Genomic DNA, 72,089 nt, shown 5'->3' on the forward strand with positions numbered 1-72,089 from the left:
TCTGCTAAGGGGACAGGACAACTTCACTGCATCAAAGGGACGATGGACGGGGCCATGTACCGTCAAATCTTGGGTGAGAACCTCCTTCCCTCAGCCAGGCATTGAAAATGGGTTGTGGATGGGTATTCCAGCATGACAATGACCCAAAACACACGGCCAAGGCAACAAAGGAGTGGCTCAAGAAGAAGCACATTAAGGTCCTGGAGTGGCCTAGCCAGTCTCCAGACCTTAATCCCATAGAAAATCTGTGGAGGGAGCTGAAGGTTTGAGTTGCCAAACGTCAGCCTCGAAACCTTAATGACTTGGAGAAGATCTGCAAAGAGGAGTGGGACAAAATCCCTCCTGAGATGTGTGCAAACCTGGTGGCCAACTACAATAAACGTTTGACCTCTGTGATTGCCAACAAGGGTTTTGCCACCAAGTACTAAGTCATGTTTTGCAGAGGGGTCAAATACTTATTTCCCTCATTAAAATGCAAATCAATTTATAACATTTTTGACATGCGTTTTTCTGGATTTTTGTTTTGTTATTCTGTCTCTCACTGTTCAAATAAACCTACCATTACAATTATAGACTGATCATGTCTTTGTCAGTGGGCAAACGTACAAAATCAGCAGGGGATCAAATACTTTTTTCCCTCACTGTATGAACAATTACAAGTTTTTCCCTCAGAGGTGACCCAGCTAGGAAGGGGTGGATGTCGGAATAAATTGGACAGAGACATGGAGAAATGGGCACGGATATAGGAGAGGGTAATAGTCTACATACAGTATGAAGCACCCCTTGTTGTAGCTTGGATATCAAATATGATGACATTCTGTGTGCTTATCACACATGGCCAAAGAGCTCTATTTTCATGTTATCCAACAAATGTAAATTCCTGGAGTTTGCTAAACATCATTGGCACTTGATTGGAACCGGTGCTTTGATCAGTTGACATTAAAATAGAGCTCTTTGCCAGTGGTGGGTTTGGCATTGAAATGAGCATGCATCAACAGAAAAGAACCCCGTACCTACGTAGAATATGGTGGTGGATCTTTGATATTATGGGGCTATTTTGCTTCCACTAGTCCTGGGGCCCTTGTTAACCCTTGGCCTACAATTTCCGCACCCCCGCAGAAATCAATTAACATAATAAAACAATCCCCATCAAAATCAGTTTGTTTAAACTAGAGATATCTGGGGTTTTTGCATGGGCTCAATCCCCCACAACCGCCGATATCACCCTTTCGCATCTACAGTGAAAAGTGGCAGAGCTAGAGTGGTGTTTGTCAGACCATGAGACATCCCGAAAATCGGTCTTCTCACAAAAACGTCTGTAGCATCCGAACACTAATACAGTGCATTCGGAAGATGTTCAGACCCTTTGACTTTTTCCACATTTTGTTACGTTACAGCCTTATTCTAAAATTGATTCAATCGTTTTTATCCTTCATCAATCTACACACCAATACCCCATAATGACAAAGCAAAAACAGGTTTTTAGAAATATCACATTTACATAAGTATTCAGACCCTTTACTCAGTACTTTGTTGAAGCAATTTTGGCAGCGATTACAGCCTCAAGTCTTCTTGGGTATGACGATACAAGCTTGGCACACCTGTATTTGGGGAGTTTCCCCCATTCTTCTCTGCAGATCCTCTCAAGCTCTGTCAGGTTGGATGGGGAGGGTCGCCCCACAGCTATTTTCAGGTCTCTCCAGAGATGTTCGAGCGGGTTCAAGTCCGGGCTCTGGCTGGACCACTCAAGGACATTCAGAGACTTGACCCGAAGCCACTCCTGCGTTGTCTTGGCTGTGTGCTTAGGGTCGTTGTCCTGTTGGAAGTAGAACCTTCAACCTAGTCTGAGGTCCTGAGCGCTCTGGAGCAGGTTTTCATCAAGATTCTCTCTGTACTTTGCTCCGTTCATCTTTCCCTCGATCCTGACTAGTCTCCCAGTCCCTGCCGCTGAAAAACATCCCCACAGCATGATACTGCCACCACCATGCTTCACCGTATGGATGGGGCCAGGTTTCCTCCATACGTGACGCTTTGCATTCAGTTCAAAGAGTTCAATCTTGGTTTCATCAGACCAGACAATCTCGTTTCTCATGGTCTGAGTCCTTTAGGTGCCTTTTTGCAAACTCCAAGCGGGCTGTCATGGCCTTTTACTAAGGAGTGGCTTCCGTCTGGCCACTCTACCATAAAGGCCTGATTGGTGGAGTGCTGCAGAGATGGTGGTCCTTCTGGAAGGTTCTCCCATCTCCACAGACGAACTCTGGAGCTCTGTCAGAGTGACCATCGGGTCCTTCTCCCCCGATTGCTCAGTTTGGCCGGGCAGACAGCTCTAGGAAGAGTCTTGGTGGTTCCAAACTTCTTCCATTTAAGAATGATGGAGGCCACTGTGTTCTTGGGGACCTTCAGTGCTGCAGAAATTTTTTGGTACCTCCAAACATAGATCTGTGCCTCGACACAATCCTGTCTCGGAGCTCTACGGACAATTCCTTCGACCTCATGGCTTGGTTTTTGCTCTGACAGGTGTGTGTGTGCCTTTCCAAATAATGTCCAATCAATTGAATTTACCATAGGTGGACTCTAATCAAGTTGTAGAAACATCTAATGGATGATCAATGGAAACAGGATGCACCTGAGCTCAATTTCGAGTCTCATAGCAAAGGGTCTGAATCCTTATGTAAATAGGGTATTTCAGTTTTTTTTTTTTTTCATACATTTGCAAAAATTTCTAAAAAACTGTTTTCGCTTTGTCATTATGGGGTATTGTGTGTAGATTGATGAGGATTTGTATTTATTCAATCCATTTTAGAATAAGGCTGTACGTAACAAAATGTCGAAAAAGTCAAGGGGTCTGAATACTTTCCGAATGCACTGTATGGAGATAGTTTATTGCCTAAAATAAGGGGATAAATACATGTCACAAACAATAAAAAATAGTTTCCTGAACTTTCTTATATCTCTCAGATATAAGACAGACAATTCAGAACAAACTTCCTTTTGATTGGTTTTTGGACCATCTGTTGTTCCATATAGTGAATCTGTTATTCAATGCATTTCTATTGGCTAATAGCAGTAATGCCAAATTGTCAATGATGCTGTAGGTGGGTGTAGTGGTGGAATCAAGCGCAGGACACCGAAGTACAGTCCAAAAGACTTTAGTGACAATCCACAAGGGAAAATGAACAAACTTGCCCGAAGGCGAAACTCCGCACGTAGGCGACAAAACAAAACGGGCGCACTACACAGGTGCGTCAAACGCTCCAACACAGTGGAGAATAGCTCAACCGAGCGAAATAGTATACACGTCCAGCAACGCACGACAGAAATAAAGCAATCACACACAACACTAGACAAACACAACGAGAACTTATAGGACACTAATTACACTAAACGATAACAGGTGTCACAACAAACAGACAAAAGCAAACGAACATAGAAACATGCAACGGTGGCAGCTAGTATTCCGGAGACGACGAACGCCGAAGCCTGCCCGAGCAAGGAAGAGAGGCAGCCTCGGCCGAAACCGTGACACAAATTCAATGTTTCATACAATAATTCGTTTATATATGTTTTTGATATATTAAGGGGTCTTAAAATTCAAAATCTAATTGCTAAATAATCCTTGGTATTTATATTCCATATGTTAGAACCCCCACAGTCATTTTTGCTCATCTTAATAAAAGATGGCAATAATTTCAGACCACATTGTATAGGTATTTATCATGGGAGGAGACATGAGGTCAATAGACACTTTCGTCCGTTCACAGGTTAATTGAAGGGAAATAGGATGGAACAGAGTTTGACCAGAGAGTTTTATGTTGGGAAAAATGAGATAGAGAAAATGTAACATATTTCTATCAAAGATTACCATAGAAAAGCAACACACCACCTACAAAACCTAATGTAACCAGCAGAGGAATCCACCATCTTCAGACAAGAACAGCCCTTATATACCACTTCCTGTAATACCTGTCTGCGTCCCAAATGGCACTCTATTCCCTTTATAATGCACTACTTTTGACCAGAGGCAGTTGGTCAAAAGTGGTGCACTATAAAGGGCATAGGGTGCCATTTGGGATGGAACCCTCTGTCTGTGTCTTTTACCAGACGTCTCTCCTCTTAACTCTGTGTTCAATCATGCCTCCTCGCTTCCCAGTCATAGCTTGTCCTGCCGGTGCAGCCATGCAACAGTGACATATAGCTACGATTAACCAGGATACAGTTCAATTATGATAAACCCCCCTCACACCTCTTAGGCCCTGATTAAAGGCGTAGTCCACGGGTTGATAAAGAGATCCCATCTGCCTCCCATCACCTAACAGCCATTGCTGTTTGATTATAAACCACTCTGCCATAGAGTTCTGCCTCATGCTTTTCACATCACCACCACACACGTGGACACACACACGCATGCACACATGCACACATATTGGAGCAGAGGAGCGTGTGGTGTAGCTTACAGCTGATCCAGATGGATTTGGTTGGGAGTCTTTATCATTCACACATGAGTAGCGAGTCATTCCACCTACCCATCTTCAACCCATCTTGAACCTGTTTTTATTCATATATATTTTGTATTAATATCATGTCTGTGTTTATCCTCTACACACACATGCGTGCACACGCATGCCCCCACGCACGCACGCACACACACACCACACACACCTTCTAGATCTCAGAAGCAAAGTCACTCTCATAGTAGCAGGTTTGATAAATGGATGAGCGGTGATGAAAAGAAGATATCAAAAGGGCATGAAAGGAGAGAGAGGAATGGAGACCATTAATCCAACATGAGCCTAGCGCTCCACTGAATACAGGGGGATGGAGAGAGCGAAGAGAGGAGAGAGAGAGAGAGAGAGAGAGAGAGAGAGAGAGAGAGAGAGAGAGAGAGAGAGAGAGAGAGAGAGAGAGAGAGAGAGCGAAGAGAGAGAGAGCGAAGAGAGAGAGAGAGAGAGCGAAGAGAGAGAGAGAGAGAGAGAGAGAGAGAGAGAGAGAGAGAGAGAGAGAGAGAGAGAGAGAGAAAACAAGAAAGATCGCTTCTCGACTGTGTTCCGTCAAGGGAGAAATTACACATTTACGGAGGTTTTTTCAAGCGGCGAAGGGTTCCATAGATCAAAACCAGTGGATTTACGAGCCAATTTTCAACATGAAATATAGACACCAGGAATCCATTTACCCATGTTTACACGCCTCTCACCTCCCACGCTCAGGGATGAAGTTTCCCCTAGGTACAGATCAAGGATCAGCCCCCCCCCCCCCATCCTAACCTTAACCATTAGTGGAGAAGATGAACAACTGACCTCAGATCAGCATCTAGGCGCAATGTACACCTCCGTCCACTGAAAACAGCTTGTGAGTCCCTCAGATATGCTCCCTACTATCCAACTCTAGCAGGTTCCTCCAAATGAAAAGCATATGGCATGATTACAAACACACATCCATATGATTACAAACACACACACGCACGCACACTTAGAAATCAACCATTCAGGTGGTATTTACAGTGCCTTCAGAAAGTATTCATAAGCCCTTGACTTATTCCACATTTTGTTGTGTTACAGCCTGAATTCAAAATCATGCCATAGATTTTCAAGCAGATTTAAGTCACAACTGTAACAAGGCCATTCAGGAACATTTAATGTCGTCTTGGTAAGCAACTCCTTGTGTTTTAGGTTATTGTCCTGCTGAAAGGTGAATTTGTCTCCCAGTGTCTGTTGGAAAGCACACTGAACCAGGTTTTCCTCTAGGACTTTGCCTGTGCTTAGCTCTATTCTGTTTATTTTTATCCTAAAAAGACTCCCTAGTCCTTGCAGATGACAAGAATACCCATAACATGATGCAGCCACCACCATGCTTGTAAATATGAAGAGTGGTACTCAGTGATGTGTTGTGTTGGATTTGCCCCAAACATAACGCTTTGTATTCAGGACATAAAGTTCCTTTCTTTGCCACATTTTTTGCAGTTTAACTTTGTATTTGTATTTATCAAGGATCCCCATTAGTTCCTGCCAAAGCAGCAACTACTCTTCATTGGGTCCAAACAAACTATGGCAAAAATTTTATAAAACAGTACATATAACATTATTACACCACTACATATCTAAAATACAACATGTATAATACCACCATACTGTCACACCCTGGCTCTGGGACTCTATATGTTGAGCCAGGGTGTGTTCATTCATTGTGTTCTGTTTCTTTGTTTGGGTGTTCTAGGTTGTCTGTTTCTATGTTTGCCTGTGTGACTCCCAATCAGAGGCAACGAGTGTCAGCTGTCGGCTGGTTGTCTCTGATTGGGAGCCATATTTTACTGTCTGTGTTTCACTTTGTGTTTGTGGGTTTTTGTTCCGTGTCGGTATTTGTTTACCGTGGACTTCACGAGTCGTGTTTTGGTATACTTTAACTAATTAAAGTCATGTTTGTTTCACACGCTGCGCCTTGGTCTACTCACTCCTACGACGATCGTGACAGAAAAACCCACCATACCAGGACCAAGCAGCGTGTCCAGGAACACACGCAGGAGGTGACTCTTGTGGATGTCCTCCTCGGTTGGGGGCAGATTACTGAGGAGGAGGCCGTCCGGTACCGGAAGGCGATAAAGGGGGAGACCCAGGCAGGAGAGGAGCAGCGGCGCCAAACGGGTCAACGTCGGACAGGCGAGAGGCAACCCCAAGACATTTTTAGGGGGGGGCACACGGCATGGGCGACTGGGCAGCAGGAGGCTGCCACAGGGCGTAATGGGAGACGAGGAGAGAAGGCCACCGGGTTACGGGAGCCATTGGCGAGAGGAGGGAAGGAAGTTGTAGAGGCACGGCGAGAGGTACTGAGGTGTATTGCCAGTCCGGTCCGGCCCGTTCCTGATCCTCGTTTAAGGCCAGTGGTGTGTGTTCCCAGTACGGTCCGGCCTGTTCCTGCTCCACGCACCAAGCCTACGGTGTGCGTTGCCAGCCCTGTCCGGCCTGTCCCTGCTCCACGCACCAAGCCTACGGTGTGCGTCGACAGCCCAGCCCGGCCTGTCCCTGCTCCACGCACCAAGCCTACGGTGTGCGTCGCCAGCCCAGCCCGGCCTGTCCCTGCTCCACGCACCAAGCCTACGGTGTGCGTCGTCAGCCTGGTCCAGCCCGTTCCTGCCACTCGCACCAAGCCAGGGGTGCGAGTCGTCAGCCTGGTTCAGCCCGTTCCTGCTACTCGCACCAAGCCCGGGGTACGAGTCGTCAGCCTGGTAAGGCCCGTCGCTGCTCCACGCACCAAGCCTAGGGTGCGAGTCGTCAGTCCGGCACAACCCGTGCCTGGGTCATCGGTGCCAATTCAGGTACCTCTCAACTGCTCCACTAAGGAGCTGAAGCCTACCGCCCCTGCTACGTCCAGTCCAGCTCCAGCCAGCGGGGCCAGACCGGACCAGGGGCGCTATGGGGGGTTTGTTGGAGTGTGGTGGGCAAGGCCGGAGCCAGAACCGCCGCCGAGGAGGTATGCCCACCCAGCCCTTCCCTGTTTAGCTCTTATTGGGGGGGTACTGTCACACCCTGGTTCTGGGACTCTATTTGTTGAGCCAGGGTGTGTTTATTCTATGTGTTATATTTCTATGTTGGGGGTTCTAGTTTGTCATTTTCTATGTTGGCCTGAGTGACTCCCAATCAGAGGCAACGAGTGTCAGCTGTTTGCTGGTTGTCTCTGATTGGGAGCCATATTTAAACTGTCGGTTTTCCTTTGTGTTTTGTGGGTTCTTGTTTCGAGTTGGTTGTGTTTTACCGTGTACTGTCACGTTTACGTCTTTTGTTGTTTTTGATCACGTTTCGCTTTATAAATGAGTATGTTTGCCTGCAACGCTGCGCCTTGGTCTACTCCTTACCCTGACGGTCGTGACACATACATACGTGTTTGTAGAGTGCATGCTCTGGCTTGTGTGTGCCAGTGTGTGTGTCTCCTCCATAAGGTGTCGTTTTTTAAATCTGATTTTACTGCTTGCATGAGTTACTTGATGTGGAATAGAGTTATCTGTAGTCATGGCCCTGTGTAGTACTGTGCATTTCCCAGTTTGTTCTGGACTTGGGGACTGTGAAGAGACCCCTAGTGGCATGTCTTGTGGGGTACGCATGGGTGTCTGAATTGTGTGCTAGTCGTTTGAACAGACAGCTCGGTGTGTTCAACATGTCAATACCTCTCACAAAGATAAGTAGTGATGCAGTCAATCTCTCCACCACTTTGAGCCAGGATACATTAACATGCATCTTGTTGTTCTCTCCGTGTACATTTAAGCCCAGCCGTGCTGCTCTATTCTGGGCAACTGTAATTTGCCTATGTCCCTCTTTGTGGCACTTGATCATATAACTGGGCAGTAGTCCAGGTGTGACAAAACTAGGGCCTGTAGGACTTGTTTTGTTGATGTCAATGTCAAGAAAGTAGATCAGCGCTTTATTATAGACAGAACTCTCCCCATTTTAGCTACCGTTGCATCAATGTTTTCACTTGCTGTGGAGGCCTGACGTGTATAGTGTTGAGTCATCAGCATACATAGACACACAGGCTTTATTCAGTGCCAGTCGCAGGTCATTAGTAAAGATTGAAAAAAGTAAGAGGCTGCCCTGGGAAATGCCTGACTCTACCTGGATTATGTTGGAGAGGCTTCCATTAAAAAACACCCTCTGTGTTCTGTTAGATAACTCTCGATCCACGCTATAGCAGGGGATGTAAAGCCATAAAATATACGTTTTTCCAGCAGCAGATTATGATCGATAATGTCAAAAGCTGCACTGAAGTCTAACAAAACAGCTCCAACTATCTTCTTATCAATTTCTTTCAGCCAATCATCAGTTATTTGTGTAAGTGCCCTACATGTTGAGTGCCCTTCTCTATAAGCGTGCTGAAAATTGATACTTTGTTTACTGTGAAATAGCATTGTATCTGGTCAAACACCATTTCTTCCAAAGATTTACTAAGGGTTGGTAGCAGGCTGATTGGTCGGCTGTTTGAATCAGTAAAGGGTGCTTTGCTATTCTTGGGTAGCGCAATTACTTTAGCTTCCCTCCAGGCCTGAGAGCACACACTTTCCTGTATGCTTAGATTGAAGAGATGGCAAATAGGAGTGACAATATAGTCCGCTATCATCCTCAGTAATTTTCCATCCAAGTTGTCAGACTCAGGTGGCTTGTCATTGTTGATAGACAACAACAACAAAATCACCTATTTTATACTAACTTTACGGCATTCAAAATTACAATGCTTGTCATTCAGAATATGTTGTTTGCATGTCATGCCTACATTTGCTAATCTTGCTAATGAAAAACTCATTAAAGTAGTTGGCAATATCAGTGGGTTTTGTTATGAATGAACCATGTAATTAAATGAATGATGGAGCACAGTTCACCTTTTTGCCCAAAATCTCATTTAAGGTGCTCCAAAGCTTTTTTACTATCATTCTTTATGTAATTTATCTTTGTTTCATAGTACAGTTTCTTCTGTTTTTTGTTTAGTTTAGTCACATGATTTCTCAATTTACAGTACATTTGCCGATCAGCTGTGCAGCTAGACTTATTTGTCATTCATTTTGCCTCGTCCCTCTCAACCGTACAATTTTTCAATTCCTCATCAATCCATGGGGATTTAACCGTTTTTAAAGAAATGTTCTTAATGGGTGCATGCTTATTAGTAACTGGAATAAGCAATTTTATAAATGCGGAGTGGAAGGCTTTAGTTCCTTATTGCAAACAGGATGCATGTTTTGGAACATTGTTATTCTGTACAGGCTTCCTTCTTTTCACTTTGTCATTTAGGTTAGTATTGTGTTGTTGATCCATCCTCAGTTTTCTCCTATCGCAGCCGTTAAACTCTGTAACTGTTTTAAAGTCACCATTGGCCTCATGGTGAAATCCTTGAGTGGTTTCCTCTCCGGCAACTGAGTTAGGAAGGACGCCTGTATATTTGTATTGACTGCATATATTGATACACCATTCAAAGTGTAATTAATAGGTTCACCATGCTCAAAGGGGTATTCAATGTGCGCTTTTTTAAATTATTTTTTTACCCATCTACCAATAGGTGCCCTTCTTTGTAAGGCATTGGAAAACCTCCCTGGTCTTTGTGGTTGAATCTGTGTTTGAAATTCACTGCTCAACTAAGGGTCCATACAGATAATTGCATGTGTGGGGTACTGAGATGAGGTAGTAATTCAAAAATCATGTTAAACACTATTATTGCACTCAGTCCATGCAACTTATTATGTGACTTGTTATGCACATTTTTCCTCCTTAACTTATTTAGGCTTGCCATTACAAAGGGGTTGAATACTTATTGACTCGAGACATTTCAGCTTTTCATTTTTAATTCATTTGTAAAAACAAAATTCCACTTTGACATTATGGGGTATTGTTTGTAGGCCAGTGACAAAACAAATCTCAATTGAATCAATTTTAAATTCAGGTTGTAACACAACAAAATGTGGAAAAAGTCAAGGGGTGTGAATAGTTTCTGAAGACACTGTAAAAACCATCTGAATAAACCGAAACCCCTGATGTGTGCATTTGAATATGTGTTTGCATATGAATATGAGTGAATATCATCAGCTAAGCTCCCTCCTCTTTCAGACTGAGGGGGCTACTGAGGAAGCGTTTGGGCGAGCTGAGGTCTCCAAATCACCAGTTGTCGTCGTTCTGGAGCCAGATTCCCTCCATCAGCACATTGCTGTGCTCTCCAGAGAATTGCCAGTTGGCTTTGTAGCGCTGGTCCCCTGTGCCCTCCCCGAGGTCCCAAAGCTCTATAGACAGTCTCTCCTCGGGCATATCCAAGAAGTCCATTAGGTCAGAGGTCATGCCCATTATCTGGAGGTCAAAGGTCCTCGGTGTGACAGTGGAGGCTAAGTACTGGGCCAGGCAGGGGCTGAGACGGTTGGCTCGTGAAGTCAGCTGAGGCTGGCCTTGCCCAGTGCTGCCCCACAGGCCTGTCAGGTTCTTCATAACCTCCAGACGACAAGGTTCTTCAGCTCTATAGAATACAAACACAGCCTGACATAACACCTTGTTCCTGGCCTGGTTCCATACTGTACTGGTATGTACTATAGCCAACTCGTCTATCATTGTACAGTATGGGACCTACCTTTGTTTCTAGTCTTCAAGGGAAATCAGAACTATTGAATTCTATTGGGTCATTAAATTAACAAATCATACAAATCCCATAATACAGTATTAGCTGTAATGATATTTACCTAGTGTTGTTCCAGGTGTCTCCTGTGGACTGACCAGGCTTGAGCTGGGCCAGATCTCCAGAGATGTCCTTCTTGGCTGCTCTCATGCACCCCCTGCTGCCAGACACCTTATCCAACTCATCGGCTGGCCTTTTCCTCTGTCGCTGCTGCTTCTGTCGTAGTGGGCTGGGGTCCTTGGAGGCCCTGATCCTGGGAACCAGTTCAGGCCTCTTGGGCTGGCTCACCTTCTTCTGTTCCGCAATAAAACTATCCTTCAGCCTCTTCCAAGAAAGGTACGAGGATACCTGACTGGCTTTGGCACCGGCCTCCACATGCTGCACAGCACTCTGGGACAGCTGGGTCAACTTGGGGCATGACAGTTTAGGCCTCTTGAGCTGGCTCACTTCCTGATTGACAGGAGGACTATCCTTCAACCAAGGAATGTAAAGATTCCTTGCCTTCAACTGCTCCACTGTCAGGGGGCAGGAAAGGTCATGACTGGCATTGGCCTCCACATGCTGTACAGCACTCTGGGACAGCTCAATCAGCACGGGACTACACAAAGCCTTCTGAGATGAGCCTGGAAAATCAACCCTTCTCAGGATCATCCTGATTGCTGAGGGATTTGTGGGGTGGACACACAGGATGGACTCCCATACCTGAAAAGTGTGTTTTGAGTTAACAAGTCTAATTTACACTGTTTCTAAATACATGGACATCATGATTTGAAAGGCTCTGGAAATCTTTTCTACACTAGTAAGGATGGCTTTCGTAGGCCTACAGGACAAACCTGTCGAATTGTTGACAAAAAAATAATTATTAGAGTTACCTCATAACAGAAAACCTGTCAACAACTGAAAAAAGAACAAGTACATTTGCCTACTCACCTTGCCCATTTTTGAATTCCTTTGTTGAGATGTTTGGATAAATCTTAGTTTGCTCTGATTGGAAGTCCGCGATGAAAGATCCTGTTTGAAGTTTTATCCAAGTGATAGCCTATCGAATTTGTTATTTGTTGGAGCTTATCTACCTACAGATTCTGGAACGAAACGTCATAATAAATGAGCGCATGTAATATTGTTGTTGCCACGTGCACCTCATAAACATTATTGGTCTCAACCTTCGCGAGAGTTTTCTAATATTTCTACCTTTGCAGTTATCCCAATGTGATATCATTAAAATCTTCCCTAAGTAAATCATATCAAAGAACACCATTTTTTTTTGGCACGATGTGCGTTACTCTCGTCTTCACAGATGCAATATTCATTAGTCAATTGTTTGGTAATGGGGTTGTGGTTTATGTATCCATATATTAAGCTATCGATAATTCCCATTCAAAAGAAACACGCACACACTGTACCAGCCAACCCCTTTTAGATGACATTTGCATACAAATTAATGTCTAAATGAGCTCAATAGCATAATTGACATGCAATTAGCAATATTATGAGAAATCTAATGCTGTTCCAGTGGCCAGCGCAAACTAAAAATTAACATGGCCTAATTAACATATTAATGAACTAATTATTTGTAATTTAACTGGAATGGCAGGCAAAGCCAACATGTCATGATCTTACAGCATTACATCACATTTCTATTCAACATGAATTGTTTCGGATGTAAATCTTACATCACTGCTGCAGAACACGATTTAAATGTAGACTGATTAGTACTGTCGAATGCTCCATGGTAAAGCGACGGGTCTATGAGCACAACACGTTGAAAATATGTATTTTTTTGGTTGTTGCTGTAAAGATATTGAAAAGCAGCTTTTAAACTCCTTTCCATCACACTCCGTTCTGCGCTGTCTTCTCAACCTCGTTCCACCCCATGCCGGATCTTACAATTTAGTCATTTAGCAGACGCTCTTATCCAGAGCGACTTACATGAGCAATTAGGGTTAAGTGCCTTGCTTAAGGGCACATCGACAGATTTTTCACCTAGTCGGCTCGGGGATTAGAACCAACGACTTTTCGGTTACTGGCACAACGCTCTTACCCACTAAGCTACCTGCCGCCCTCATCTTCTGGTGTTTACTTCAGGCTCATGCCTCCAGATGTTTTGTGGGCTGATTATACACCGATTATATTACACCGATTCTAGCATGACTTTAATACAGGAGCTATGCTAGAAATGAAATATTAGAACACACAAGACCATTTGGAAAAAAAATAGTTTATTGAATTGGTCAATCTTTTAGGTTGCCTTCCTCTCTTTTCGGATTCAGTGAGGACAGCAGTCCATCTTATCTTGATCAAACTCTCCCACAAGCCAAGATAAGGAGGAAAAATCTTTTGACTTATCTGAAATGGCACTTTCCATGCAATGACAGGGGGTGCCTCCACTAAGAGGGAACACAAAATGACATCACCCAGGTAACAAAACAGCATGATGAAACAACTGTGGTCAGAGATTCCCCCTTATTGATGGGCCTGGGCCCGGTTTCCTAAAAGCATATTAAGGCTAAATTCATTGTTAGAACTTAGCCTTACGATGCTTTTGGGTAACCAGGAAACCATCTCAAATAGACAGTATGCTCATCTTCTCTCCACCATGGCTCTATTAGCTCGGTCTGGCTATTTACAGTTTATCTGGCCTCATCTCAGCCTGCACAAAGGAGGGAGAGGAGGAGTAATGAAAAGGAATGTCAGTCGTTGTATTTGTCATGATATTGCTGTAAAGGGGAGAGTGGATGTTGGGCCTGGGACGGGGGTGGTGGTGGTGTGGGGGGTTATTGTACAGGAGCATCAGTCACATTTAGGGGGGGGAGGCAGGGGGCTTGGTTATTTGTTATTTGTCAGAGGGGGTGATGTGATGGATGACTAACCCCCCCCCCATTCCCCAGCCCTCAGCTCTACAGGCCACTCCACCGAGGCCAGGGTGGGATGTGACCTCATCCTCTCTCCTTTCCTCCTCAGTCACATAAAACCCCAGGGCTCGATGTCCACGTCAAAGCTTCTTCACCTTCTTGATGGACGAGGAACTGGAAGCAGACTCTCTGCGTTTACGCTGTAATGACAAAGAATGCATCAAACGCTGTCAGCCATTGGTCCAGAACATATCTGCATCATTTCACATGCAACTATGAGAGAATACTAAGGACAGTCAGTGCTCATTGGAACACTGCCTAAATGTATTCTCTTTGACAATTTTATATTCAGCTAACTCCTGTTAGACAGCCAGGCTGTATTCATTAGGGTACACTATATCAAAACGTGTAGCAACGGACAATGAAAACAGGCATTTCTCATCGGACAAGCTCCGGTAGTCCCTCCTTGTTTATATCAGTTTTATTCCGTATGGTGGGGTAGGGAAAGATGGAGTTAGAAACTCACAGGAAGTATCCCTCATAGCACTTTGAGGCCCTGATGAAGGTTGTGTGAAACCGCAATGCATTGGCAGTAACCAAATTGTTTGCCTTGTTTTACTATTCCTACATGGATATGCAAACTCAAAGGCTTTGTAACTCCACTACCTGGTAGGAGTGCCTTGGTATTTTTGGGATGGTCTATATCTTACAAGTTTAGCCAATTTTTTCATCAATACTTTCTGAGGTCTGTTTGCTCTATTGAGATTGGCATGGTAGATGTTATTACTATAGCTTGTGTGTGAAAGGGCCTTGGTTTGCTTTCCGTAACATTTAGTCCTAGGATATGGTGGTGGTAGGTGGTATGACTAACTGTGCACTCACCCACTTCCCGCTCCGTCAGAATCTGCTCAACAGCCTTGATCTTCTGGCCTACCGAGCTCGGCAGCTTCATCTGTAACACACACACACACAATAATAAGTCAGGGGTGTCAGGAATATGGGGATAAACGTCCTCACCTCTGGCGGTTTAGTCGTATGAAATGCACTTCAGCGGGGCCGATCAAAATGTATTTATCCGCCCGAGTCTATCTGACAGATTATCTGAGGAGAACTCCACTCCTTTAGCCCTAATGCATTTTGCATAGAGAGTAACGGCTCCCCATCAGTCTTTTAGATGAATAAGCTCTGCTGCTACGTCTTACAGATATTAGGGCGCCACTAATGGCATAAATCATGGTTTTTGCTAATGAGAGCTAGGAATGTGTCCCACCTCCCAAATTGCACCCTATTCCCTATGAAGTTCACTACTTTTGTCCAGAACCCTATGGGCCCTGGTCAAAAGTAGTGCACTACATAGGAAATAGGGTATTATTTGGGACTTAGAGCCAGGTCTAACATGCTCCAGCCACTCTCAGCATACATCACAAGCTATGAGACTTAAAGTAAAGTAAATGGATCTTTTGGACCCTTATAAAATGGAACGCTGGTGGAGAGTTTTCCAAAACCATCTCAAATTGATTTGAGAGGAGTGCTTTATATGTGCCTTTTGTGAAGTTGAGGTCCTAGGATGATATTTTGGGGGGGAACAATCTAAGCAAAATCCATATACAAATCATATGTGACTGATAGTGTTAGTGAACGGCCATGCTTACCCTCTGGCTGCGCAGTGTGACTCCAGCTGATTTGAAGTCGGGGAATTTGATGCCTGCCATCTCAGGAACAGCCTGTTGTGGACAGGCGAAGACAGTAGAGAGGTGAGCACAGAGACAAGACAGACTTAACACAACCTTTTATATGGAAAACTCACTTGAAATCACAAGCACACACACACAGTCTCTCGTTTCAGTGGGAGCTTCTTCTTGGTGGCCTTGCACTCTACGCGTGTCATCTCTGTGTTGGTGTCGGTGGCTGTGATGAGCTACTGCAGGTCCTGGACCTTCTTCTCACGCTCCTTCTTCCTGCTCTCAATCTTCCGCAGCTCCTGCATCAGATACTCCTCTTCTTCCACCTGCAGGGCAAAACGGGGAAGTGCAACGTGAGTGCTGGGTCATGTTCATCAGGACAAAAATTAACAATGAACTGAAACTATCTGAACTTGTCCACTAAGAAAGACAATTTTGGTTTTCCGTTGCAAAAAGTTTTGCCCTAATGAATACGACCATGGACTATAACAAAGCATTAAAATGTTGGATCCAAACTGGGGAATCGAGACAAGAAGCTCAAAAAGGCATATCATAAGAACAAGGGGTGAAAGAAGCTGCACCTTCAAAACACTAACAGTGGAATTGTCTTAATAACAATAGATTTATTTTGAATAGTGGTTTTTAGTGCCTTTTTTTAAATTTTATTATCAGGCAGATTCATGGGATATGGTCTTCCACAGCTGGATGATGATGCAGTTCATTAAAGGAGTAGTTTAAGTGGAGGTGGTGTCGATGGTCCAGCCAGGGAGGGAGAAACATCAGCCAGACAGGCAGGCCCGGAGCATTTCATCAGGCACCTCTGTCTCTGAAGTTCACAGCTACTCCTCTGTAGGCATGCTTAGGGGCGGTGCTGCTAACCTGATCAGGCGTGCGGTTGAATGGTCTCTCCAACTGCTCTTTTCTGCGCCTCTCGTGACCCGCATCAAATATGTAGATCTTGGGCTCTGTCCATGTTGCAGCCCGGACCTTGGTCTGCATGCGCAAATGTTGTTGTAACGTTCCTTCAAGTCCTCCGTTGAACGTTTCTGAAAGCACAAATACCAGAATGTTTAGGGGACATATATTATAATAGGAAGACATTGTATTTCATGAAGTATCACATTCCAAAATGTGCTTTTAAAAATGCCACTATTCAAATCGAAATGTTTTGAAATGTTTTAATCCTTCATGACTGGAATGTGATTTGTGGATTCAAATGAAGTATTTAAAATGTGTGTGTGTGTAATGTCAGTCATAGATAGCTTCCTCACTCTGTGTTGCTGACGGTTGTAGCGGTTGTGTATCTCCAGCCGTCGTCATGGAGATACATTTGGTATTGCTGCTCCGAGTACACTGGCACCTGCACCACCTAGAGAGGGGGAGAGAGCAAGAGGGAAAGAGGGCGAGAAAGAGATGGGGGGGGGGGGGGGGGGGGGAAGAGAGATGGAGTGTGTGAGACCAACAGTAATGGAGAGAACAATATAAAAATAAAGACAGCCAGACAGAGACAAAGAGTGAGAATGACGGCGGAGAGAGAAAAAACAACTATATTTACCTTGTTGAAGCAGGCGAAGGGGTAGTCCTTGCCCTCCTCTGCCATGCATCTCCAGTGGTAGAAGATGGCTCCGTCTCAGCGGGCAGTGTTGGCGGAGGGCATCCATTTCCAGGGTCGTACCCACTTACAGCCCAGCTTGACCTTCACTGTCCGGTAGCCCTGAGTGGTGTCGCTGGGCAGCAGGGGCGGAGCATCTCTGCTGAGAGACAGGTGGTGGTCAGTATACTTTAATTAAATGACAAGCCGAATTAATGCAGTGATAAATGAATAAAACATTTAAAACACAAGTAAATCAAATTTTATGACCAATCAGCGTTCAAGTACTAAGCTAGGTTAATGTTCAAACCAAGAGGCAGGCCAGCTGGAAACAGGGGAAGTTTAAACAACTAAAAACAGATATAAAGTATGGAGAAAAGATAATGGGTTTTTTTTAAAGATGTTTTTAAATAAGATCATCTTTGAGAACTAACAATCATCAAAATATAAACTGGTCAGTGAGAATCTAAAATTCAAAAAATGATGCATTTAGGAGTATTTTTGTCATGAAATGGGCCCCCCATTGATTTTGTTATGTTTGAGTCACTCAGATAGCATAAGCCATGGCAAAATGTGTAGAATCTAGGATTATGGTGGCCATTTTACGGGCTACTGACCAATTGTGCCATTTTGTGTATTTTTTTTGCACTGATCTTAACTTTTTTGGTACATAATGTTTCCGCCATCGTTTCCTGTGACTGAAGAGAGCTTTTGGACATCAGAACAGCTATCACTATCCTCCATTTGGACGAGGACTACTTCAATGAGTCGGAGGCGAAATACATATTTATTATCGCGGATCAGGCCCAAATCCCTGACACTCGTAGAAGGAGACGCTGCTAGAGGCTGGCGTGCGGGATACATAACAAGACTATGTCGTAGAGTGGATAAATCGCCTCTACCCTCCGTTCGATTGGCGATTGTGCAATCACTGGAGAATAAATTGGATGAGCTCCGTTCGAGACTATCCTATCAACGTGATCTGAAGGACTGTAATACAATATGTTTCTCCAAGGAGTGGCTGAACAAGGACATGGTAAATATAAATCTAGCTGTTTTTTCTATAAAATCGGCAGGACAGAACGGATGCATCGGGGAAGCTCAGAGGGGGGTCTCTTTGTTAACAACAACTGGTGCGCATTCTCTAATATTAAGGAAATCTCGAGGTTCTGCTCGCCTGAGTTAGATCTCAGCAAAATCTTTGAAATTGTTGCATGTTGCGTTTATATTTTTGTTCAGTATATCTTTTTCGTAGCTGTCTGGCACTAAGCCCGCACTCAATGAGCTGTATAGGGCCATAAGCAAACAAGACAATGCTCACCCTGAGGTGACTTTAATGCAGGAAAACAAATCCGTTTTACCTCATTTCTACCAGCATGTTTCAACACCAGTGTGCCCTCCAAGCTCATCACTAAGCTAAGGACCCTGGGCCTAAACACCTCCCTCTGCAACTAGATCCTGGATTTCCTGACAGGACCCGCTGCCACGCCCACCACCTAAGCCCCATTTTGGTCCAGAAAAAAACCCTCCAAATAGACACATTCATTTATTCCACATAAGCCACCATTGACAGGCAGGTCCTTAGTAAGTTTTGATATCAGGGCATCGTACCTTATCGGAGTTGATGAAATCCTTCTTACTGATCAGCCCATCATTGTCCCCTCCGGCCAACTCCAGAATATCTCTCACATCATGGCACCAGTTGCCATGATGATGTGTACTGTAAAGAAGAGTTCCTTAGTTTAAAAGTGTACGTTATCACCTCACCTGATTGCTCGCATAACTTGCAAGCTACTTGCTTGGCTAGACATGACAAGCAGAGGTTGAGAGAATGCCAAGAGTGTGCAAAGCTGTCATCAAGGCAAAGGGTGGCTACTTTGAAGAATCTCAAATATATATTTTTGCTTACATGATTCCATATGTGTTATTTCATAGTTTTGATGTCTTCACTATTATTCTACAATGTAGAAAATAGTACAAATAAAGAAAAACCCTTGAATGAGTAGGTGTCCAAACTTTTGACTGGTAGTGTATATATGACAAAATATCTTTAAAAATCCACACTCACACACCCCTAGAGTACATGCAGTATGCGCAAGTCCAATACAAGTCAATGGAGACTGGAGAGTGAGTCATTTTACAGCATTTTCCCTCTTTCTCAGATCTTAAACATGTTCAGATGTTAAAGGGATACTTTTGACAATGAGGCCCTCTATCTACTACCCCAGAGTCAGATGAACTCGTGGATACCTCGTTGCCAAAATCCCGAAGTAACCCTTTAATAATTTTTGGTATACATAGATAGACACATATAAATATAAAAACAATATAAACTCAGCAAAAAAAAAGAAACGTCCTCTCACTGTCAACTGTGTTTATTTTCAGCAAACTTAACATGTGTTAAGTTCCAAAAGGCTTCTTAACAGCTTCTACCCCCAAGCCATAAAACTCCTGAACAGCAAATCATGCCTACCCTGACTATTTGCATTACCCCCCACCCCATCCCCCTATTTTACGCTGCTGCTACTCTGTTTATTATTTATGCATAGTCACTTTAACTCTACCTACATGTACATATTACCTTAATTACCTCGACTAACCGGTGCCCCCGCACATTGACTCTGTACCGGTACCCCCTGTATATAGCCTCCCTACTGTCATCTTATTTTACTGCTGCTCTTTAATTATTAGCAATTTTGTATTTTTTACTCATCTATTTTTTACTTAACACTTTTTTCTTAAAAACGGCATTGTTGGTTAAGGGCTTGTAAGTCAGCATTTCACTGTAATGTCTACACCTGTTGTATTCGGCGCATGTGGCAAATAACATCCGATTTGATTTATTTGTATGAACATTAGATTTAACAACAGACATAAACTGAACAAGTTCCACAGACATGTGACTAACAGAAATGGAATAATGTGTCCCTGAACAAAGGGGGGGGGGTTCAAAATCAAAAGTAACAGTCAGTATCTGGTGTGGCCACCAGCTGCATTAAGTACTGCAGTGCATCTCCTCCTCATGGACTTCACCAGATTTGCCAGTTCTTGCTGTGAGATGTTACCCCACTCTTCCACCAAGGCACCTGCAAGTTCCCTGACATTTCTGGGGGGAATGGACCTAGCCCTCATCCACCGATCCAACAGGTCCCAGACATGCTCAATGGGATTGACATCCGGGCTCTTCGCTGGCCATGGCAGAACACTGACATTCCTGTCTTGCAGGAAGTCACGCACAGAACGAGCAGTATGGCTGGTGGCATTGTCATGCTAGAGGGTCATGTCAGGATAAGCCTGCAGGAAGGGTACCACATGAGGAGGATGTCTTCCCTGTAACGCACAGCGTTGAGATTGCCTGCAATGACAACAAGCTCAGTCCGATGATGCTGTGACACACCGCCCCAGACCATGACGGACCCTCCACCTCCAAATCGATCCCATTCCAGAGTACAGGCCTCGGTGTAACGCTCATTCCTTCGACGATAAACACGAATCCGACCATCACCCTTTGTGAGACAAAACCACGACTCGTCAGTGAAGAGCACTTTTTGCCAGTCCTGTCTGGTCCAGCGACGGTGGGTTTGTGCCCATAGGCGACGTTGTTGCCGGTGATGTCTGGTGAGGACCTGCCTTACAAGAGGCCTACAAGCCCTCAGTCCAGCCTCTCTCAGCCTATTGCGGACAGTCTGAGCAATGATGGAAGGATTGTGCATTCCTGGTGTAACTCAGGGAGTTGTTGTTGCCATCCTGTACCTGTCCCGCAGGTGTGATGTTCGGATGTACCGATCCTGTGCAGGTGTTGTTACACGTGGTCTGCCACTGCGAGGATGATCAGCTGTCCGTCCGTCTCCCTGTAGCGCTGTCTTAGGCGTCTCACAGTACGGACATTGCAATTTAGTGCCCTGGCCACATCTGCAGTCCTCATGCCTCCTTGCAGCATGCCTAAGGCACATTCACGCAGATGAGCAGGGACCCTGGGCATCTTTCTTTTGGTGTTTTTCAGAGTCAGTAGAAGGCCCTTTTAGTGTCTTAAGTTTTCATAACTGTGACCTTAATTGCCTACCTGTCTGTAAGCTGTTAGTGTCTTAACGACCGTTCCACAGGTGCATGTTCATTAATTGTTTATGGTTAATCGAATAAGCATGGGAAACAGTGTTTAAACCCTTTACAATGAAGATCTGTGAAGTTATATGGATTTTTACTAAATATCTTTGAAAGACAGGGTCCTGAAAAAGGGACGTTTCTTTTTTTGCTGAGTTTATAAATAAATCCACACTCACACACACACCCCTAGAGTATATGCAGTATAAGCAAATTCAACGGAGTCATTTTATCATATTTTCTCTTTCTCAGATCTTAAACATGTTCAAATCTTAATAATTGTCTGTACCAATATGAATATAAATGTATATACCAAACATTAATATCTGAAAAATTTTAACATCTGAGAAAGAGAGAACTTTAAAATGTTTCTCTCTCCATTCTCCATTGACTTGCATTGGATGTACAAATACTGCATGTACTAGGGGTGTGTGTGTGTGAGAGAGTTTGGAATGTATTTCTATATACCAACAATTATTAATATCTTATCATTTTAACATGTATTCACGACTTGTTTCGTGAAATGTGTAAAAAAATAAAATAAAAAATACACTAAATACAGTACGATACAGAATTGGCTGTAGTAGTTCACAAACGACAATGAGTTGAATCATATAAACGACTTAGAACAGGTCAAATAACAATACTATATGCTTTTAAACAATGTAATTATTTAATGACTTTCAAATTCTCAAAAGCCCAACTTTTATTGACACTGGAAGTATGATAGGCACTAATAACAAACAATCTTAATTTCAATGTGACCCGTGTAGACACGTTATGATGACTCCATATTTCATGCATTTACACCAAACATAATTTGTTCAGTGGTGTATTTTGATATTGTACTATATATAGTACAATGACTTGAATTAGTTAATTTATGTATTCAAATTGTGATTTAAAATTGAGTGTTTGGTGTATTTTAGCTATCTACACAAATCAAACGTTAGCTAGCCTTGTATCGATAGCTAGCTAGCTCTTCAGAAGCTAACGTTAGTTAGCCGGCATTAGCTAACGCGTTACCACGTTAGAGACAGCTAGTAACATAGGTAGCTAGCTATGGAATACATAGCTATTTTTCATCATATCGTTTTTACGTTTACCTGTCGGTGAATCCACGCATCTGTTTTTGTCGTTTTGTCGAAGTAAATATTCTGCGGGAGTAATTATGAACTGGCTAACTATCTAGCTGCCCGGCTAACAACAAGCCAGAGAGGAATAGGAGACGCGAGATGGTCCATGTGGGAATACAGCGATAAGCAGACCGATGATAAACAGACCGCCTGCCTTACCTTCTTTGGGATGACACGACTCCCATTGCTAGGGCGGAAGCTTCTGCTGTTCTTCTTCTGTGGATTTTTAAATGGCGGTTGGCAACCAACTTTAAAGTGCAATACCGCCACCAACTGGACTGGATTGTGGACCAGAGACAGTGACGTTCTAAATCCTACCCAATAATCCCGTCTCCCTAAGGAAACAAAATATAAACTCAGCAAAAAAAGAAACGTCCCTTTTTCAGGACCCTGTCTTTCAAAGATAATTTGTAGAAATCCAAATAACTTCACAGATCTTAATTGTAAAGGGTTTAAACACTGTTTCCCATGCTTGTTCAATTAACCATAAACAAATAATGAACATGCACTTGTCGAATGGTCGTTAAGACGCTAACAGCTTACAGATGGTAGGCAATTAAGGTCACAGTTATGAAAACGTAGGACACTAAAGAGGCCTTTCTACTGACTCTGAAAAACACCAAAAGAAAGATGCCCAGGGTCCCTGCTCATCTGCGTGAACATGCCTTAGGCATGCTGCAAGGAGGCATGAGGACTGAAGATGTGGCTAGGGCAATAAATTGCAATGTCCGTACTGTGAGATGCCTAAGACAGCGCTACAGGGAGACAGGACGGACAGCTGATCGTCCTCGCAGTGGCAGACCACGTGTAACAACACCCACACAGGATCAGTACATTCGAACATCACACCTGCGTGACAGGTACAGGATGGCAACAACAACTGCCTGAGTTACACCAGAAACCCACAATCCCTCCATCAGTGCTCAGACTGTCCACAATAGGCTGAGAGAGGCTGGACTGAGGGCTTGTAGGCCTATTGTAAGGCAGGTCCTCACCAGACATCACCGGCAACAACGTCGCCTATGGGCACAAACCCACCGTCGCTGGACCAGACAGGACTGGCAAAAAGTGCTCTTCACTGACGAGTCGCGGTTTTGTCTCACCAGGGGTGATGGTCGGATTCGCGTTTATCGTCGAAGGAATGAGCGTTACACCGAGGCCTGTACTCTGGAATGGGATTGATTTGGATGTGGAGGGTCCGTCATGGTCTGGGGCGGTGTGTCACAGCATCATCGGACTGAGCTTGTTGTCATTGCAGACAATCTCAACGCTGTGCGTTACAGGGAAGACATCCTTCTTCCTCATGTGGTACCCTTCCTGCAGGCTTGACCTTGACATGACCCTCCAGCATGACAATGCCACCAGCCATACTGTTCGTTCTGTGCGTGATTTCCTGCAAGACAGGAATGTCAGTGTTCTGCCATGGCCAGCGAAGTGCCACGTCTGGGACCTGTTGGATCGGAGGGTGAGGGCTAGGTCCATTCCCCCCAGAAATGTCAGGGAACTTGCAGGTGCCTTGGTGGAAGAGTGGGGTAACATCTCACAGCAAGAACTGGCAAATCTGGTGAAGTCCATGAGGAGGAGATGCACTGCAGTACTTAATGCAGCTGGTGGCCACACCAGATACTGACTGTTACTTTTGATTTTGACCCCCCTTTGTTCACGGACACATTATTCCATTTCTGTTAGTCACATGTCTGTGGAACTTGTTCAGTTTATGTTTGTTGTTGAATCTTGTTATGTTCATACAAATATTTACACATGTTAAGTCTGCTGAAAATAAACGCAGTTGACAGTGAGAGGACGTTTATTTTTTTGCTGAGTTTGTAATTAAATACTACATCCCCTGAAGATTTCCCCAGCAGTTCACTGAATCCTGGCTCTTCAACCCCATTACTCCTCAAATCTAATAACAATCGCTCCCTTTCTGGCACTGAAATAGAAAATGTTCCACGGTCTCCATCTTCTCCTGACAATGATCACACCTCCCAGTCAGATGTTTCCCCACCAATTTCAATGTACTATTTAGCCTTGTGTGTCCCAGTCTCAGCCTTGTGACTACACTTTCCTCCCTTCTCCCTCGGCCTGAGGACCTCCCTGCCCCCACCTTTTCCTGGATCTTATATAGGGGTCTTCCCTTACTCTCCCTGTTCCACAACTCTTGCCACTTATTTTTAACCACTGTTCTTATTAATCACTTGGCTTCTGCTTTACTGATTGACAATTATATCTCAACATTAGGATGTTTAAGAGCCTGCTTGGCAATAATATCCACTTCCTCATTCCCCTCGACTCCCACATGAGCTGGTACCCAGCGGAACATAACAAATATCCCCATCTGTTTCATCCTATACAAGCACTGCAAAACCTCATACAATACATCCTGTCTGCTCTGAGACACATGAATTTAAGCTCATCAGTGCTGCACAAGAGTCAGAGCAGATGACTACCCTGTCTGGCCTCACCTCCTCCACCAACTCTGCAACCAATAGTATGGCCAACAACTCCATTGTGTAAACAGATAAATGATCCGTTGCTTTTTCATCACTGCCACCTTAAATTCAGGAACAATAAATGCTGCTCCTGTCCTCCCTGTTTTAGGGTCCTTAGAGCCATCTGTGAATATATTCAAGAAAGCATAGTATTGTGTTCTTAAATGTTCACTTACAACTAAATCTACTCCTTCCTCAACATCTCTTACCCTCTCAAGCAACCCTAGATCTATCACCGGTTGAGGTAGAAACCAAGGAGGGATAGCAGGAAGAACCACAGAGGGGCTAAACTCCCTTACAAACAACCCCATCTCTCTCGCCATGCAATTGCCTATCCACCCAAAGCTTGTATTCAGATTTTGTTCATGTTCCCAGCACTCTAGGAGCACCTTTTTTTGTAGATTTACCCAATATGTCATGGCTAGCTGTTGTCTTCTTAGCTTTAACGGCATCTCTCCCAACTCTCCCTGCATCGCTGCCACCGGGGAGGTCCTGAGTGCTCCACAACATATTCTTAGGGCTTGGGCCAGGATAACATCTAGCTTTTTAAAAAAGATGTCTGAGCTGCTGATCCATATGATATACTTCCATAATCCATTGATGACCTAAACAGCTCTATATTTATATCATTTTCAACGCCATTCTATCTGCCCCCCCCCCCCCCCACCTCCATTCCTGACAAGCAACGCATCACATTCAATATTTTCTTTCCTTTGACAACTACTCTGTTAATATGCCCCGCCCATGTCATTCGAGTGTCAAACCAGACCCCCAGGAACCTAAACCCTCCCACCCTCTCCAGATTCCTTCCATATAACTTCAAGTATATTTCCTCCTCAACCTTCCTTCTAGAAAAAAACACAGTCTGTGTTTTCACAACTGAAAACTTGAAGCCCCACCTGAGGGACCACTGCTCTACTTCACTAATCGTTTCTTGAACTCTTCTGGCTGTATGGGTAATATTTCTCCCTCTCTTCCACAGCGCTCCATCATCCGCAAACAATGACCTCCCGATATCAGGTCTCACCTGAGAGAATACATCGTCAATCATAATGGAGAACAACATAGGACTAATGATACTTCCCTGGGGGGTACCATTTTCCACCTCATAGCTTTCTGACATAGAGCTCCCCACCCTCACTTGTATTGATCGCCCAAAAAGAAAATCCTTTATCCAGTTAAAAACCTTCCTCCAACCCCCATGTTATCCAGCTTGATAAGTAGGCCTTCCTTCCACATCATATCATAAGCCTTCTCTACATCAAAGAAAACGGCTACCACCACCTCCTTATTTACCTGTGCCTTCCGTATGACTGACTCAAGGCACAGTACAGGATCCATCGTTCCCCTGCCTTTCCTGAACCCACTTTGATCTGGTGACATTAGTCCTCTACTCTCCAGAAGGTATGTCAGTCTTTGCGTTATCATCCTTTCCATAAGTTTACATACGTGAGATGTCAACGCTATCGGCCTATAGCTTAAAGGACTAGTAGGGTCTTTCCCAGGTTTCCGTATTGGCACCACTACCACCTGCTTCCAACATCCAGGCAATTTCCCATCCTGCCACACCTTATTGTAAAGGCCCAATACTTTCCCCATTGCAGTGTCACTGAGATGAGTCATCATGATGTAACATACACTACCGTTTAAAAGTTTGGGGTCACTTAGAAATGTCCTTGTTTTCAGCCATATCTCAGACTGGCCAATACAAATAAAAGATGGGCAAAAGAACACAGACACTGGACTTTTTCTTTGCAACTCTGCCTAGGTCAGCATCCTGGAGTCGCCTCTTCACTGTTGACGTTGAGACTGGTGTTTTGCGGGTACTATTTAATGAAGCTGCCAGTTGAGGACCTGTGAGGAGTCTTTTTCAAATTAGACACTAATGTATTTGTCCTCTTGCTCAGTTGTGCACCGGGGCCTCCCACTCCTCTTTCTATTCTGGTTAGAGCCAGTTTGCGCTGTTCTGTGAAGGGAGTAGTATACAGCGTTGTACGAGATCTTCAGTTTCTTGGCAATTTCTTGCATGGAATAGCCTTCATTTCAGAACAAGAATAGACTGACGAGTTTCAGAAGAAAGTTATTTATTTCTGGCCATTTTGAGCCTGTAATCGAACCCACAATTGCTGATGCTCCAGATACTCAACCAGTCTCAAGAAGGCCAGTTGTATTGCTTCTTTAATCAGCACAACAGTTTTCAGCTGTGCTAACATAATTGCAAAATGGTTTTCTAATGATCAGTTAGCCTTTTAAAATGATAAACTTGGATTAGCAAACACAACGTGCCATTGGAACACAGGACTGATGGTTGCTGATAATGGGCCTCTGTACACCTATGTAGATATTCCATTAAAAATCAGCCGTTTCCAGCTACAATAGCCATTTACAACATTAACAATGTCTACACTCAATTTGATGTCGTTTTAATGGACAAAAAATTTGCTTTTCTTTCGAAAACAAGGACATTTGTAAGTGACCCCAAACTTTTGAACGGTTGTGTATCTCATCGCTTCCCAGGAGATGTTACTCCAGCTTTAGCTAATGCTCTCTTCATCTCAGCCAATGTAAAAGGGCCATTCAACGTATCCCACACCATCTCTCTCTGATACAGGACCCCCGGATGTTCTCCTCTGACCCTCTTCTGTCAGATTATTTGAGCTGTGCACCTTCACAAATGCCTGGGCTAACATCTCTGCATTCTCCATATCTCTCACTGCAACAATCTCCCCACTTTTCTGCACAGGGAGATCCCAATCTCTTCTGACCCCACTCATCCTCTTAATCATCCCCCATACCTCTCCCACAGGAGTGGTCCTGCCTATGTTTCCAAAGAACCGGCGCCAATACTCCCTCTTAGCTGTCCTAGTGATCCTCCTTATTACTGCTTGTTTATACTGAATCAGGTGCTGGTAATTATAGGACCTTTTCAACATTCTGAAAGCCCTGTTCCTACACTTCACTGCTTCTCTACACTCTTCAGACCACCAGGGGACTGCGCTCCTGTTTCTCCCCCCTGTACCCATAGGAATCACCTGCCTTGTGGCCCCTACTATTGCTTCTCTTATTCCATCATTGACTGTTTCTATATCTGAATTAAGATCTACTCCTGTTCACTCAACTCCTGAAACTGACCCCACTCTGCTTTCCCATATATCCATCTCCTCAATCCATTTCCTACTGATTCTTCCTCCCTCAATTCTACAGTACACATGATATGATAGTGATCAGTACCCAGTGTAGATTCCTTCAAAACCTCCCAACTACATCTGCCTGCCATTGAACTTGAGATCAAAGTAAGATCCAGAGCAGATTCTTTTCCAGTTACTGTATCAATCCTGGTTCCCCGGCCGTCATTAAGACTCACAAGCCCTTTCTCATCCAGTAGTTCCTCCAACACTTGTCTGTTTACATCAGTCCGTAACCCTCACCAGAGCATACATTTACATTTACATTTTAGTCATTTAGCAGACACTCTTATCCAGAGTGACTTACAGTTAGTGAGTGCATACATTTCCATCTAAAACATTGATTATGTGGCCTTTAACATTGTGTGGAAGTTATAAATAATATAAATAATATTATATAGTCTGAATGCATTGTTCATTTATACAGAATATATTTGTAATGCAGTTGGATTTGAAAAGTTTAGCATTTTATTACAATAATGGGTTAAAACAATTTAAACTGTAGTTGCATCATCACCTAATAAAGGAAATTGTGTAGTTTTTTAAATTACCAAATGACTTCACCTGAAAATTGCTGCACCTCCATGATAGGATTTATGGTGTTGTGATATGCAACTAGTGGGATACAAATGTGTCATTGCAACTTAATACATTTTTGAGTACACCATCGCCATAAGAAATCCATCATTTGATACACCAAAACAAACACTACACGGCATCTACCCAATACTGCCATCTAGTGGTGTATTATAGAAAGTGGTTATTCATCATCTCCTCAGCTCTCTTCATCAAAGATGTCAGCCTGTCGCTTTTGGAAATTGCTTCTGATGTCCTCATCAAAGTGTTCAAGGTCATCTTCCCGGAATATGCCCTTAGGTAGATAGCCCAGCAGTTTTGTGGCATGGAGTTTGAGAAGTATTCGCCTTTCCTCCTCAATGATCTGTCGACGCAATGCCTCCCTCTCCTGTTCGATTGCTCTTTCTTCAGCCTCACGTTCCTTGTCAGCCAGGTACTGCTGTCTCCTGTCCTCCAGCAGTTTCTCCACAGCCCTCTTGTGCTCAAGCTGCTTCATGCGGCGTTTCTGGGCATTCATCTGCTCTATGCGGTCGTCCTCAGCAAACTTGGCCATCATCATCTGCCTGAAGGCCTCCTCCTCCTCCTTCTCAGCCTGCCTCCGCATTTCCTTGAAGGTTATTTGCTCTTGGCAGGTCTGCTGCAACTCCAGCCTCTGTCTGATTCTCTTCTCCATCTCCTCGATTTGTTTCTGCCTTGCAGCCTCGGCTTGCTCCTCCAGACAAAGCTCTTCACGAACACGCTCCATCTCGTCACGCTGCTGCCTCTCCATTTCAATCTTCTCAGTGAGCATCTGGTGAAGATGTTCTTTTGCCTGCTCTCGTTCTCTGACTTTCTCCATTCTGTTCTTCTCCTTACGCTGCTGGTAACTTGCAAATTCCAGGATGCGTCTGTTCTCAGCCTCCATCTTCTCCCGCTCCACTCAGTCTGCTGGCTCTTGAACTCCTCTATGTACCTTTGAGTGGCTGTTATCTTCTCCAGTCTTAACTGCCTCTCCATTTGATCCTCCTCATAGATCTTCCTGACGATTTTGTCGACCATGAGTTTCTCCTTGAGGAACTCCTCATAAGCCTCCTGTCTCTTGTGCTCTTTATCCTCCAGCTGCTGCTCCAGCTCCTGCTGGTACTGCACCACCTCCTCGTAGCGCTTATGGTCTTGCTTCTCCTGCTCCACAGAGGCCTGCTCATTCTCGCTCTTCATCTTACGAGCAATATCAGCCTCCTGCCGCACTGTCTCATATCTCATAGACTCCTTTTCAGCAATCTGTGCAGCCCTCTCCCGGTTTAGGTATGCAGACTTGAGCTTCCCCTCTAACTCACGGAGTTAAACACTGTTCTCTTTTATATATTGCCTCATTTTTTCATCTCTAAGCTTTTCATAGCTGATGCGGGCCAGTTCTTGTGCCATTCTCTCCTCTTGTTCTAGTTGCTTTTCCTTGTATATTCTCTCCTCCTCTGCCTTGATGAGAGCATCCTCAATTTGGCTTTCGTGCAGCTCGTCTTGCACCTTGCGTAGGTATCGCTTCTTTTCAAGTCTCTCCTCACTCATTAGATTGGCTTGCATCTGTCTGTCCTTAGTGATGCGTTTTGTCTGGTCTTCTCGTTGCTCCTCCTGCTGTCGTAATTCTGAGGTCACCCTCTGCTGCTGACTGTGCGTCATGTTGCGCCGCTGGCTCATTGAAGCCATCATTGCGTGGAGCTGTTGCAAGCCTCTCGTTGATTTGTATGTTTCACCAGGAAGAAATTTAAAGAAAGCTTCTTCTTCATCTGCCACTTTGATCCATTTGTTTTGTTTCCAGACGTCTTGGTAACGTCGCACCTTTTGTGCATACTATGAGCATTAAAATCCTCACACCACATTACGCCTCCTATCTTGACCTTCTACATTCCCAAGGCAGGCAACTCCAGTCTCTTACATGGGTTGTAAAAGTTCACTATTATCATATTCCCCCCTCCCAACCACTACATACTCCTGTTCCACTCCCTCTCCCACACACCTATATGGGATCCCCCGCTTTATAAAGATAGCACACCCTCCTCCTCCCCCTGCCACCCTAACTCTACGGACTGCAACATAACCTTGTAATACAACATCTAGAGTAGGTTTTAGTTATGTCTCCTGGAGACATATCACATCAGGTTTGGCTGGTAACTCCTCAAGAAACTGTTTGAACTCTTGCCCATTAGCCATCAAACTTCTGGCATTCCATTGAAGGATTAACACCATAATGCAAATTAACCAACACAATCTTATTGAGGTCATCCTGTACATTTTCCCACGTCAGTCCTGTGATCCCAAGATACCTCACTGCCTGCTCCACTATGACCTTTATCTTCTTAGTCCTCCATTGTACTTTTTCTGTGCAATTGATTGCTGCTGTCACAAATGTAACAACCTTCCTCATGTCTCCTACCAGTCTTGTGTTCTCCCCCATTCTGCTCCCTACATCACGCCCAACCTGCATCTCAATCTGCCCTGGAATACCTGCTCTTCTAGGTCCCCCGATTGTTTTCTGCATGAACTACCTTCACTGCTTCTGCATACGAGATGTTACGCTCACTCCTGACCTGCTGCACTTCCACCTGTCTTTTCATCACGGAACAACCCCCATACACTACACTATAGGGGCCCCCACAGTTACATCACTCTAACTGGACCCCATCTCCACATTCCCCATATGCATGTTCTCCCCCACATATCCTTTTGCCTTTACACACCACTGCCACATGCCCAAACATTTGACAGTTAGAGCAACACAATGGTTTCGGAACATATGCCCACACATAGCAACTAACTCATATACCCAATCCTAACTTTTCCTGGCAATACCAGATCCTCAAGGTTTAGTAGCACTGACAAGCTATCCACCTTCTTCCCATCTCGTGTCATCTGGAGGCACTTTGCCTCAATAAGAGAGCCTCCCTTTAAGTGGTCCTTTATTTCTTGCATGTTAACAATTTCTGGAACTCCTGTAATAACTCCCTCCACCCACTTCCGTCCAGCTTGATCAGGCATGCTACTATAAACCACATGTTTACATACCTGCTTGAGTTTGAGCGCCTTCTCATACTCTTTAGCGTTGAAACACACCACTACCAAACTTCCATCACGAAGAACTTTAGCAGACACAACCTCTCCTACTTTACTCTCCAAATCCCTAGTCAACGTGATCGGACTCACCGCCGTGACTCCACCTTGAACCTTAAATTTCACCAACACCTTGAACTCAACTTCTCTCTTTACAACACTGCGACCCGAACCTCCCTCATCACTACTCTCCTCTGACAAGACCTGCAAAGGCTCCTCAGGCTTCCTCTTCTGCTTAACCTTTACTATACCACCACCTTTTTCCACTCCACCACTACACTCCATCCCGTCCTCCTCAACTCCTAACCACCCTACCTTTCCATCCATCTCTGCTCCAGTCACAGCCCAGTGTTGCTCAACCACCTCCACCGGATTTCCTCTCCGTTTCGTTTATCTTTGTTCAAATCTATTAATTTAGCTATATTGAATAATCGTCGTTAATCTATCTTAATTCACCAAACGCGGACAGCTTCTCAGCTGTCGTTTTCTCCAGCCCGATCCGCTCTCGGCGGAGGGTTCTTCTTCTTCTTCAATGAGGTTTAACGGTGGTTGGCATCCAATTTGTTGCATTACCGCCACCTACTAGACAGGAGTTCAACTCCCTTATCTTTCCTTGAAAAATAAAATAAACCAAAGCAAATAAATACCCTACCATCTAACACTACACTCACACCTTCAACACTACAACTAATAATTAACCCCACCCTTCTCCACTGTTTAAATACACTCACTCCTACCTCATGCCCTCAACCTGAATTGATGGGACATCACCACTTAACACTCCCTGTAACTCTTCTGCTGTCAAGTCTCGCACACCCAAATATCTCTCTGTAGCTGCCACCACCACCTCAATTTTCTTCGATTTGCGTTCCATCCCTGCAGTACAATTAATAACCATTGCTATAAACGCTAAAAATCCAATCTTGCTGAACCATATATCACTTTTTGGTTTATCCCTCTGTACTGGTACATCTCTACTACTCACACCATTTCTCTCAGGATCCCTCCCCCTTGACCCATCTTCCTCTACTTTCTTCACTGCCTCCGCAAATGACAACTTCTTCCCTACTCTTACCCTGGATACCTCAACCTGCTTCTCTCGCACTGGACATGTCTGATCCCCAGCCCCATGGCCACCCCTACAATTAGCACACACCACCACTTTCCCCACTGCTTCACACTCCTTTGTCTCATGCCCTTCTGCACACTTCTCACACCTTGGAATCTCCCTCCTACACACTGCTGCCACATGTCCATAAATTTGACACCTGTAACATCTTAAGGTATTCGGCACATATGCTCGCACTGGATAACTTATATATCCTAACCTCACTTTCTCAGGCAAAGACTCAACTTCAAAACTCAAAAGAACAGACAATGACTCTTCTGTTTCCCCAATTTCGCCACCCTGTTTACGTCTCACCAAACGACGAGCATCACACACACCGGGAATCATCTCCTTCAGTTGGTCAACTTTTACATTCACTGCTACTCCAGTAATCACTCCTCTCAATGGCACCCTTTTCTTAAGAGCGAAACAATTCACAATTCTTGCCCCCATTTGTTTAACTCTGAGCACCTTCTCCCTCTGCCCAACAGAAACACAAACAATTATCACTAGACCACTTCTGGTTACCCTCACCGATTCCACTTTACCCAAAGCTCTTTTCACCCATCTTGAAACCACAATTGGATCAGCCAAAAGGCAAGGATCCATTTTTTCCACAAAATCCTACTGTCACAGACTCATCTTTATGCTGACCCGCTGTGCAATCCTCGGGCTCCGAGTACTTCACCACACCTTCCACCTCCGATACATCACCCTCATTCACTTCCATTTCTACTCCTGTCTTCAGCTCACTTTGCTTACATTTCCTACCACTCTTCTTTAACAAACCTTCTCGCTTTTTCCAGCCATTTTTAACTGACTCAAACTCACAATCTTCCTCCATCTCTCTCTTAGACCTCCTCTGCCTCTCTTTTTCCCTCCATTCCTCCTCATTCATCCAAGTATATGTCTCCTTATGATAATACTGCATTTCTCCAAACCTGTATCTGTTTCTTTCCTTCTCTAAGGACTCCATTTTCCCCCTCCTTTCCCTTCCGGCGTCTATTCTATTCTATCCTCGGCCTTGACCTCTTCATTGCTCTCCTCTTCTGATCCGCTGTCCTCCTCTCCTGAATCACCATCGTCTTCCGATCCCTCATCCGAGCTGTTATCCTCACTATCATCGGGACTTACTCCCTTTCCAACTGCTCGTCTTTTCGCTGAAGACACCATGCTCCCAGTTCCTGCGTCTGTCAGAAAAACCCCTGTCGTAAAACAAACGTACTCAGGTACGTTTTTATTGGCGTACTACTTCCAAAAATATGTATTGTTGCCACCTACTGGGTGGGGTGAAAACTGAAAAATGTTAACGCAGAAAAAAAGAGAATAGGGGAAGCGTGAAAAACATACTCATAGTATTCTCAAAAACAAAACAAAAGTCAATGTACTCTTTCACTTAGTCAAATGTACTCAGATCCCTACACAGGCTCTGGGGCCTGAGAAGGTGGAGCATCTTCAGACTGTATTCCCTGCAATGTTTCGGACGATCCAATAAACTTTTAGCCGCTTTTACAATATTTCCAGTTTCTTTGATTGTACAATTAATCACCTGCGTAATAAATGCAACAAAATCAACCTTCTTCATGATTAGTGTTACAGGATCTCTCAACTGAATGACATCCACAGGCTCCTGGGCATCCACTCCCATAGTTTCATCATCTCTACTCGCTCCTTCAACAATTTTCACTGCCTCTACATAGGAGTTCTTCTTGACAGCCCTGATCCTCAACCTGGTCTCAGAGCATCTTGTAATATTCTGTATGTAAATCCGAGACACTCCAATTAGTATGATATGTTACATTTCATATGGTATGTATTAATTTGTGAATGTCCATCACCCATTTCGTATGATATGTTAGGATTTACAATTCGTATTATATGTTACGAATTTGCAAAATGTACAAAATGTTACGAATTTGCAAAAAGTACAATAATGTTAAGAAATTTGCAAAACGTATGCTATGTTATGAATTCTAGCTAGGTGGCTAATGTTAGCTAGCTCACTAACGTTAGCTAGGCTAGGGGTTAGGGTTAAGGTTAGAGTTAAGTTTAGGAGTTAGGTTAAATGATTAGGGGAAGGGTTAGCTAATATGCTAAGTAGTTGGAAAGTAGATAAAAAGTAGTAAGTATTTGAAACGTTGCTTCTTAGCTAAAATGCTAAAGTTGTCCGTGTTGATATTTGAACTCACAACCTTTGGGTTGCTAGACATTCACATTATACACCCACCCATCCCGACCAAGTACCTTCCTTTCGTTTTAGACTTAAGTAACCATCTGTCTTATGTAACCATACCAAACTTAACGTATCATACTAAATGGAGGTTCTCGGATTTACATACAGAATCATATGAAATGCTCTGAGACCTGGTTGCAACCCTAGCTATTTTGACCTCCTTCACCCTGACAGGGTACTCAGGGAACTCTGGAATGTAATTCCAATCACAATTGCAGCACCATGTCTCCTCAGACTCTTCAAGATATTCTGTTTGCGAACACTTGTCGTGGCCAAACCTTTTACATTCATGACATTGCAGCGGCTTTGGTACATACGCTCGCACCTCATATCTCATATATTCCAGCTTTACATGGGTCAGGAGAAACGTTTTATCGAACATCCATAATACAGAAAGGCTTTCCTCCTTTTTTCCATTCACGGTATGGGTTAAGCGACGTGAATCAACAATTGCTGGCATGTTCATCTTAAACCATGAAGCCTCAATATCCACGGGACACCAGATATGACACCTTTTATCGGTGCCCTACTCCAAAAACCATAGCTTTCCACTTCGTATGTCGATAGTTTGTAGAGCCACAGTGCTTTCTCCTTTTGTTCTATTGACACACATCCCACTGGGCACACACTGGTTGAAACAACATTGTTTCCACGTAATTTCAATGAAATTACATTAAATCAACGTGGAATAGACGTTGAATTGACGTCTGTGCCCAGTGGGATGAAATCAACATCATACTACTCCTGGTCACTCTGACTCCACTTCTCCCAATGCGTCCTTCACTATCTTCGTGACCGCAAACGGGTTTCCCAAAAAACATTCTTGCTGATGAATCACACTCCAACAGGGAATGAGGCATTATCATACCGAGTCTTATCTTGATTTACAACTTTAGCCCTTTTAGCGCCATTCTTAGATGTTACAGTATTCCACTAATTTTCTCCATCTTCACTCGCGCCAACAGAATCAAACAGTGCTTCTGCCATTGCTCCAATCTTATTAGCTTTGTCAGGGCGGAGGTCAGACCATCTCATCATTATATACAGTATCTCTGAACAAGCTTACATTCAGTCATCTTCTTTGCCAGTAAAGCCCCTTCTGTAGCAGTTTTTAAATAAATGTTCTGCAGTTCTACACATTTAGCCATGGGACAGAGAGAAAATGTTGTAATTTTGTAACAAATGTCATGCAATTCTACTCATTTTGCCATTGGTTGGAGATACATTTTTTCACTTTTAAAGCTAATTTCCTCTACAATGTGCTGTTTTGTCACACAACACAATGCCACAGATGTCTCACGTTTTAAGGGAGCATGCAATTGGCATGCTGACTGCAGGAATGTCCACCAGAGCTGTTGGCAGATCATTTAATGTTAATTTTTCTACCATAAGCCACCTCCAACATCGTTTTAGAGAATTTAGCAGTACGTCAAACCGGCTTCACAACCGCAGACCACGCGTATGGCGTCGTGTGGGCGAGCAGTTTGCTGATGTCAATGTTGCGAACAGAGTGCCCCATGGTGGTGGTGGGGTTATGGTATGGGCAGGCAGGCAGGCATAAGCTACAGATAACGAACTCATTTTGCATTTTATAATAATAATAATAATAATAATAATATGCCATTTAGCAGACGCTTTTATCCAAAGCGACTTACAGTCATGTGTGCATTTTTATGTATGGGTGGTTCCGGGGATCGAACCCACTACCCTGGCGTTACAAGCGCCATGCTCTACCAATTGAGCTACAGTATATTAACTATATGCTAACTACCCAACGTGTATGGACTTGATTATTCATGTCATTCTTAGCGGTATAGTTGTGCGTTCTCAACGGACATTGTGAAGTCGTAAGATGTCGACTTATCGATGGAAATTTGAATACAGAGATACCGTGACGAGATCCTGAGGCCCATTGTTGTGCCATTCATCCGCCGCCATCACCTCATGTTTCAGCATGATAATGCACCGCCCCATGCGGCAAGGATCTGTACACAATTCCTGGAAGCTGAAAATGTCCCAGTTCTTCCATCGTCAGTCCGGCACAGCCCGTGCCTGTTTCACTGGTGCCTGGTCAGGTACCGGTCAGCTGCTCCACACCGGAGCCTAAGCAATCCGCTCCACCGATGTCCAGTCCATCTCCAGCCAGCGGGACCAGACCAGGGACACTATGGGGGGGTAGTTAGAGGGTGGTGGTCACGCCCGGAGCCGGATCCGCCTCCGAGGCGGAATGCCCACCCGGCCCCTCCCCTGTTGGGTTTAGTTGGCGCCGCGCCTTTGGGGGGGGGTACTGTCACGCCCTGGCTCTGGGGACTCTTATATGTTGAGCCAGGGTGTGTAGGGTCTATGTTGTGTGTTCTTTTCTAGATCGTGTGTTTCTGTGTTGGCCGGGGTGGTTCCCAATCGGAGGCAGCTGTGTCTTGTTGTCTCTGATTGGGAACCATACTTAGGCAGCCTGTTGTGCACTTGTCATTTGTGGGATCTTGTTCCGTGTAGGTTTGTGTGTTTATGACCGAGGACTTCACGTTTCGTTTTGTTGTTTTTGTTGTTTGTATCGTGTTGCTAAGTACACATTAAAAAGATGTACGCATATCACGCTGCGCCTTGGTCCAAATACTTATTTTCCACCATAATTTGCAAATAAATTCATAAAAAATCCTACAATGTGATTTTCTGGATTTTTTTCTCCACAATTTGTCTGTCATAGTTGACGTGTACCTATGATGAAAATTACAGGCCTCTCTCATCTTTTTAAGTGGGAGAACTTGCACAATTGGTGGCTGACTAAATACTTTTTTCCCCCACTGTACATAGATTTAAAATAATAATTCAAACTTTCATACACTTAAGTCTAACATTCCATGCTTAATAACATTACACATACTGTACGCCGGCACAGACATACGCTTTCATCAGTGCTTGACTTGGGAAGGAGCTCACCGGAGCTGAGTACCGGCACCTTCCATTTTCTTCTGCTTGAGCTCCTGCACCTAAACATAAACAGTACGCCACCCAAAATGAATACCAGCAACTATTTCAGTTCAAGTCAAGCACTGTCTTTCGTTAATCATCATATCTTACAGATACCACCGTTTTTTTAAGTGTGTCATAGTGGGTCTCTTGCGTTATAATGGTAACCTTGGTGGTATTTGTAACATAGTCACACCCGATTGAAGCTGTTCACCCAGTGAAGTCAGGAGTCATGTATATCCCCTGTCGCAGGCTGAAACGGAGGCTATGGAGACATACGTCTCCGAGTCCCTGCACCAGGGGTTCATATGTCCCTCCACTTCTCCCGCCTCCTCAAGTTTCTTTTTTGTGAAGAAGAAAGACGGAAGTCTGTGCCCTTGCATTGATTACCGAGCACTGAACAAGGGGACAATACGTTATAGTTATCCTCTACCCCTCATTCCATCTGTGATCGAGTCAATGCATGGGGCGCACTTCTTCACAAAATTGTATCTCCGGGGTGCGTACAACCTGGTGCATGTCCGAGAGGGGGATGAGTGGAAGACAGCATTCAGCACAACCACGGGGCATTACGAATACCTGGTGATGCCTTACGGTTTGATGAATGCTCCATCCGTCTTCCAGTCCTTTGTGAACAAGGTGTTTCGGGACATGCTTGGTCGCAGTGTAGTGGTCTACATTGATGACATTCTGGTGTATTCCGCTACACGCGCCGAGCATGTGTACCTGGTTCGCAAAGTGCTGGCCCAAGTGTTGGAACATGACCTTTATGCTAAGGCAGAAAAGTGTCTGTTTTTCCAACAGTCCGTCTCCTTCCTCGGGTACCGCATTACCACCTCAGGTGTGGAGATGGAGGGACATCGCATTTCAGCCGTGCGTAATTGGCAGACTCCAACCACGGTTAAGGAGGTGCAGCGCTTTATTGGCTTTGCCAACTACTATCGGAGGTTTATCCGGGGCTTTGGCAAGGTCGCAGCTCCCATCACATCCCTGTTGAAGGGTGGGCCGTCCCGGCTCCGCTGGTCTGCTGAGACTGACAGGCCCTTCAGTAACCTGAGGGTTCTGTTCACCTCAGCCCCGGTACTGGCCAGTCCCGAGCCATCACTACCGTTCGTAGTGGAGGTGGATGCGTCTGAGGTAGGGATAGGCGCTGTCTTATCTCAACGCTCGGGCACGCCACCCAAGCTCTGCCCCTGTGCCTTCTTCTCCAAGAAGCTCAGCCCGGCGGAGCAGAACTACGACGTTGGTGATCGGGAGCTGTTGGCGGTTGTCCGAGCCCTGACCGTGTGGAGGCACTCGAGGGGGTGAAACACCCTTTCTTCGTCTGGACGGACCACCGTAACCTGAAGTACATCCGGGCAGCGAGGAGGCTGAACCCTCGCCAGGCCAGGTGGGCCCTATTCTTCACCCGGTTAGATTTTACTCTATCTAACATCCGGGTACGAAGAACGTGAAGGCAGAGGCACTGTCACGGCTGTACGACACAGAGGAGAGGCCCATAGACAACACCCCCATACTCCCGGCCTCCTGCATTGTGGCACCGGTAGTATGGGCGATGGACACGGACATAGAGCGGGCGTTACACACAGAGCCATCTCCACCTCAGTGTCCAGCTGTGCTGCAGTACGTGCCTTCTCTTGTCCGTGACCGTCTGATCTATTGGGCACACACGTCCCCCTCCTCTGGTCACCCAGGTATCGGTCATACTGTGTGCTGCCTGACCGGAAAGTACTGTTGGCCTACCTTGGCTAAGGGCGTGGGGGTGTATGACTCCTCCTGCTCAGTGTGCGCCCAGAGTAAGGCACCTAGGCACCTCCCAGAGGGTAAGTTACAGCCCTTACCAGTTCCACAACGGCCATTGTCCCACTTGTGTATTGACTTCCTTACTGATCTTTCCCTCTCTCAAGGTAACACTACCATCCTGGTCGTTGTGGACTGCTTTTCCAAAGTCTGCCGCCTCCTTCCTCTGCCCGGTCTCCCCATGGCCCTGCAGACTGCGGAGGCGCTGTTTACACATGTCTTCCGGCACTACGGGGTGCCAGAGGACATAGTGTCTGACCGGGGTCCCCAGTTCACATCCAGGGTCTGGAAGGCGTTCATGGAACGTCTGGGGGTCTCGGTCAGCCTGACCTCTGATTTTCACCCCGAGTCTAATGGGCAGGTGGAACGGGTGAATCAGGATGTGGGTAGGTTCCTGCGGTCCTACTGCCAGGACCGGCCGGGGGAGTGGTCGGTGTTCTTGCCATGGGCAGAATATGCCCAGAACTCTCTCCGCCACTCCTCCACTAACCTAATGCCATTTCAATGTGTTTTAGGTTATCAGCCGGTTCTGGCACCGTGGCATCAGAGCCAGACCGAGGCTCCTGCGGTGGATGACTGGTTTTGACGCGCGGAGGAGACGTGGAACGTTGCTCACGTCCACCTCCAACTCGCCGTGCATTGCCAGAAGGCCAACACTGACCGCCACCGCAGTGAGGCCCCGGTATTTGTACCGGGTGATTGGGTCTGGCTCTCGACCCGGAATCTGCCCCCCCGCCTGCCCTGCCGAAAGCTGAGCCTGTGGTTTGTGGGGCCGTTCAAAGTCCTGAGGAGAATAAACAAGGTTACTTATAGGTTACTAATCCCTCCAGATTACCGCATTAACCACTTGTTCCATGTGTCTCTCCTCAGGCCGGTGGTGGTTGGTCCGCTCCAGGAGTCTGAGGTGCGGGAGGTCCCTCCGTCCCCTCTGGACATCGAGGGGGCCCTGGCGTACTCTGTCCGTTGCATCCTGGATTCAAGGCGTCGGGTGGAGGGCCTTCAGTACCTCGTGGAGAGGTACAGTCCGGAGGAGCGGTGCTGGGTCCCGGTGAGGGATATCCTCGATTCCTCCCTGTTGCGGGATTTCCACCATCGCCATCCGGCTCGCCCTGCTCCACTTCCTCCTGGTCGTCTCCGAGACCGGTGTCGGCACACTGCTGGAGCTGCGCGTCAAGGGGGGTGGGTGCTGTCACGACTTCCTCCGAGGCTGCCTCCTCTCCTTGTTCGGGCAGGCTTCGGCGTTCGGCGTCACCGGCCTGCTAGCCACTGCTGCTCCACATCTCATCATTCCATTTGTTTTGTCTTGTTTATTACACACACCTGATTCATATCCCCTCATCAGTACCTGTATAAGTGTTCCCTCTGCCCCCTTGTCTTTGTGTGTGATTATTTATTGTGGAGGATAGAGTAGCTCGGTGGAGCTCCGTGTATTTTGTTTCGCCGGGATATTTCCCCGTGTGCCTTGTATTTTCCAGTGCGCCTGTGTTGCGCACTTGAGTGTTCTGACGCATTACTGCGTAACTTTGTGTTTCAGAATAAATCCTGTTTTTCTGTGATTTACCCCCCTGCGCCTGACTCCTTCCAAATCACCTCATCACAGTCAGTTTAAGGATTTCCAGCTGCAGAGGACGCCCACTGCATATACTCACACACAGACAAGCTGACCATAAGCAGGACAAAGCATCAAATTTGGCAACACTCCCCTGACATGTTTCTGGCAATGATCCAGGTGAGACGTTTCTGAAAAACATGGAAGAATGTTCATTCTTGAGATAAATTGTCTGTAGAAACTTTCCAATAGGAGCACAACGTATTATGCAACATTAATGAAAATGTTCCAGTCATCAAGGAAATACATGTTACACACTGAAATGCACACTCAAAACATAAAAAAGATAGTTAGGCTACTTCAAATAAATAATCTGAACAGTGATTGCAAAAATTCTTTAAGACAATTCAAGTCCTACTCCAGTCTCCTTCTCAATTTATTTATCACCTGATTTACTTAATGGCACTTCTCAATAGCTATTTTGTTCTCTATGGCCCCTCTATTGTTCCTCAAGCAAGGGGGGAGGCCGACGACATCAGAGGGCACCATATGGCCTACTCCATTAAGTTTGTACTTGACTAGAAAACACTATTTTGCTCAAAACATTGTTTTTTTTTACCCTTACATTTGTGTCAATTACTGTATTTATATGTGGGATATTATTTTTCAACAGAAAAAGTTCCAAAATAGATGGAGTGCCTCTTTAACACTGTAGGTTGTTACAAGGCCAACCACTGATGTCTCTCTCTCTTGATCATTGATTTTTCTTGATCAATTATTTTCTTTTAGTTTCATGATAGTATTTCAGTCTCTTCAGTCAATGTAAATTCAAATGTCTTGCAATTTCTGGTAGGAACTCTGAGGAACACTTTTTCTGCAAGGGTAATTGAAATCTCAGACCTTATTGGACAACCTGGTCTCAGAGCATTTTGTATTATTATGTACGTAAATCCGGAACACTCCATTTAGTATGATATGTTACGTTTCGTATGGTATGTGTTAATTTATGGTTGTCCATCACCCATTTCGTATGACATGTTACGAATTACAATTTGTATTAAATCAAATCAAATCAAATGTTTTATTTGTCACATGCGCCAAATACAACAGGTGTAGACCTTACCGTGAAATACTTGCTTGCAAACCCTTAACAAACAGTGCAGAATGAGAAAATATTTGCTAAATAAACTAAAGTAAAAACAAGTAACACAATAAAATAGCAATAACGAGGCTATATACAGGGGGTAACAGTACCAAGTCAATGTGCAGGGGTACAGGTTAGTCGAGCTAATTGAGGTCATATGTATATGTAGGTAGGGGTAAAGTGACTATGCATAGATAATAAACAGTGAGTAGCAGCAGCGTAAAAAAAAAGGGGGTAATGCAAATAGTCCGGGTAGCCATTTGATTAAATGTTCAGCAGTCTTATGGCTTGGGGATAGAAGTTGTTAAGGAGCCTTTTGGGTCTAGACTTAGCGCTCCGGTACCGCTTGCCGTGCGGTAGCAGAGAGAACAGTCTATGACTACCCTTAAGTGTGTGTACATTACTGTATTACTGTCTTTTACAATTTTTAGGGCCTTCCTCTGACACCGCCTGGTAAAGAGTTCCTGGATGGCAGGAAGCTTGGCCCCAGTGATGAACTGAGGCCATACGCAGTACACTCTGTATCGCCTTGCGGTCGGATGCCGAGCAGTTGCCATACCTGGTGGTGATGCAACCAATCAGGATGCTCTCGATGGTGCAGCTGTAGAACTTTTTGAGGATCTGAGGACCCATGCCAAAACCTTTCAGTCTCCTGAGGGGGAATAGGCATTGTTGTGCCCTCTTCATGGCTGTCTTGGTGTGTTTGGACCATGATAGTTTGTTGGTGATGTGGACACCAAGGAACTTGAAGCTCTAAACCCACTCCACTAAGCCCTCCTTTTCCTTTTCCACGATCAGCTTCTTTGTCTGTCTCATCATTGTCGGTGATCAGGCCTACCACCGTTGTGTCATCGGCAAACTTAATGATGGTGTTGGAGTCGTGCATGGCCACGCAGTCGTGGGTGAAAAGGGAGTACAGGAGGGGACTAAGCATGCACCCCTGAGGATCATCATGGCAGATGTAATGTTGCCTACCCTTACCACCTGGGGACGGCCAGTCAGGAAGTCCAGGATCCAGTTGCAGAGGGAGGTGTTTAGTCCCAGGGTCCTTAGCTTAGTGATGAGCTTGGAGGGCACTATAGTGTTGAACGCTAAGCTGTAGTCAATCAACAGCATTCTCACGCAGGTGTTCCTTTTGTCCAGGTGGGAAAGGGTAATGTGGGGAGTGTAATAGAGATTGCGTCATCTGTGGATCTGTTGGGGCAGTATGCGAATTGGAGTGGGTCTAGGTTTTCTGGGATGATGGTGTTGATGTGAGCCATGACCAGCCTTTCAAAGTGCTTCATGGACACAGATGTGAGTGATAGGGGTCGGTAGTCATTTAGGCAGGTTACCTTGGCGTTCTTGGGCACAGGGACTATGGTGGTCAGCTTGAAACATGTTATGTTACGAATTAGCAAAATGTACAATATGTTATGAATTTGCGGAACGTATAATATGTTACGAATTCTAGCTAGGTGGCTAACGTTAGCTAACTGGCAAACATTAGCTAGACTAGGGGTTAGGGTTAGGGGTTAGGGGTTAGGATTAAGTTTAGGAGTTAGGTTAAAGGGTTAAGGTTAGGGCAGTGTTTCCCAATTAGCTTGATGATTAGTTGATTATTTGAATCAGCTGTGTAGAGCTTGGGCAAAAACCAAAATGTGCACCCCTTGGGGTCCCGAGGACCGAGTTTGGGAAACCCTGGGTTAGGGTTAGCTAAAAGGGTTAAGGTTAGGGAAGAGTTAGCTGAAAGGGTTAAGGTTAGGGGAAGGGTTAGCTAACATGCTAAGAAGTAGCTAAAACAGTCAGTGATGAGATTCCAACTCGCAACCTTTGGGTTGCTAGACGTTTGCGTTATACGCCCACCCATCCACCATACTTTCGTTTTTGCCTTAAGTAACCATCTGTCTTATATAACCATACTAAACATAACATATCATATTAATTTTGTGTCAGAGTTACATTTACTATGTTACGTCTAGTCTATGAGACCAGAATGTCCTGGAACATTGTTGCCATTGTGGGAGGCAACCAGTGATGTACCAAAGATTATTATAACTAACCCCCTTTCATCTGTGTATATACAGTACCAGTCAACATTTTGGACACACCTACTCATTCCAGGGTTTTTCTTTATTTTTACTATTTTCTACATTGTAGAATAATAGTGAAGACATCAAAACTATGAAATAACACATATGGAATCATGTAGTAACCACAAAACTGTTAAACAAATCAAAATATATTTTATATTTTAGATTCTTCAAAGTAGCCACCCTTTGCCTTGATGACAGCTTTGCACACTCTTGGCATTCTCTCAACCAGCTTCACCTGGAATGCTTTTCCAACATTCTTGAAGGAGTTCCCACATATGCTGAGCACTTGGGTTGAGGTCGGATGATTGTGGAGGCCAGGTCATCTGATGCAGCACTCCATCACTCTCCTTCTTAGTCAAATAGCCCTTACACAGCCTAGAGGTGTGTTGGGTAATAGTCCCACTAAGCGCAAACCAGATGGGATGGCATATTGCTGGAGAATGCTGTGGTAGCCATGCTGGTTAAGTGTGCCTTGAATTCTAAATAAATCACTGATAGTGTCACCAGCAAAGCACGCCCACACCATCACACCTCATCCTCCATGCTTCACGGTGGGAACCACACATGCAGAGATCATCCGTTCACCTACTCTGCGTCTCACAAAAACACGGCGGTTGGAACCAAAAATCTCAAATTTGGACTCATCAGACCAAAGGACAGATTTCCACAGGTCTAATGTCCATTGCTTGTGTTTCTTGGCCCAAGCAATACTCTTCTTCTTATTGGTGTCCTTTAGTATTGGTTTCTTTGAAGCAATTCGACCATGAAGGCCTGATTCACGTAGTATCCTTTGAACAGTTGATGTTGAGATGTGTCTGTTACTTGAACTCTGTGAAGCATTTATTTGGGCTGCGATTTCTGAGGCTGGTAACTCCAATGAACTTATCCTCTGCCGCAGATGTAACTCTGGGTCTTCCTTTCTTGTGGCGGTCCTCATGAGAGCCAGTTTCATCATAGCGCTTGATGGTTTTTGCGACTGCACTTGAAGAAACTTTCAACGTTTTCCGGATTGACTGACCTTCATGTCTTAAAGTAATGATGGACTGTAGTTTCTCTTTGCTTATTTGAGCTGTTCTTGCCATAATATGGACTTGGTCTTTTACCAAATAGGGCTACCTTGTCACAACACAACTGATTGGCTCAAATGCATTAAGAAGGAAAGAAATTCCACAAATTAACTTTTAAGAAGGCACACCTGTTAATTGAAATGCATTCCAGGTGACTACCTCATGAAGCTGGTTGAGAGAATGCCAAGAGTGTGCAAAGATGTCATCAAGGCAAAGGGTGGCTATTTTGAAGAATCTCAAATATAAAATATATTTTGATTTGTTTAACACTTTCTTGGTTACTACATGATTCCATATGTGTTATTTCATAGTTTTGATGTCTTCACTATTATTCTACAATATAGAAAATAGTTAATATAAAGAAAAACCTTGGAATGAGTAGGTGTGTCCAAACTTTTGACTGGTACTGTACATCATTGTAGGCAATCTGTCTGCCTAGGGAGACTATAATAATAACATTATTTTTGGTCAGTAGGTGCCCAACCAACCTAAAAATGTATGCACTCACTAACTGTAAGTCGCTCTGGATAAGAGCGTCTGCTAAATGACTAAAATGTAAATGTGTGTTGGACACAGTCACTCATATAGATATAGAGGTCTATAGAGCCTGTCTGTGTGTATGATTTCTGTAACCGTTAGCTAATCTGTGTAATATTGGCATAAACTAAGAACCAATTGTTTTGCAAACATCCAACTGGGCACACACTGCTTAAATCAACGATGTATCCAAGTCTTTTAAATGAAATTATGTTGAACCAATGTGGAATAGACATTGAATTGATGTTTGTGCCCAGTGAGATGGTCCTGTTTTATCATAGAGACATATTAACTTTACTAAAACTTTTATTAAAAACAACCATACATAGAAAGTTATTTGTTGTGAACAAAAGAACATGCCCCACATTTTCCAAAGTAACGTTACACAGACATTAGAATGACACTGCTGTGTTGCCTTGAAGTAACATTCAGAAGATATTGGATGGGTTAAACAAAACATTAAGGATTACATAACATTGATGTTGCTAAAATTGCTTTGTAAACTTAGATAATTGAAAAAGAACTAATCTTTTGATCTTTGGTCACTTTATCTCTGTAAATTCCTGCTCCTCTACTTCCTGTTAATTCTGCTTGATCTCAGTGGTGTACTCAGGCTGAACCACCACACGGTAGGAGAAATGGTCTGAGTGGCACGGATAGGCCTGGCCCGCAGTGATGTTTACTGGGATCTGGGCCTGATTGCCACCATTGCCAATTGTGGATGGAAAATCCTGGACATGGAATACAAACTCCCCTTCACACATCAGGACAACCTTGTTAAGGTAGCGGATGCCGTCCTGATACTCTTTGGGCAACTCCCTCTTATTCTGGGCAGTTAGCGAGACCATCGGCAGCGACGGACAGTGGATCCCGCTGTTTGAGCATTCATGGTTGTGGATAAAGACCCTGGTGTGCCAGTTTAGCTTTTTGAACAGGGAAAAAAAGGCACTGTTGTGCACAGGGCTGTCAAAGTTGGCACTGAGGCTGTTGAGGTTCTGGCCTGAGTGGGAATAGTGTCCGATGTATCGGAACGTGTTGACGTCCTTTGAGCTGAAGGTGAAGCTCCATGGCTTGCCAGTGTAGATCCTGGGTGTGTATTCCACCTTGTTAAGGAGGAGGCCCCCAGCTAGCAGCCGGAAGGGTAGTGCATTGAACTGAAAGCCCTGCAACATGCCGGCATTATAACGCTCTAGTTGGTCCATGTACAGCTCAGACTTGGCTTTGAGGTTGAACAAATCTTCAGCAGCGATCATGGGAAAACGGATGTGGTCCAAAATGGCGACATGGTCTTCGTGGGTGGACGAGTTACCCTGTTCCAACACCCAGTCCTCCAAACCCTTTAGGAGGAAGGCCTCATCTGGCACTACCACGTCTGAACGGGCCAGAAGGGCCTTTACTGTGCCCAGGGCAAGACCAGTCCAGGCTGGGGAACGGATCAGCGACTCACAGTTCCAGGCAAGGTAGCGCAGACAGGTTTCCTGCAGAACTGGGTCGCCTGTGCGGACTGAGTACTCGTACAGAGAGGTCTGGGTCTGGAAGGAGGCATCCTCGGGGAGCAGCCAGGTGAAGAGCCTCCCTGCCGCCTCCTGAAGCTGCTTCAGACCCCAGTTGGACGCCATCTTGTGGATACACTGGGCAGAGGACACAGTGACGTTAATCTGCCATGTGTACAGATACCTGGGGAAGATAAAAAATACATGGATTCTCTGCCACGACAAAGCTTTGCTTTGCTGATTTTTTGGTTGTTGATGTAACAGTAACTTGATTAAAGTTTGTTAGCAGGTTGGTGCCGCCTTACCTCAGGAAGTCGGTGACATGTGGCCGGCAGTTGAGGCTGACGTCTAGGTTGAGATTACTGAGGTTCTCCTCTTGTGTGATGTTTAAGATGGAGGCATTTGGGTCCAGAGTGACAATCAGCTTGTGAACACAGATGGTTTCCACAGTGCTGTTTGCAACCCGCACCATGATGTCAAAGTCACAGTCGCGTCCACTGTCAAACAGTGCCCCCATGTGGTTAAAGAGGCCTGCGTTGTGGTCCAGGGTGTAGACGCGACTGTTATTCTGAGACGATTCTGATCAAACAGAAAAAATATTGATCGAGCACATCATATGTTGAATAGTACAAATAGTATATCAACCAAATATCAGAAATTGATCATACATTTTCTTGAAATTCAACAGACATTCATTGTAAACCTCTTTGAACATGTAACAGTTGTAACATCTCTATTAGCATCGCAAAGCGAGCCATGGGCCAATAACTTCTGCTACTAGATGCTTAAATTCTGTCTTAGTACCTTTCAATGATACTGTGTCTGGTTTCTAGGGCTTTGTTTATCAGTCATTGTGGTCACTGCAGACCTGGGTTCAAATATTATTTAGGGTATTTCAATTACTTTCAAAGACAAGGAGTTGAATATTGGAATGCATTTGGAAATACACTTGGAAAGTTTTGGCATGAATTTGAAAATAGTCAAATACACTGACTCAAATACACCCATGCATTTGGTCGGTTTGGTATTTGAAATCATGTATTTGGAAATAAGTATTTAAAAATACCTTAAAATAATAGGCTATTTATAGGAAATTATTTGAAAATACTTTCCAATACTTATTATAGAACTTGATTCCAGGCACATTATTTGAAAATACTCAAATACACAGAAAATAAGTATTGAAATAACAAATAACCAAATACACATGAACCTCTCTCGCAGACCACACCAGCATCCTCAGCGTGTTGACAGTCAGTAACTCCCCAGCCTTTAAAGAGACAGTCGGACAAGTCTTTCTCTGTCCCCTCACAGCTTAGATCATCCATCCAGATAGGACCATATCCTGAGGCCGGAATACAAACGTGTCACGGGTCAATTAAAATAAACAGTGCAGACCTGCATTGTAGGCTATACACTGAGTGTACAAAACATTAGGAACATTAGGCTCTTTCCATGACATAGACTGACCAGGTGAATCCAGGTGAAAGCTATAATCCCTTATTGATGTCACCTGTTAAATCCACTTCAATCAGTGTAGATGAAGGAGAGAAGACAGGTTGAAGAAGGATTTTTAAGCCTTCAGACAATTAAGACATGGATCGTGTATGTGTGCCATTCAGAGGGTGAATGGGCAAGACAAAATATATAGTAGGGGTATGGTAGTAGGTGCCTGGCGCACCGGTTTGAGTGTGTCAAGAACTGCAGCGCTGCTGGGTTTTTCACGCTTAACAGTTTTCATGTGTATCAAGAATAGTCCACCACTCAAAGGACATCCAGCCAACTTGACACAACTGTGGGAAGCATTGGAGTCAACATGGGCCAGCATCCCTGTGGAACGCTTCCGACACCTTGTAGAGTCCATGCCCCGACAAATTGAGGCTGTTCTGAGGGCAAAAGGAGGTGCAACTCAGTATTAGGAAGGTAGTCAAATGTTTTGTACACTCAGTGTATATGGTTATGAATGGCTATGAATGGTGAGGTCATACAGATCCAACCTACCTTGTCCGTATGTTCCACCCACCACAGCAGTGAGAGCACCAGGGTAGTTGAGATGGCGACACACTACCTGTGCCTCAGTAATGTCCCAGTTGTCATCACACACGGTCCCCCACTGTCCATTATAGTAGATCTCCACGCGGCCCTCAAAGGCCAGCTCACCCCCCACCAGCCTCATGTGCCCATTCTGTACCCCTGAATGGAAGCATTAGAATACAGTCAGTAAGTCAGTCAAATAGTCCCCCCAAAGCAGTGATAAATCTGGACACAGTGGAAAATCTCCATTGAAATAGTCCAGGCCTAGGCTTAATAGGTGTCTGGGAAATGATTTGCACTTGGAAAATCAGTTTGAGGGTTTCCAGCCGCAGAGGACAACCACTGCATGTACTCACCCACAGACAAGCTGACCATGAGTAGAAGGACACAGGAAATTAGGCAATACTGCCCTGACATGTTTCTAGCCAGGCTCCTGGTGATAAGTATCTGAAAAACATGGGCAACGAAGAATGTTGAGATATAAAAGTATTAGAATAGAATACAGAATATACAATAATAAAATACAACTTTATTGCCCATTAGTAAGACCAGAAATGTGTTTTCTGACTTTCCCAAAGCCCCCCCAGATACATACACACAAACTAGGGATGTTAACGGTTAACCTAGCCGGCGAAAATACATGCTTATCAGTCTATAGGTTAATATGCATAATTTAGTAGAATTAAATTGGTGCGTGTGTATTTTCGTTAGTCGTCCTGCATCTTATGTATCACAAGCACACAGCATACAGAGCCTAGTTTGAGGAGCAGAATATCCTATCACCTGTAAAACAGACCTAAAGTAGGTCGTCACTGGAGTGAAAGGTGCTTTTGCAAGCCCAGTCATTGCGCAACAAATAACAATTCTAAATGTATAATACATTTTTTAAATAAACAACTTATTTACATAAGTATTCAGACCCTTTGCTATGAGACTCGAAATTGAGCTCAGGTCCCTCCTGTTTCCATTGATCATCCTTGAGATGTTTCTACAACTTGATTGGACATGATTTGGAAAGGTACACACCTGTCTATATAAGGTCCCACAGTTGACAGTGCATGTCAGAGCAAAAACCAAGCCATGAGGTCGAAGGAATTGTGGATTGTGTCGAGGCACAGATGTGGGGAAGAGTATCAAAACATTTCTGCACCATTGAAGGTCCCCAAGAACACAGTGGCCTCCATCATTCTTAAATGGAAGAAGTTTGTAACCACCAAGACTCTTCCTAGAGCTGGCCGCCCGGCCAAACTGAGCAATCGGGGGAGAAGGGCCTTGGTCAGGGAGGTGACCAAGAACCCGATGGTCACTCTGACAGAGCTCCAGAGTTCCACTGTTGAGATAGGAGAACCTTTCAGAAGGACAACCATCTCTGCAGCACTCCACCAATCAGGCCTTTATGGTAGAGTGGCCAGACAGAAGCCACTCCTCAGCTTGGAGTTTGCCAAAAGGCACCTAAAGGACTCTCAGACCATGAGAAACAAGATTCTCTGGTCTGATGAAACCAAGATTTAACTCTTTGGCCTGGCGGAAACCTGGCACCATCCCGACGGTGAAGCATGGTGGTGGCAGCATCATGCTGTGGGGATATTTTTCAGCGGCAGGGACTGGGAGACTAGTCAGGATCGAGGGAAAGATGAACGGAGCAAAGTACCCTGAGATCATTGATGAATACAGTGAGGGAAAAAAGTATTTGATCCCCTGCTGATTTTGTACGTTTGCCCACTGACAAAGACATGATCAGTCTATAATTTTAATGGTAGGTTTATTTGAACAGTGACGGACAGAATAACAACAAAAAAATCCAGAAAAACGCATGTAAAAAATGTTATAAATTGATTTACATTTTAATGAGGGAAATAAGTATTTGACCCCTCTGCAAAACATGACTTAGTACTTGGTGGCAAAACCCTTGTTGGCAATCACAGTGGTCAGACATTTCTTGTAGTTGGCCACCAGGTTTGCACACATCTCAGGAGGGATTTTGTCCCACTCCTCTTTGCAGATCTTCTCCAAGTCATTAAGGTTTCGAGCCTGACGTTTGGCAACTCAAACCTTCAGCTCCCTCCACAGATTTTCTATGGGATTAAGGTCTGGAGACTGGCTAGGCCACTCCAGAACCTTAATGTGCTTCTTCTTGAGCCACTCCTTTGTTGCCTTGGCCGTGTGTTTTGGGTCATTGTCATGCTGGAATACCCATCCACGACCCATTTTCAATGCCCTGGCTGAGGGAAGGAGGTTCTCACCCAAGATTTGACGGTACATGGCGCCGTCCATCGTCCTTTTGATGCGGTGAAGTTGTCCTGTCCCCTTAGCAGAAAAACACCCCCAAAGCATAATGTTTCCACCTCCATGTTTGACGGTGGGGATGGTGTTCTTGGGGTCATAGGCAGCATTCCTCCTCCTCCAAACACGGCAAGTTGAGTTGATGCCAAAGAGCTCGATTTTGGTCTCATCTGACCACAACACTTTCACCCAGTTCTCCTCTGAATCATTCAGTTGTTCATTGGCAAACTTCAGACGGCCCTGTATATGTGCTTTCTTGAGCAGTGGGACCTTGCGGGCGCTGCAGGATTTCAGTCCTTCACTGCGTAGTGTGTTACCAATTGTTTTCTTGGTGACTATGGTCCCAGCTGCCTTGAGATCATTGACAAGATCCTCTCGTGTAGTTCTGGGCTGATTCCTCACCGTTCTCATGATCATTGTAACTCCACTAGGTGAGATCTTGCATGGAGCCCCAGGCCGAGGGAGATTGACAGTTATTTTGCGTTTCTTCCATTTGCGAATAATCGCACCAACTGTTGTCACCTTCTCACCAAGCTGCTTGGCGATGTTCTTGTAGCCCATTCCAGCCTTGTGTAGGTCTACAATCTTGTCCCTGACATCCTTGGAGAGCTCTTTGGTCTTGGCCATGGTGGAGAGTTTGGAATCTGATTGATTGATTGCTTCTGTGGACAGGTGTCTTTTATACAGTTAACAAGCTGAGATTAGGAACACTCCCTTAAAGAGTGTGCTCCTAATCTCAGCTCGTTACCTGTATAAAAGACACCTGAGAGCCAGAAATCTTTCTGATTGAGAGGGGGTCAAATACTTATTTCCCTCATTAAAATGCAAATCAATTTATAACATTTTTGACATGCGTTTTTCTGGATTTTTTGTTGTTATTCTGTCTCTCACTGTTCAAATAAACCTACCATTAAAATTATAGACTGATCATTTCTTTGTCAGTGGGCAAACGTACAAAATCAGCAGGGGATCAAATACTTTTTTCCCTCACTGTACCTGCTCCAGAGCGCTCAGGACCTCAGACTGGGGCAAAGGTTCAACCTTCCAACAGGACAACAACCCTAAGCACACAGCCAAGGCTACGCAGGAGTGGTTTCGGGACATTTTACGTCATTTAGCAGACACTCTTAACCAGAGCAACTTACAGTTAGTGAATGCATACATTTTTTTATTTATATATATTTTTTTTTTCATACTGACCCCCGTGGGAAACGAACCCACATCCCTGTCGGCCAAACCCTCCCCTACCTTGGACGACGCTGGACCAATCGTGCGCCACCCATGGGTCTCCCGGTCGCAGCCGGCTGCGACAGAGCCTGGACTCGAACCAGGATCTCTAGTGGCACAGCGATGCAGTGCCTTATACCACTGCGCCACTCGGGAGGACAAGTCACTGAATGTCCTTGACAAGTCCTGAATGTCTCTAAATGAACCCAATCGAACATCTCTGGAGAGAAGAATGGGAGAAACTCCCTAAATACAGGTGTGCCAAGCTTGCAGCCTCATACCCAAGAAGACTCTCGAGGCTGTAATCACTGTCAAAGGTGCTTCAACAAAGTACTGAGTAAAGGGTCTGAATAGTATGTAAATGTAATATTTCCGTTTTTTCTTTTTAATACATTTGCTAAAATGTATAAAAACCTGTTTTTGCTTTATCATTATGGGGTATTGTTTGTAGATTGATCGGGGGGGGGGGGGGGGGGGGGGACTATTTAATCAATTTTAGAATAAGGCTGTAACTTAACAAAATGTGGAAAAAGTCAAGGGGTCTGAATACTTTCCGAATGCACTGTATCATCGCGTCACCCACCACTTCGCAACGTCAGCTTGAGGCAGTAATTGTCTGAAAGCTTTACTTCAAATAATGAGGCATGTTTTATCTTGCTTCAAAGTAGCCTTGCGAAAATCCATCCATAGAAACGTGGAGGCAATTCTTTTATAAAGACTTCCTGATGCCATTAATCAGCATTTCTCTCCTGTTCTATTGGTTTTCATATAAACTTTATTTCGTTGTTCAGAAGCCGAAGGCACAATCCTAGTTATATTAGCAACTCATCCTAGTTGTGGTTATAGATTCCCCCTCTTTCTAAATTTCAAACGGAGATTTCCATCTCTGTCAATTTGGAACCGCTCGCATTAGGTGCACTGCTTAGAACGGTGTTTTCCAGCGAATTGCATTTTTGAAAATGACTTTTTATTAACTGCTTCATTACAAGAGTTGCATGTTCAATAATAGGCTATAGCATTTTGACTGTAAGGCGATAGGCTTGCTATCGTTGCATGTTTCCATTAAGCTCTTAATGAAATATGTGCGGTCCTTACATGCATGCATAGTATCAGAAAGGAAGAGGCGAAGCGAGAGGTTTCACTCTTGCCTAAATCTGTCCAGAACAAGCGTTTCTTTATGTCGCCTGGCTTCCAGCATTGGGACGACTACCATTGTTAGGGCGGAGAAATAAGCATCTCGTCATTATATACAGATCTCTGATAGCATTTTCTGTTGGGCATGTCATTTTACTGTTTGGAAAAAATGTAACCATTTGTTAACCAAATGTAACCATTTCTAAACCGATTAATGAGGGTCAGTTAGTCGGCAACAAAATTGACCGACATTTGCATCCCTAACACAAACTAAAGGAACATACTGTGCAACATTTCCGAAAATATCCAGCAATCAAAGAAATGACAGACTGAAATGCACACTAAAAGCATAATAAAGAATTACTGACTGAAATGCACACTAAAAACATAATAAAGCCATTACAGAGGCATACACTACTTCAAATATAAAATCAGAACTGCTACTGCAATTTTTTAAAGACAGACAATTTACACTGTAGATTGTTACAATAGTTAACCACTGATCACATATTTTAATTGTTCCCTCCAGTATTATTTGCTTTTTGTATTTCAGTCTCTTTAATCATTGTACATTCAAATGTTTTTCAAGAAAATAATACTCTACCAATCGCTTCCTTAAATTGTCTCGCAGTGCCTTGCAGTCAGCATCTGGTACCTCTGAATAAATACCACACTTTGGGAGTTGATAATCACTTTTTCTACAGGGATAATCCCCTCCCTCCTCGTCCTAGAGGGCTGGCCAAATGCATGAGTTTCGTTTCTTCAGAAATTGCACCACCTCGTGCAATGCTCAAATTACATTGAATAGGCTATGCATGCATTGTTAGGCCCCGTGTAGCTCAATTGGTAGAGCATGGCGTTTGCAACGACAGGGGTGTGGGTTCGTTTCCCACGGGTGGCCAGTATAAAAATAAAATAAAATGTATGCACGTCCTATGTAGGGCTAGCTATGAATATGCCATGTATTTCACAAATGTGTTTATGACCAAGCATGCTGGATTCCCAAAATTGCATTACCACGAACGCTGGGTTATAAACATGTTAATACCCAAAAGAGACACTCTGGCGGAGTTACTTCATTTTTTATTTTTTATAAAAAAAATCATTTTTTATTTTTTATAAAAAAATTCTTAAGTTTGGTTTTTAAACTTTTGGTCCACTTAGGAGCCTACAACAAGTCACAGTAAAACATGAACATTTTTAACCATAACATTTGGGGGAATAAATGGTATACAATCTACATTAACAATCTAAATGGACCAAAAAGAGACAATAGAAAAAACTGTCAATGGCAATGTGAGAAAATGATGGTAACTAGTCTGGCCCTAATTCAGGTCAAAATAAATAATAATCCAGACCCCCCCTCCACACACACACAGGCTGTGCTGGCTCACAGAAAGAGTGGGTCATCCTAATTTTGGTCAAGGCTCTCTATGGCTGGTTCAGCAACTGAGGGAGCTGACTTAAATGAGTAAGCAGCGGATGTGCCAAAAAGCTGCAAAACATTATCAGACAGCTGGTGCTCATAGCAAGCCTCACCAGACAGCTTCAGTCCATGTCGAATGTACAGGATGGAGTTAAGGGTCTGCAAGGACATCCGATTTCTAAGTTTGCTTTTTACCACACTCATCTGGCTGAATACTCTCTCAACTTCAGCATTCGAGTGTGGCAAGGACAACACAGACACAGCAGCCATGGCAAGTTCTTGAAACGGGTTGATATCAGCTGCATCCCTGAACTTCCAAATCTCACTCACTGTGTTTTTTGTCTCATTCCATTTACTAAGATGGATGGCATGCCATTGCTGGACAATCTTGTCTATCTCTGCAGGGGATTAGCCAAGGAGCTTGGCTATTTTTTCTATTTCTCCAGGGCTCTTATTGTGCTTTAGAGTTTCCTCCACAATGAAAACTGACATGTACTGCAATGCTTCGATATTGTCCGGCAGTCTCACCCTCAACTCATTAGTGAGGGAGATGGTGAAGGCTACACACCGCTTTCGGACATTGTTTTCATCCTCAGGCGCAAGGTGGAGCACAGCTGCCTTTGACTCAAAAAGGTAACCAAGGTACGGTTTGGGACTGATGTATCCATCTATTGGCCCTTTGAGTACATCAACATTTGCATGTGGATTCAGCACCCTGCTGCTCACAGACTTGATCAGGCTAACCAAGCTGTCAAGTAGCTTAAGAGGATCTACTTGCTCTCCCTCAAAAGCCTTGATGGCCAACTGTACCTCACCCAGCACTGACTTCAAAAAAGTCAGATACAATATGTTTTGAGGATCACTATACATGGAGTATAAAACCTCAGCCATGTAGCAGTGTTCACTGGACTTGGTGACTGCGAAATGCAGCCTAAGCTCCTCCCACTGGTCCAAAATGCATGAAACCACGGGTTCAATGGAGTGCCAACGTGTGGCACACATCTTGGTTATCTGTAAAGGTTTCTCCCCACAGTTGATGGTCTCATATATGGCCTTTTAGGCCTCCCTGCACTTTGGAGACACTGAAAACCAGCTATAAGTCTCTCGTACCAAGTACTCCACACTGCGGGGGATGGTGTCATTGGAAGCATGACTTACAGCAAGCTGCAGAGAGTGGCACACACAGCGAATAAGAAGCAGATCTTTGAGGCCATACTCCTCCTTTAGCACTTTATGGACCCCGTTGTTAATCCCCGTCATAACAGAGGCATTGTCAGTCCATATCCCCAGGAGTTTCTCTTTTTTAAGACAACAGTTCTCGAGGAAAGCCACAACAGCACAGGCTATAGATTTGGCATCTCCTCCCTCTAACTCAGCAGTGGAGTCTGAGAAAGCAGCTCTACATGCTTCTCCAATGTGATCACATGCCATCATGGAACAGTATTCAGCGATAGCTAATGCCATGGTGGCAGCTTGTTTTGGGTGGAACTGTTATAAGGCTTTGCCTTTTGAGTATGTTTTTGAGTTGTCATATGTTTTTTTACATCACTAAGTTTGGCGTAGAAATCAGCCTTACAATACAGGCAGTATGCCCGTGTATCATCTCCAATAAACGGCTTCAAACAGCCTTTGAATTCAGGGTTTGATTCCCACTCCTTTCTGTATTTTTGAGTGTACAGTTTAGACTGAGACATGATGAGCTAGCCAGCCAGATGTTTAGCTTATGTCACAGAGAGGCACACACACAGTGGACGAGGTTAGTAAGTGACTGAGGCTGTGGGAGTCAAATGCAGTGATTTATTTTTGTGCAGTGATTTCTTTTAGACAAAGAACATTTTACATTTACATTCAGGGCGGGATCAGCCAGCGGCGGCTTCCCGCATGCGCAATTCATTTGTAGTCTGGACGCGGAGGGGTGAACATCTCCTGCTCTGACTGCAGCTGGGAAGGACTGCTGCGCGAGGACTGGGCCGCCTGTGAGGCCCACGGCAGCACCCGCTGCTCGTTGAGAAGAGTAAGAACGATACATGCTTTCACGTCAGAGTCTCCAAAAGTCTCCAATAACACCAGAAAAAGTCGCTAGATTTGTCGCTAGTCGATTTTTTGAAAATGTGTCGCTAGAGGGGTCTGAATACTCGCTAAATATAGCGACAAAGTCGCTAAATTGGCAACACTGCCACAAGCAAGGAACAAGCAGCTTTCAGTAAAGTGATGAGTTTCCTTCAAGAGAGGGATAATGGCAACAAGACGGTGCGCAGCTGCATGCTGACAGGTTTTGACTCAAAACACTGGAAAGACTTGCTTTGAGTAGAACTGGAGTTTGCGCAAGTTGCCAGTCTCTTCCTGGCTCGGTTCACCGCCTGGATGATAGTGATGTGCAGTTCGCGAATGATTTGTTCTTTTTGAACGGCTTTTTTGCTTACTAGAGAGTCGTGATTCGTCTTTCTGAGTGACTCGTTCATTTTACCTGCTAGTCCTAGCCGCAATGAGTCATACAGCAGGATTAATTGTCTGGCACAGTGGACGCGTCATCATAATACCCATAAAACCTAGCGGTCAAACACGGAAATGGTTCCAATCGTTTTTTCACCATTCATTTTTCACATCATGAATTTTACAAACAATTCAAACTAAGTATTTGTTTGGTGTAGGCTTACTTTGGCATGACATTTTGATAACCGCTCTCTCACAAATGTAGTTTTATCAATACATTTGCCCAGGGGTGAAAGTAGATTTAATTGCTTCCCCATACAGGACCTCCCACTCACATGCACCAAAATATGTATGTGCCCTGGAAGTTCTGCCGCCCTAGACAAGACAAAAAATAGCCACCCCCCTCCTATCCAAGCTAAACTAAAATAGGCTAGTGTATAGCAGGGGTCAGTTTTATGTTAAATTAATTAATTTGACTCCGTCTCAGCAGCCTGGAGAGGCGCGCTGGGCATGGACAAGCTAAATATTTTGCGCCCCTGCCTTTGGGAAAGTGGGCACTGCTTATCATGAAACAGCTTCTATCTCAAGGCCATCAGACTGTTAAACAGCCATCACTAGCACATTAGAGGCTGCTGCCGATAGACATAGACTAGAAATCACTGGCCACTTTAAGAAATGGAACACTAGCCACTTTAATAATGTTTACATATGCATTACTCATCTCATATGTATATACAGTATTCTATACTATTCTACTGTATCTTAGTCCATGCTGCTCTGACATTGCTCGTCCATATACAGTACCAGTCAAAAGTTTGGACACACCTACTCATTCAAGGGTTTTTCTTTATTTGTACTATTTTGTACATTGTAGAATAATGGTGAAGACATCAAAACTATGAAAAACACATCAGGAATCATGTAGTAACCAAAAAAGTGTTAAACAAATCCAAATATATTTTATATTTGAGATTCTTCAAATAGCCACCCTTTGCCTTGATGACAGCTTTGCACACTCTTGGCATTCTCTCAAACAGCTTCACCTTGATTGCTTTTCCAACAGTCTTAAAGGAGTTCCCACATATGCCTAGCACTTGTTGGCTGATTTTCCTTCACTCTGCTGTCCGACTCTTCCCAAACCATCTCAGTTGGGTTGATGTCGGGGGATTGTGGAGGCCAGGTCATCTGATGCAGCACTCCATCACTCTACTTCTTGGTAAAATAGCCCTTACACACTCCTGGAGGTGTGTTGGGTTATTGTCCTGTTGAAAAACAAATGATAGTCCCACTAAGAGCCAACCAGATGGGATGGCGTATTGCTGCAGAATGATGTGGTAGCCATACTGGTTAAGTGTGCCTTGAATTCTTAATAAATCATAGACAGTGTCACCAGCAAAGCACCCCCACACACTAAAACCTCCTCCTCCATGCTTTACGATGGGAAATACACATGTGGAGATCATCCGTTCACCCACACCGCGTCTCACAAAGACACGGTGGTTGGAACCAAAAATCTCAGATTTGGACTCATCAGACCAAAGGACAGATTTCCACAGGTCTAATGTCCATTGCTTGTGTTTCTTGGCCCAAGCAAGTCTCTTCTTATTATTGGTTTCCTTTAGTAGTGGTTTCTTTGCAGCAATTCGACCACGAAGGCCTGATTCACACAGTCCCCTCTGAACAGTTGATGTTGAGATGTGTCTGTGACTTGAATACTGTGAAGCATTTATTTGGGCTGAAATTTCTGAGGCTGGTAACTCTAATGAACTTATCCTCTGCAGCAGAGGTAACTCTGGGTCTTCCATTCCTGTGGTGGTCCTCATGAGAGCCAGTTTCATCATAGCGCTTGATGGTTTTTGCGACTGCACTTGAAGAAACGTTCAAAGTTCTTAAGATTTTCCTTATTGACTGACCTTCATGTCTTAAAGTAATGATGGATTGTTGTTTCTCTTTGCTTATTTGAGCTGTTCTTGCCATAATATGGACTTGGTCTTTTACCATATAGGGCTGTCTTCTATATACCCCCCTACCTTGTCACAACACAACTGATTGGCTCAAACGCATTAAGAAGGAAAGAAATTCCACAAATTAACTTTTAAGAAGGCACACCTGTTAATTGAAATGCATTCCAGGTGACTACCTCATGAAGCTGGTTGAGAAAATGCCAAGAGTGTGCAAAGCTGTCATCAAGGCAAAGGGTGGCTATTTGAAGAATCTCAAATATAAAATATATTTTGATTTGTTTAACACCTTTTGGTTACTACATGATTCCATATGTGTTATTTCATAGTTTTGATGTCTTCATTATTATTCTACAATGTAAAAATAGTAATAATAAAGAAAAACCCTTGAATGAGTATGTGTGTCCAAAACCTTCACTGGTAGTGTATGTACAGTTGATGTCGGAAGTTTACATACTGTGATGAGTGTGATAGAAGGAGTCAGGCGCAGGAGGATAATCACCGAATGCAGAGTTTATTCCGTCGTACACAAATAGCGCTGGATAGCGACAAACGAAACAGGCACAGGGGAAAATCTACCCTGGCAATACAAGGTAACGGTAACTCCAACAATAACAGGCACAGGGGAAATATCTACCCCGGCAATAGAAATGTACGAGTAGCTCCACCGAGCTACACTACTCTCAAGAATAAACAATCACCCACAAGGACAAGGAGGGCAGAGGGAACACTTATACATGGACTAATGAGGGGATAAGAACCAGGTGTGGCTAGTAAGCTGGTGACGACGAACACTGAAGCCTGCCCGAACAAGGAGGGGAGGCAGCCTCGGCGGAAGTCGTGACACATACACATAGGTAATCATTAAAACTCGTTTTTCAACCACTCCACAAATTTCTTGTTAACAAACTATAGTTTTGGCAAGTCGGTTAGGACATCTACGTTGTGCATGACACAAGTAATTTTTCCAACAATTGTTTACAGACACATTATTTCACTGTATCACAATTCCAGTGGGTCAGAGTTTTACATACACTAAGTTGACTGTGCCTTTAAACAGCTTGGAAAATTCCAGAAAATGATGTCATGGCTTTAGAAGCTTCTGATAGGCTAATTGACATCATTTGAGTCAATTGGAGGTGTACCTGTAGATGTATTTCAAGGCGTACCTTCAAACTCAGTGCCTCTTTGCTTGACATCATGGGAAAATCAAAAGTAATCAGCCAAGAACTCACAAAAAAAATTGTAGACCTCCACAAGTCTGATTCATCCTTGGGAGCAATTTCCAAACACCTGAAGGTACCACGTTCATCTGTACAAACAATAGTACACAAGTATAAACACCATGGGACCACGCAGCCGTCATACCGCTCAGGAAGGAGACGCGTTCTGTCTCCTAGAGATGAACGTACTTTGGTGCGGAAAGTGGAAATCAATCCCAGAACAACAGCAAAGGACCTTGTGAAGATGCTGGAGGAAACAGGTACAAAAGTATCTATATCCACAGTAAAACTAGTCCTATATCGACATAACCTGAAAGGCTGCCCAGCAAGAAAGAAGCCACTGCTCCAAAGCCGCCATAAAAAAGTCAGACTACGGTTTGCAACTGCACATGGGGACAAAGATCGTACTTTTTGGAGAAATGTTCTCTGGTCTGATTAAACAAATATAGAACTGTTTGGCCATAATGACCATCGTTATGTTTGGAGGAAAAATGAGGTGGCTTGCAAGCCGGAGAACACCATCCCAAACGTGAAGCACGGGGGTGGCAGCATCATGCTGTGGGGGTACTTTGCTGCTGGAGGGACTAGTGCACTTAACAAAATAGATGGCATCACGAGGAAGGAAAAGTATGTGGATATAGTGAAGCAACATCTCAAGACATCAGTCAGGAAGTTAAAGCTTGGTCGCAAATGGTTCTTCCAAATGGACAATGACCCCAAGCATACTTCCAAAGTTGTGGCAAAATGGCTTAAGGACAACAAAGTCAAGGTATTGGAGTGGCCACCACAAAGCCCTGACCTCAATCCTATAGAACATTTGTGGGCAGAACTGAAAAAGCATGTGCGAGCAAGGAGGCCTACAAACCTGACTCAGTTACACCAGCTGTCAGGAGGAATGGGCCAACATTCACCCAACTTATCATGGGAGGCTTGTGGAAGGCTACCTGAAACATTTGCCCCAAGTTAAACAATTTAAAAGCAATGCTACCAAATACTAATTGAGTGTAACTTCTGACCCACTGGGAATGTGATGAAAGAAATAAAAGCTGAAATAAATCATTCTCTCTACTAAAATTCTGACATTTCACATTCTTACAATAAAGTGGTGATCCTAACTGACTCAAGACAGGGCATTCTTACTAGGATTAAATGTCAGGAATTGTGAAAAACTGAGTTTAAATGTATTTGGCTAAGGTGTATGTAAACTTCCGACTTCAACTGTATATATTCTTAATTCATTCCTTACTTAGATTTGTGTGTATTGGGTATATGTTCTGAAATTGTTAGATATTACTTTTTAGATATTACTGCACTGTCGGAGCTAGAAGCACGAGCATTTCGCTACACCCGCAATAACATCTGCTAAACACGTGTATGTGACCAATAAAATTTGATTTGATTTAGTACAACACAATTCACATTGTATTTTATCATGGGCACAGTGGGAATTTATATCTGTGATGTTAAAATTATGTCTTACACCCAGAGTGAGAGAGAATGAGAGAGAGAGTACGTCACTTCCAGCAGATCTCCTTGCTGAGGGTGGCGTTGATCAGGCACTGCTTCTCGTGGGGTGAGCCTGATGTTCTTCATGTCACGCATCATGTCTAAAACATGGGGAAAGGGGACATAAAGTCAACATTTCGAATCATCTACAAATGCAATGTTTTACACAATATTGTATCACATTTGATGTGTTACTGACCTGTCTGTCCACAGGCTTGATCTGCTGTAGTCTCTGCAACTGGACGGTTGTGCTCGGATCACACTGGCACAAGATAACCATGCATTGGATGGCCTGAGGGATGCACTCCTGTTGGACTGGAAAACAAAGAGTAATTTGGTCAGTCGTAGGTCTTTTTCAATGCCGTATCAACATCTTTATCTGGACAGAAAATGCATTGTTTATCATAACACAAACCCACCTTGGACAATGTGACAAGAGGTCCCTCAACACCCAATCCTCATGTCTCATTGTTTGTTCTCATTTCCCAATCAACTGTCTGGATCTTCCTCTTCTGCCATGGTGGATGAGCTACCTTTTCTGGTAAATACAGGGCCAAACTCTTTCCCACCGGAAAATGGCAGCTGCAGACCTGAGTGTTGTCACTGGGTTTCCGGTCTGCCCATCTGAAAGACAAAAAAAGTTCATTTTATTAGCTAGTTAAGTTGATTACTAAAATGGTAACATCTTTACTAAAATACCATAACCCACAGACTTGACTATAGTAATGGTAAAATAGACTAGGCTTTGGTCTGTCTGCACATCTAAAATCCTACTATGTGGATGGGACATTTCTGCTGGGATGGAGGAATTATCTGGAATGCTAAACTAGATGATCAGGACAGTCTAGGGTACTATTTGCCCAAAGAGGTCAAGTATTGCGATGAGCTAAACTCAGTCCTTAATTTGTACATCGGCAGGTGTCGGAACAAAAAGTGAGTGCGAGAGTGGGGTGACATGGGGAGTTCTGAGGTACCAGAACCCATGAGGGGAAAAAAATAAATTCATCTTTATAATAAAGCATTGCATGCATATCATCGCATTTGCGTGTGGCATACAGCAGTAGAGTAGAGGCACTTATAGAAGTTGAACACATTGGCAAAAAAAATTGTAACCTAGGGTCTGGGAAAATGTTGGTCTTTTATAAACGCATTTCATGCTATGCTACGTCTATTTACATGACTGGAGACTTTGCCATAATATTTTTTAATACCGCACAAATGATCGAAATGGCAGGCTACTTTGACACTGACAAACTGAGAACCTGAGATCAATAAAAACGACCTTGTCTTGAATCCATCAATAGCCTAGGTGTGTGGAGACACATATTGTAGACTACAATATGAGGAGGAAATTATTGTCCTAAAAATGCTTTCCATTTTCAGTGACTCACCCAATGATGCGCAGCTCACTCGCTGGTGATGGCCGATGCTCTCGAGCCAAAAAGCCTATCTCTCTTTTGTAAAAAATAATATTTGGAAGTTGATCAAATATTTTGGTAGCCTACAGCATAGAGTCTTCTCTTCACAGCAGGAGGCATTTGCTTTCCAACTTGTGTTTTCCCTTTATTGTATTTTGAAATATTGCGAAAGCCACGTTTTGTCTGCGTGCTGTTTTTTCACTAGATTTGCTAAGCGTTCCCGACTGTATGCTATTCCTTGTTATTAGGCAACAATCCACAGCTAACGATCCTCTTTCGCAAAATTATAGGCGTTCTCATGGTGTAGTAGGCTATTCTGAATGATTTCATTTATTTCTGAACAGACAGTAGTAATTCTATAACTTTGGCAAATGTATTTCAATGTATCAGGGGTGCTGCAATTTGTTTAGAACCCTTCGCGTGGCTATGATTCTATAAGGAAATAAATGAAGTGTTGAAGAGTTGCAGGCTCATGTCTATCAGATTCAGAGTAGAGAGAGGGAGAGAGATCATAGAAAGTGAATCTCATTCTAGTTATGTGAGACATACTGGCGCGCTTCTCACACAACCACCACCACGCATTGGTCTCAAACTTAGGTTAGAATGTTGCACAAACCATAAACCCGTGCCGGCCCAAACCAAATCAACTCTTTGAATATTAGGCCCGGGCTGAAAATCTACTTTTTCACATTATGTTTTCTTGTGGGGGCAGGAAAATTAACTAAGTGGCAACTCGGTCGCTTTTATTAGAATGTTTTATTTGCAAAAAGTTACAATTATTTTTCATGCCAGGAGAGGTACCGGATCCGGCCTAATAGGTTCCGGAACAAAACAGTCCAAAACGGAGCGGTGCCACAGGATCCGGTTCAAATTAAGCACTGGATACTACTGTACTTCTGATTCTTATTCTCAAGAGGAAAGTTAAAACCCTCAGCCTGAGGTCACTAAGGAGGACCAACAGTGATAAGGGGGATCTTCTGAAAGGGACTGACATGCAGGGATGGATCATAAGGATTTTGGGCACTGGCCAGCAGATTACAATTTCTACTAGCCCGGGTAACATTCAGGTCCTAAATCTGTGGCATGTGATGTTTGTTAAGGCAAAATTTCACTGCTGTGTCAGGCTAGTTTGGCACATTTTCTACTAGCCATTTTACTATTGTGTCAGGATAGTTTGGCACATTGTCTACTAGCCCAGTCTGAAAAGTACTAGCCTCGGGCTAGCTTAATTTCCATCTCTGCTGACATGTATAACTGACTTCACGGGTCATTTGATTAGTCATGTACAACAGATGCGCTCGTGGAACAACAGGAAAACATTGAGCCCATGTGGTTACTAAAAGAAACACTTTTGCTGGTCCATGCTGTAATGATAAGGAAGATCCGCCGACACTGTACTCTGTTTTCAAAGGTTTATTATAACAAAGGTTCCAGCATCAGAATTTGACAGACTCCTGCAGATGTCTGGAAAACAGCCCGAGCCAATCTGATTAGCTATTCTTCCTTCTCTGTTCAAGACATGGCATTTATATCATACATGGCCAGAGCATGGCGTGATTCTAACATCCAATCCCTGGTCTTTTCTACCTTACTCCTCATATCATATTTCCATAAGTAATGATTTCCAGATGTTTCCAGCAATGTAGAATAGAGTTACCTCATTTTGCCACATCAGCAAAATCTTAGGGCCACGTTTCCTACTTTATCTAGACTGTTTAAGATACTACATATTCCCCCCTTCGAGACTAATTAAGTCTCGAAAACAAAAAGAATAGGATTATGACAAATAACAATTCTTGCTCTTGAGTAACTTTAACAATAAACCAAAATTAATGGAGATTAAACACATGTTTATATAGACACATTTTTGTATGTAGTGTAAATACATTATTATGGAGTGTAAATAAATTGTTATGGAGTGTAAATAAATTGTCATGGAGTGTAAATGAATTGTCATGGAGTGTAAATAAATTGTCATGGAGTGTAAATGAATTGTCATGGAGTGTAAATAAATTGTCATGGAGTGTAAATGAATTGTCATGGAGTGTAAGAGCGAAAAACCTGTCTGGCAGCTTTCATTCCAAATATCCATCAGTCAGTCAAGACAGGAAAATTCTCTCACGGCCCCTCTGCCCTAGGCGACCACCTAAGTACTCCAGATCAATTCACACATCTTCATGAATACATTCTAAGCTATGATGCAATTGAATACATATGAAAACCCCAGCAAACAAAATACAATCAAAATGTCCACATTCAGGCTGGTCGACCCATCGGACCCTCCTGTGGATTCTCTCTGTCCTTGCCTAGACCCCATATCCCTAAACTTCAACGAAATAAACAAAAACATCTGAGGTCCCCACATGTACCCAACACAGAAAACATAATTGTTCAAAGATTAATACAGAAAGAATATAACACTGGAATGTAGTCCACTACACTTCATCTCCTCCACAGTGTCGTCTTTCAATGCGACGTTGATGATGGAATCGGAACATTTCCACTCCTTCCTTGTTCCACTTCCTCCAGTCCATTCATATTGTCCATGTTTGAGTATTTGAGTCCCTCTACATATTCCCCCATATGCTTCTGGAAGAAAAGAAAATACCAAACAGTATCTTTTGCAAAACAACACATGCAAATTAAAACATCAATGTCAACTAAAATTGATATATGAAATTAGATATAAAATGAATGACATTCCATTTCCCCCCTTTGATTCATATCAAAACACTAAATATCACAATAATATGTAAAGACGTGAAAAATGATCGGATATTTAAAATGGATATCTATCCATCAATACTCCATCTAGCTCTACTTGTTTATCTCCATCCAGTTCAGTAACAGCTAACAACGGCATCTGAGTGTTGTCCCCAGGCATCACAACTCCAACCCATCTCAATATCATAGCCTTCGCAAAAGTCAACAACAGAGTACAAAAACAAAACATAACACACAGCGCTATAAGAGCTGCTACCAAAATCTGAACTATCACTGCTCCCACTGGGCCCAACTGATCTTGCAACCAAGCCTTCGCTGACCATCCAGCTCCTTCTGACTGACCAAACGCATCCCTTATACTCTTCAATGCATCTATAACACTAGTGATATTATCGGAACTATCGGGGATTAAAGTATAACAATCATCTCCCGTCAGATTCATAGCCACACATAAGCCACCTTGTTTGGCTAAAATATAGTCAAGAGCCATGTCATGTTTCAACAACGTCAGTCTGTGACTTCTCTGAGTATTTGACAGAAGATCAAACCCTCGTATTGTTTCATTTGCAAAACCCTGCAAAGTATAGGTAATATTATCAATGTGATCTGCCAAAAATGTTACACCATACCATGGAAAAAGTCCAAGTCCCCACTTCTCTCCTAGACTTATCCTCCAATGGTAGGACTCCAACTTATTAAATTGTGCCATTTCCCTTTTCACCCTATTTCCAGACCTAGAATCAGATTTAGCAGTGTCCGATGCCTTTCCCTTTTGGATAGTATAGACCTCATATGGAAGTTTCAACGTTGACATGTAACAACATCCTGTCCATCCATAGGGTAAGAATATATATGCTTTATCACCACAAACCCACCAAATATCTCGAAAATTCCCAATAGTCACATTTCCAGGCAAAAGCTGATCTTTTACCATCAAAGTCCTTCTATTCTTACTAGATGGAACATGAAAAGTTACTTTATATGTCTCACCACTAACCTTACGTTCATGCTTATCCAAAGTCATCATATACTCATCACAATCTGATATACCCATAAACATACCTGGTCCATCATATGTTTTATTTGAACAAAAGCAGCTTCTAGCCCTTATTGGTTTTACCTCCAATGCTTCAGGAATCGCTGTTAACTGATTTTCATTCTGATCTAACAAATTGACATAGGGTAATTCATTTAACCAAGAGCAATTAAACTTAGGCCTAAACAAATGTCTCGACAATGACATCATCATATCTGTTACTGATTGTTGCTGATACAACAACCATGATAAAGCATAAGCTTGACACGCGGTTGATAGAGGTTGAGCCACTGTCTCTAAGATTGAACCCCACGTGCCTGGTGATGGAATTCTCAGCAGACATGGACCCTCAAGATTCCTCACTGATCTTATAGAATGAGTTAACTGCTGGAACCATAGATTCCTACCTGCCCATCTATCTTTAATTTGCAAAACAGAAGAGTCAAATCCATATGCTTTCCATTTAGTTTCTCTCTTCCCTAACGAGCGGTATTGATCAGATATATGTTCTTGTCTTCCATCAAAATCCAAGAACTCATTCTGTACCCCCGGGATAGTATTCTCCACTATTTCAGATGAATGTACATGATTCACTGCTACCATCTGTTCTCCTGTTTCAACACTATCCTTACTACCATTTACAGCACTCTCCATCTGTATCACAGACTTCTGAGTCACGTTCACTACATCCTTTAGTTTCAGGAAAGTTGTTGTTGGTGTCTGTGTCACATTTCCGGGGCTTGTTATTGCTGTTGTAACATTCATTTCTTCCAAAGTTATTGTTAAAATAGTGGCTTTAGTTGATGTATTAACACTCTTGATTAGGTCTAGTGGCAAAGTTACAGATGTCTTCTGTGTATTATTCATTGTTGGAGTAGCTACTGTAGTATGCTGCTCCTGAACTCCTTTGGTAACTGTGGAAACTTCAACAGACTTTAAAGTTTCTATCATAAGCGTCACCTTCCGGGTTACATAGCCTTCTAACCAGTAATTCTTAACCGGAACAAATTTGAATGCTGGCTCTAAATAAGTACAAGTATATTCTCCCTGATCTTCCCATGTAATATTACGCAAAATGAGTGAGCAATCACTCATAACCCTTTTCCATTTCATATCGTTGTACAAAATATACTTCCTTTGGCTAGGTGGCACAGCTTCTACTTCTAGTCCTGATAACAACAATTCTTCTCCATAATTATCTCTCCACGTGGGAGGAATATCACCACCCCCACTCCGTCTCTCACATCTACAAGGAAGATGAGCTGTACCACCCATCCTAGCCCTAATGACAATATTTTTGTCTGAAATTGGTGTTGGAACGAGTTTCTGAGGCGCCATTGTAATGAAATGTGATACATTTATAGCTTTAACAGCTGTCAATGTTGAAAGAGTTGAATTGCTTCTTACTGTTGTTGCATTAGGTTGGAGTGTTGATGTAATAGTTGTGGATTCATCTATTTTCCCTATACCTTGGAGCTCTTTACTTATACTTCCATCTATCACCACTAGTGTCACTACATTAACTCTTAGTCCCGACTCTAATCCCTCACTTTCAAACTGTGGATTATAAAAAATACATTTATAATCGCCTTGATCCTCCTGCTGGGAATTGTACACATAGAGAGTACAATCACCCTCAATCTTCATTCTTCTCTTATCATTCAGCAACGCATACTTTCTCAATGCAACTGCTCCTAATAGATCTAAACTCCTGCCATGGTTGTCTTCCCACTGAACTCTAAATTTCCCTTCACCACTGTTCTCTCTCGTGCACTGGCATGGAAGCTGAGCTGACTTTCCTAGGGTTACTTCTACCCTAGTTTTCGTAACGTTTTGGTCTGACTTTTCTCCTAACTGGTCTGGGCCTACTTTGTCTAACTGAATCATCAGCTTCTCCTGTAACAGAGTTGCCCTTGGTGATCTCCGTGGTTTCACAGTCCACTGAAGTATTCCCTGTTGTGTCTGGGACGTATTGAAAGTCAATGTCCCCAAATCTCTTTTCCTTCCCATCCATTGCAGAGTCATCTCTGGCATCATCAGAAGTGTACACATTATCATCAATGTTGTCCACAACATGAACAATCTCTCCTTCCGGGTGTTGACTCTGGATATTGTCAGGCATCTCTCCTTCCACCTGTTCTTCCCTATCGTCATCCTGCTCTCTTGAGCCTTCAACATCCTCTCTCTCTATGCGTGGCACCACTTCTCCAGGTGCTTTAACGCAATGTGACAAATGATACCACGTTGGAGATCCTTTAACCTGCACAGCTGTTCCAGTACTACGAACAACCTCAAATGGTCCCTCACGGCGTTCGTTATACCACTTCCTTCTAAATACCTTCACGAACACCTTGTCCCCCGGTTGCACTGTACTCCTTTTTTGCTCATCAAGCTTCTCCTGCACCTCTTCTTTTCTTTGCCTGTCAGAAACATACGTGGACAGCTTTTTATGAAAATTGGCCATGTATGTAACGTATGCTCTCATTTCATCTTCCAGGAGAGCCAAGCTTGGACCCTTTCCGCTTGTTCGCAAACAAGGCGTAGGCATCCTTCTTCCTGTGACCAGTTCATGGGGTGTCATATGTAGATCACGCAACTCACTTGAGCGACACACCATTAATGCTAAAGGAAGCGCCGCTATCCAGTTTAGACCCGTATGCTGGCAAATTTTGATAATGCGATTTTTCAAGACACCGTTCATTCTTTCACAAATCCCTTGACTTTGTGGGTGATAAACTGCTCCTAGACGTTGCTTAATTCCCAATTTTTGCAACGTCAATTTCACTGATTTATCCACAAATTCTTTCCCATTGTCTGAGGATATTCGGTCGGGAAATCCCCACCTGCTTATGACTTCTTTGCACAAGAACTTAGCAACCGACTGAGCATCTTTTCGCTTGGTTGGACAGGCCTCCGGCCATCGTGAAAATCTGTCAACAACCACCAACATGTACCTTTTCCCATCAACTGGTTTTATCATATCAACAAAGTCGATAACCAACTCACGCATAGGACCTCTCGGTGTAGGAATGTGGCCAGGAAGAACAGTCACACCCCGGCGAACATTGTTTTTCAGACAAATTGTGCACCTGCCTATGACATGGTCAATTTGTTCAAGCAAATATGGTGCCCAACAACCATACTCCTTTGTGATCTTTCTTTTAACCTCCCCCCTTGCAACATGAGCTAACCCATGTGCTTCCTGAATCATCAGACCTAATAGGTCTGGAGGCGCTACTATCAACCCCTCATGGTTTCTCCACAGACCAGTAGCATCTTTGACGGCACCTCGGTCAAGCCATAACTGTTTGTCGATCGTAGAAGCAGCTTCCTGCATCAAAATCACATCCTTAAGCGTAATTTTGTCTTCCAAGTCCACTGCATGAGTGACCAGAAAAACTTTGCCCAATTTGTCCGCTCCTGTGACGGCTTTTGCAGCTTCATCAGCAGCTTTGTTCCCTTGTGTAACTTTCGACACATCTGTCCTATGAGCTGCACACTTAGCTATCGCTATCTCTGTAGGCTTCATCATAGCGTGTAACAGTTTCATTATTTGCGCATGATGTTGTATCGGAGAACCATCCGTTTTCTTAAACCCTCGACCTTTCCACACTGCTCCGAACAGATGACATACACTATGTGCATATGCTGAATCAGTGTATATCGTTACTCGCTTTCCTTCTGCTAACAAACATGCTTCTGTTAGCCCCACAAGTTCAGCAAGTTGTGCAGACGCAGGCTGTGGTATTACTTCAGCCTTCTCGACGACAAATCCAGTTCCTTGGGCTTTGACTACTGCATAGCCAGCGCACAACTTGTCTCCCACACGATAACAAGACCCATCAGTCCAATACTCCAGGTCTGCTTCACGTAATGGAAAGGCTT

The 72,089-nt window shown here is 43.9% G+C and overlaps 1 protein-coding gene and 2 pseudogenes across 3 annotated transcripts; all 3 read right to left on the bottom strand.

Moving 5' to 3' along the window:
- Nucleotides 1–13,332: 13,332 nt before the first annotated feature.
- On the bottom strand, nucleotides 13,333–26,022 carry LOC311130987 (DNA methyltransferase 1-associated protein 1-like; annotated as a pseudogene). Its single transcript, XR_014615335.1, has 9 exons — nucleotides 26,009–26,022; nucleotides 17,217–17,415; nucleotides 16,933–17,030; nucleotides 16,783–16,810; nucleotides 16,541–16,707; nucleotides 15,811–15,987; nucleotides 15,632–15,766; nucleotides 14,862–14,931; nucleotides 13,333–14,179 (listed from the first exon to the last, which is right to left on the bottom strand). The product of XR_014615335.1 is annotated as a DNA methyltransferase 1-associated protein 1-like (transcript).
- Nucleotides 26,023–28,941: 2,919 nt separating this feature from the next.
- On the bottom strand, nucleotides 28,942–30,425 carry LOC311130988 (meiosis-specific nuclear structural protein 1-like; annotated as a pseudogene). Its single transcript has one exon. The product of its transcript is annotated as a meiosis-specific nuclear structural protein 1-like (transcript).
- Nucleotides 30,426–46,594: 16,169 nt separating this feature from the next.
- On the bottom strand, nucleotides 46,595–55,137 carry LOC311130922 (galectin-3-binding protein B-like). Its single transcript, XM_084163734.1, has 6 exons — nucleotides 55,082–55,137; nucleotides 50,190–50,280; nucleotides 49,801–49,992; nucleotides 49,013–49,144; nucleotides 48,105–48,378; nucleotides 46,595–47,983 (listed from the first exon to the last, which is right to left on the bottom strand). Exons 2-6 carry the CDS (start codon nucleotides 50,248–50,250, stop codon nucleotides 46,888–46,890), a joined length of 1,755 nt encoding a protein of 584 aa, XP_084019860.1. The 5' UTR covers nucleotides 50,251–50,280; nucleotides 55,082–55,137; the 3' UTR covers nucleotides 46,595–46,887.
- Between the last annotated feature and the right edge of the window lie 16,952 nt (nucleotides 55,138–72,089).

The sequence above is a fragment of the Coregonus lavaretus genome, assembly GCF_964263955.1.
Source record: "Coregonus lavaretus genome assembly, chromosome: 6".
In the NCBI taxonomy this organism is placed as follows: domain Eukaryota; kingdom Metazoa; phylum Chordata; class Actinopteri; order Salmoniformes; family Salmonidae; genus Coregonus; species Coregonus lavaretus.

Coding starts and splice junctions, on each gene's coding strand:
- LOC311130922 (XM_084163734.1), bottom strand. CDS start 50,250: ATGTCAGGGCAGTATTGCCTAATTTCCTGTGTCCTTCTACTCATGGTC. Junction 49,993..50,189: donor CATGGTCAGCTTGTCTGTGG/GTGAGTACATGC, acceptor GCTTCCATTCAG/GGGTACAGAATGGGCACATG. Junction 47,984..48,104: donor CATGTCACCGACTTCCTGAG/GTAAGGCGGCAC, acceptor TATCTTCCCCAG/GTATCTGTACACATGGCAGA.